This window comes from Chenopodium album, chromosome 13, assembly GCF_948465745.1.
Source record: "Chenopodium album chromosome 13, dcCheAlbu1.1, whole genome shotgun sequence".
In the NCBI taxonomy this organism is placed as follows: Eukaryota; Viridiplantae; Streptophyta; class Magnoliopsida; order Caryophyllales; family Amaranthaceae; genus Chenopodium; species Chenopodium album.
The window spans coordinates 51714049-51786137 of NC_137846.1; the positions used below are offsets into that span (position 1 = coordinate 51714049).

At 34.0% G+C, this 72089-nt stretch overlaps 3 protein-coding genes and 2 long non-coding RNA genes across 5 annotated transcripts; 4 read left to right on the forward strand and 1 right to left on the reverse strand.

Annotated features, from left to right (window-relative positions):
- The first annotated feature begins 25735 nt into the window (after nt 1-25735).
- On the forward strand, nt 25736-27665 carry LOC145576862 (uncharacterized). Its single transcript, XM_081634566.1, has 2 exons — nt 25736-26873; nt 26931-27665. The coding sequence occupies exons 1-2, from the start codon at nt 26132-26134 to the stop codon at nt 27065-27067; spliced, it is 879 nt and encodes a 292-aa protein (XP_081490692.1). The 5' UTR covers nt 25736-26131; the 3' UTR covers nt 27068-27665.
- Nucleotides 27666-28029: 364 nt separating this feature from the next.
- Nucleotides 28030-29084, reverse strand: LOC145576863 (uncharacterized). The gene is made up of 2 exons (XR_014098567.1): nt 28970-29084; nt 28030-28398 (listed from the first exon to the last, which is right to left on the reverse strand). It is a non-coding gene; the product is annotated as an uncharacterized LOC145576863 (long non-coding RNA).
- Nucleotides 29085-30411: 1327 nt separating this feature from the next.
- Nucleotides 30412-31933, forward strand: LOC145576864 (uncharacterized). Its single transcript, XM_081634568.1, has 2 exons — nt 30412-30534; nt 31324-31933. The coding sequence occupies exons 1-2, from the start codon at nt 30462-30464 to the stop codon at nt 31701-31703; spliced, it is 453 nt and encodes a 150-aa protein (XP_081490694.1). The 5' UTR covers nt 30412-30461; the 3' UTR covers nt 31704-31933.
- A 14369-nt stretch (nt 31934-46302) lies between these two features.
- LOC145575710 (uncharacterized) lies at nt 46303-48087 on the forward strand. The gene has a single exon (XM_081633531.1). It carries the CDS (start codon nt 46303-46305, stop codon nt 48085-48087), a length of 1785 nt encoding a protein of 594 aa, XP_081489657.1.
- A 6433-nt stretch (nt 48088-54520) lies between these two features.
- On the forward strand, nt 54521-57489 carry LOC145576865 (uncharacterized). Its single transcript, XR_014098568.1, has 3 exons — nt 54521-54714; nt 54804-54902; nt 57159-57489. It is a non-coding gene; the product is annotated as an uncharacterized LOC145576865 (long non-coding RNA).
- The last annotated feature ends 14600 nt before the right edge of the window (nt 57490-72089 follow it).

A 72089-nucleotide genomic window follows, 5' to 3' on the forward strand; every position in this document is an offset into this window, starting at 1 on the left:
AAGGCCAAATTGTAGATCGATTGATAGTAACTTTTCTTATCTAGCCACAGCTTGTATTGCTATATAAATTCGACAAATATAATAGAATTGAACATAAAATAATAGCCAAGCTTGATCATTAAACAACAAAATGAAATCCATAATATTATATAAAAAAGGCCGATTTAAAAAACATAAATGAGTAACAATAAAGAGTTGGAAATAACTTAAAATCGGTACATCATACAAGAAACTCTTCCATATACTACTTAGAGTTGCTTGTATATGTGAATTTCGATACAGTGATAGTTATAAGGTGTCTCGATCTGTCCTTAAATATGTAGACCTGGTAGAGGTACGGTACAAAGTCCAATAACAATATCGGAATTTGAGCATACTAGTCCTTCACAACAATTATATACGCCTTTAGCAGCACATATATTGCCGAATCCTTGGCATTTTTCTGTTTCTTTGGTTGGCTCAGCAGCAACGACGATTGTTGGAACTGAAACAATGAATATTAATCGCGATTAATTAAAAATCAATGAAATATAAATGGAGTATTAATTTATAGAGTAATAAAACATGCTACATGCATGGATTGGAGATACAAAATGGCATTTTGGACTAAAAAGATTTTAAACCTTTGTGAAGCGGTACGAAAAATGTGTAGTACTCTCACTATCCCATAATACATGACACAGTCAAATATTGCACACATCAATGTACTAATTTGACTATATTTTTATATAATTAAATATTAATTAAAAAAGTTATAAAAATTATACTCGTATTATGAAACTTTATATTAAAACCTATCTAACATGTTTTATTTTATGATAATATATATATTTTTATTATATTTAAAAAATTATGGGCAAACCTAATGCATGAATAGTGAAAAAAAAGTCCAACATCTCATGCATTATAAAACGGAGGGAGTAATAATAAGTACTGTGGTAAAAGAAGATCAAGGAGCCAAACCTGTTACACTAAGTAGAAGAACAGCTACGAACATCATTGCCATCATAGTGTAATTGATGCGAAGGTTGGCCATTACGAGTTTACGACGTAAGTGATGATCAATGAAGTGAATGCAATAAGATTGAAGTACTTCAACTTAAGCTTATTCAATCTATATATGTATGTGGTTGAGTAATTATTCCTCGGCTTTACGCACTATTTATTCTGTTTGCCAAATGCAAATGACAACTAATTGTCTAGTGATCCACAAACAAAAAATAAAACTGAATATTTTCTCATAAATAATTAAGATAAATGAATCATCTTTGTAGTTGTTGCAGCCATGTCTTTGCTTTGCTGGACTCATCAATAATTAGTTATATCATGTAACAAGCAAAGTTGAAATTAATTATTATTATTATTATTATTATTATTATTATTATTATTATATATATTTTTTAATTTAACATACCCGTAATGAAGTACAACAACAAAGCATTAGGCTTAAAATGATTTGGGGATGACTAGCTAACACATGAATCATCATAATCACAAAGAACCCGTAAAATGAAGTCGAGGAAATGAATTAATAGACATTGCCGCTTGTTTATATACTACCTCCGTTAACTATTATTTGCAACAAAGGGGTATTATTTGTGAGATATAAAGTATTCCTTTGTTGCAAATAATAGTTAACGGAAATAGTATATACTTTGAGCTTATTTGTGTATATAAGTAGGAGTGAAATCTATCTAATTTTTTTTTTCTTTTTTTAAAGAAGATTATTTATTTATTTTTGAATCATCTAATTAGTTTAAATTTAGATAAGTTTGCTTCTAAAAAATACTCTCGTAGACTCGTAGTCTCATAAAATAGTCGCCATCATCCCCATCTGAGAGTGAGGGATAACTTAAGTAATTAGACGGTCCTCCCGATTCCAGGAGATACTGGGATCAATCTCATCATCACCCACCCTTGTAGCTCTCTAATTAAATTAATAACAAATAAAAAAGTCCGCATCTGTATTTTTACTTGGTCTTTTAAGCATGCATTTGATAAGGGGCGGATCTTGATCTAATGCCTTAGGGGGCCGGAGCCAAAAGAAAGTACGATACTTTGTTAATAATATCATGATAATGAGCTAATGACTCCTCTTAAAATAAACTTCGTATCAAAAACAACTATGTTCACTTTTTTTTTTTCATAGTTATTTATCTTTTTTTATTTATTTGATCAGCTACTTGGTAAATACTTTGATATGAAAAGGGTAATGTTGTTGCATATAAGCATTAGGAAAAAATGGTAAAAATAATTTCAATTTTTACGTGTTTGCTCAAAATAATCTTAACTATGAATTATTATTTTTTTTTAATAATAATCCGAACTTTAAGGGTCATTCGCTTTTAATTTATTGGTCTAAAGTAAGCAGTAACCTGTTAAATTTTTTTTGCTTTTGTTTTTTAGGGACATGTGCTGCCACGTAATTGGTTGAAAAAAATATCTAAAAAAAAAAAGAAAAACAAAAAAAAAAACTAGCCCCGCCACGCGCAAAAGTTAGAGTTTGTTATGTAAACGGTTCAAGTTAAATTAGTAGGTGTGCATGACTTGCATGAGTTGCACCCATAAGACATGGCTGCAACTAATGTTGTCCACCAAATAAGTATTAATTAACAAGCTGGCCTGGACACGTTACTATTAGTAAGTCCAGCTTATCTCTAATGAATAATTGAATAATAAAATTATTCAACTTTAATAATTAACATCTATCACTAGGGCAAATCATGCTACATTTGGAAAGCTATAAATACTAGTATCATCCCATGCTAATGAACATAAACTCAACAACCTTTCTAACATAGTAAAAATGGCGAGGTTTACCATCAACAACTTCGTTGTCATGGCCGCTATTTTCTTGGCTGTAGTTTTGGCTTTTACAAGATCAGGTTGGTTCAATTCGCATCGTCTATTATTTTATTTAATTTCATGTCAAAAGTCTACCGTATTTGTTTTAGTACAAGTTTTTTTTATGATGATAAATTATATTAAATGTCAAGAGTCTCATAAATGTTAATTTATTTTAGAAAATAACATGCTGATTGAGATTTTATGTTAATTTATTTACAAAATATCACTAGATAAATAATTTTTGTTTATCATGAATATTAACTAGGGCTCCCTCAATTTTTTTTTTTTTTTTTTTTTTTTAATTTTTTTATGATGATAGATTATATTAAATGTTGTTTAATAATTGTGATTCATGTGCTACGTACTTCCAGCTGATGGCTCATATGATGGTGAGCAGCAAGCAGCTTATTACTCGTCGACAAAGTCACCACCACCACCACCACCACCACCACCACCGTCTAACCCTACATGTAGGAAGTTGCTTGAACTCTGTACAAGTTACGGTGCTTATAGTTGTTGCGGAGGGTTTGTTTGCGCAGGTAGGTTTGAAAACCTTCCTGTAGGAGTTGGAGTGTGTACGCCTTCGAATCAACCACCACAGCTACCAGCACAAGAGTGTCAAATTGCGCATCAACTCTGTCAGCCTTATGGTGATTATAGCTGTTGTAAAGGATTAACCTGTGTTCATCCTCGAACACTACCTTCAGTCGCGGGCATTGAACCCGAACAACTGATGCTTCCTCCTGGCGTTGGGATATGCGAGCCGATTAAACTTAAACTTTAATTTAAGATCACAGCTAGCTATATGAAATGTACTTGATCCATGGTCTTCTTAGTCCTTCATGCATGTTTTATTATTTTCATTAAATTTTTTCTATTGTTGTAAATTTGTTTAAATATTTATCCTATTGTATTTTGAATATTTGTATTATTACGAAATTGTACGTATCTTTGAGATTTATGCATTATTTTGTCATTTTTATTATATGGGGCAGCATTACGACGGATGAATAATTTAATTTTTTTTGGTCAGTGATGATAATGAACTTAAAATGTGCGACTGGATAACATGCATACATACGTATGTATATAGGGCCTATTGGATACTCAGGCTAAATTTTTTAATTTTGACTTCGGAAATTAACAAAGTGGCAAATTCTTCCTAAGACTTCATATACTCCCTCTGTTTTTAAATACTTGCTCCATTTATCCATGCGCGGAGTTTTAGGAGAAATTGGAGAAACTAATAAAATGTGGAGTTAGTGGGTAGGTAGAAGAATAAAAAATTGTAAAAAGCAAAAGTAGTGGAGAGGATTGGAAAAGCCAGAAATTCATGGTAGGTCCATTAGGTGAGAGAAATTAATAAACTATTATAAAAGCTTTTCAAATAAGGAAATGGAGCAAGTATTTAAAAACGGCCGAAAAAGGAAAGTGGAGCAAGTATTTTAAAATGGAGGGAGTATTCTACAACTAGTTGTCTAGTCTTATACTTCCCCTGCCTTTTTTAATTTAAACTATTTGACTGTTACATACACTATTCACAAACTACGCTTTGATTAGCTTTTGTGATTATTTATACTACGATAAAATATAGTCAAGTGAGATTTTTTTCTTTGAGGAAAAATCAAGTGCGATCTTGTTTAAATAGTTTCAATGCATATTTTATTAATATACACCTTTTATAATTTTTCAATATAGAGAATAAGAGATATTAACTATCAAAATAGTGCGTTAGCAAACGTGATAAAAGAAAGGTGTCAACTAAATTAAAATGGAGGTAGTATAAAGCAATGCGTAAGTTGATTGTTTAAAATTTAAATTAGTAAAATTTATTTTAAAGTATTGAGATGATACGTAATCCAATTCAATTGAAAAGATGTATTCCGTGTGAATGAGCTCATTACAATACATATTAAATGCTGTTGAGGCCATGAGAAAACCCACATGAAAGTAGTGTGTTATACTGTTATCCCACATTGAAGAGTGTAGAAAGTGTAGGGAAATGTATCCCACATTACAGAAATAAGACAATTTTGTCCACTTTATAAGGCTAAGGGGATACTCCTCTTATTGCAATATGGTTTTGAGGTGGAGCCTCCTTGGTCGTATAAATTGGACAATTGTGACAGGTGTGACCTAGACCCATTTATCAAATGTCAAATGCTATAATATTCTTCAAGAAGTTTTATATATTCACATATAACAATCAAGTATCATGAAAAATACTGTGGATTATTTATGCTTCTTTTTTTAAAAGACTCTGATTTTCATTTTGCTATGCTGGTGTTCTGACACCAAATTATATGGTCAAGTTCCGAGTTCTGCAATTGAGCATACCAAAATTATTTTGATCAATTCTCTAATATATACATATATCCAGTCTTGGTCATTTATTTTCTAGCAGCAAAGATTTCGAGCTTACAGGCATTCTGTTTTACTGACATTGACAGTTTCTGATGCAAGATCACAAAATTGATTTATTGGATTGAGATATCCATCACTCTTTCCGCACTCTTCCTCCTTTATCTTTTAATCTTTAATCTTATGCAAATCATTTAACCAATGCATAACTGGTATTTCTGCAGCACGTAACAGATGAAGATATGTACGGAGTAACAATAATATTGAAGATTTCTCAATCAACTTTGAATTGAAACCCTTGATACAGAGTATAACACTCATTAGATCGAGGTTGATCAACTCAAACTAGTCCATTTAATCATATCATACAATACAAAACTTAAATGGAAACTTTGTAAGAGATCAAGGTTGTAGAACTATGAAAAAAGTGCAGGTAGAATGGTTGATTGATTTATCTTAGAGACAAAAACCTGCACCGGCTACACCAACACCAACTAGATGATCAGAACGAATGCAATTTAGTCCTTCACAGCAAACGTATGGACCTCCTCCAGGACATAGTTGGCCTTTAGCTTGACATTTTATTGGTTCATTGGAAGAAGACGACTGCCTTATACCTTCTGATGTTGGAACTGAAAGCAAAGCATGAATAACAAGACATTATTATGATTATAAATTAACAAAATGAATAATGTAATAGGAGCTATATGTATGTGTAGATATATAAATCAACAAACTGATGGTTTTAGAGAGGAGAAACCTGATGTAGTAAGCAAAAGAATCGCGAACATCATAGCCATAACAGAGCATTTTATGTATACACTAGCCATTTGGATGTGTTTTAAGGATGAATAGATCAGAGTATGTGAAAATGCACTTCAAATTTACTCACTATTTCGTTGAATGTTGATATGATTAAAGGGTTCATCCAATATTGGGTATTTATAACAATTCATTTTACGTCATGTTATGATCAGTTGTAATATTAAATTGCATCATTATCTTTATCTTTGAGGGCTATGATTACTGCTATGTACATTTGAAGCATATACATGACAACTAATTGCCAATCAGTTAATTTTAATTAATTTAATAATCTAATGGATTATTAAGATGCATGAATTTCATGTTGTTGCCATGTCTTTTGGATTTTGTTGGACTTTATTGAGATCTCCTGGAAAGGAGAAATAAGAAAAATTCATAGTGTTAGATGTCTTCTGTATCAAAAGTAAGTCAACTAACGAACAAAAATAAAAGAAATTTATCCGTAATATATACTACCTCCGTTAAATGTTATGTGCAACTTTGGAATATTTTATATCTCACAAATAATACTTCAAAGTTGCACATAACAATTAACGGAGGTAGTAACTCTCTTTATCCCTGAAAGTTCAACTCAATTACTATAAACTCGAAATGAAAAGAGAGTCAAAATTTTGGATGTAGTTGGGGAAGTATATTTTTATTTCTCTTGTAAATTTGTTTCCCCAATTGGCCTTAGTATCAAAAATACTAAAAAAGGCTAAGAATATAGCCAAACTTAACATATTAAAAATCTTTCAAACACCCCTTACATGCAAAGCATAACCAAGTATCCCAAAATGATATAATTCCTAACAAACTTCTTGATTAGAATACATTAAATAAAGCATTTGATTTGGTCATGAGATATTGTGAATCTTGAAATCAAAAGACATGGAAGCAACAAACAACAAAAATGGCAAGTCACTAGGAGCAACTGCACAAGCTGTATATGCCAATTATAGTAATCAATCTAACACCTACCACAAACTGAAGACAATACAATAAGTTGTCACACAAATGTACAAATAAAAAACCTTCAAAATATATGCTACCTCCGATTTTTTTTAAGTTGCAACTTTTGGGGTATTATTTGAGAGATATAAAATATTCTAAAGTTGTAACTAAAAAAAATCAGAGGTAGTATATTTTTAGCACGTTAGGGAGTACTATAAATATTGAAACGGTGAGCCGAAGAAGCAGCAACAAACATTAGAATCAAATACATATTGCAACCAAGAGTGCTTAGCATTTTAGATCACAAATGGGGAAAACTTCCTCCATCAACTTCGTTATCGCGGCCATTATGTTAATGGCTGCTTGCATTCTTACTATATCAGGTATGAAACGCCATTCTACCTTAATATAAGAATCGTAAAAAACTTTCTTCATTAAGTTTGCTAGATAACTCTTGAGATCGAACTTGGTGTCCAAGTTTTTAATCGAATACATAACCCGCCTTTGCTCCTTAGTCCTTACCTCTCTATTCTCTACGAATTTGATGTTTTCAATGTTATTATTCTCATGTTAAAATGTTCGACTTGGTTTCTTTGTGGACTATATGCATGATTTTGAACCAAAATGAAGTTTCTAAGTGTTCTATGCATGTTCTTTATTAATATTACAAATGTTCTTTAGATATAAAAATATATAAAATTGGATATTTGTTACAAAACAACTATAGGTTCTTTACAAAATAATTGTATGCTCTTTACAAAATAGTTACATGTTCTTTTTTGCAATTTTTAGCTGTACCAAGCAAGGTATAGCCGTCTGGACCTTAAAATTTTCAAGAGAAAACTACTTTCATTTCACAATAGATGCATTGTTATGACATTTTTATATTAATTTTAACAACATTTTTTACATATATAAAAGTTAAATATTTATATGTAATATATAGTTGGATATGATTGGTTTCATTATATATTTCAAAGTATGATTAATTTTAAAATTTTTAATTAATTATTGTATATATTAATTGATGGTCAAAGTGGCTTAATTTGTTAGAAAGTATAAAGGGAAATTATACCATATAACCTTGCATTTTATGCGTGTTTATCTTGTATAATCCTTACTTTTATACTACTGCATGAGGTAACCTTAAACTGGATGAAAAAGATAACTCCGTGAATTAATTTCATAATTTGACTTAACTATTTTGTGAATTTTTTTCATGATTTTGAACTAAATTGAAGCGTCTAAAGTAGTATAGTGTCCTACCCATACATGTTCGAGAGGGCCTGAAACAAATATTATTTAAGGTGAAATGAAGAGTCTGAATAACATATATATATACAAGTAAATATATAAGGTTTGATTTCATGTTTTCAGTACTTCCAGTTCCAACCTTGGCAGCAAATTACAAGTCTGTCAGATACTATGAGCAGCCACCACCACCAAGGCCGTCGCCAATGTGTAGGAACGTAACCGAACTGTGCTTAGCTTACGGTGATTACACTTGTTGCAAAGGATTAAATTGCATTTTGGGAGATCCAATCCTTCCTGCTGGTGTAGGTTCATGTTTACCTTTAGGCGAACAACCACCATCAACTGATGAGTGTCGAAGAATTAATCATCTATGTGAGCCTTACGGTCAGTATAAATGTTGTGACGGAATGAGCTGCGTCGATACTCGTACGCTGTCTCCTGTTGCTGGTGTTAACACCCAAGAGCTTGAGCTTCCACCTGGTGTTGGAGTTTGCGAGCCCTTAAAGTTGTAAATATTGTTATGCCTCTCTATCCTAGCTTATTATTTCAGCAAGTTTGCGTTTATTGTTTTCATTGAATTTCTTTTAATTTGCTTTTTTAATTGTATCATTTGATTTTTTTTTTGAAGCAGTATCATTTGATTTATTATTGTTTTTTAAACATTAAAGTATTACTTCGTTTGCAACATTTAGATTTGATCTCTAGCTAAAAACTTAATTTTGGTTTGATTAATACTCTCTTCGTTTTTTTTAAGTGCCCCATACCATTGAGCACATAGTTTTAGGCAAAAGAATTTAAAAAATTTAAAAAAGTAAGAGAGAAATATGAACGAGGACAACTAGAAACAATATGGGAGGGACAAAATATTATTAGTATAAAATAGTAGTGGGTGGGAAAGGAAGAAGAGAGGAATTAAATAGGAAAAATTGAAAAGAATAATCCCACCTTTCGCCCATCTGCTCAAAATAATCCCACCTTGTCAAATTCCAGAAATAATCCTACCTTGTAACTCCATCTTCCCAAAATGAACCTTTTACCAGTTTATGAAATTAGTAACCCGTTTTAGAAGGTGACTTACACTTGTCACCTTCTAATTTGTCCTAATTTTAAATAATTAAAAAAAAACAAAACAATTAAAAATAAAAAAAAACTCCCAGCCCCATGACCACCCTATTCATCGCCACCATCGCCACCATTACAACCCCCTGCCGCCACCTCTTTATCACCACCATCACAACCCCCTGACGTCGGAAAAGCTAGACCAACCGTACCGCCGGTAGAACAGCCAGCCACCTTCCTTGATTCCATCCCCTTCTCCGATTCCCTCCCCTTCTCCGTTCCCCCTTCCACTTCCCCTTCTCAGATTCCCTCCCCTTCTCCCTTCTCCTTCCACTTCCCCTTCCCTGATTCCCATGGCAACGTTGTGTGAAGTAATTCGTCGTCGGGCCCATGGCAGCGGTGATCGAGTTCTGGCCGGACATGGACATGGTTGCCGAGAAACTCCGATTCGAACGAAGTTTCTAATTCAGGTGGGTTTCGATTAGAAGATTAAGAGGGGAATTGGACATGGCAGCCCCTTCTCTGACAATTTGGGGTGGGGACTAAACCTCGGAGCTTGACAAAACGGAATCAATGGCGGTTGAAATCTTGGGTTAGGTGGGCTTGGCTCAGGTGGCGTGGCGGGGCGGTGCTGCATCTTAGGTGGGCGTGGCTCAGGTGGCTGGGATGGGCTTGCATCGTGGGATGATGGTGATGGTGGGAACTGGGAAGGTGGTTAGTTTAGTGGTGAATTGGTGATGGTCAAGGTGGTTGAAAGAAGAGGGGGAGGTGGAAAATGGTGGGGGATAGGCAGTGCCAATGGTGGGGTGGGGTGGGGTGGGTTAGGGGGTTTGGGATTTTTTTTTCTTTTTCCTTTGTTTTATTTATTAAAAAAAAAAAACAAAAAATTTACCTGTTTAAACGGTTGTAGGTAAAAAGGTTCATTTTGAGCAGATGGGGTGTTAAGGTGGGATTATTTCTGGAATTCGAAATGGTGGGATTATTTTGAGCAGATGGGCGAAAGGTGGGATTATTCTTTTCAATTTTTCCAATTAAATAATATAAGTAGTATTATTCTCTCTGACCCATAATACATGAGACAACGTTGGACCTTTTTTTCACTATTCATACAATCGGTTTGACCATTATTTTTGTACTAACATAATTATATTTTATCAAAAAATATGTTGATAGATGTGTTTTAATTAATATAAATAAAGTTTCATGATCTAATTTTAAAAATAATTTTTATTAATATTTAATTATATAAAAATAAAGTAAAACTAGTGCATTGACATATGTGCAATGTTTGATTGTGTCATATATTAAGTGATAAAGAGAGTATAATGTAAGTAGAGTTTCCACTTTTGGTAATGGGACACTTTAAAAAAAGCAGACTAGTACACTAAGTAAATAGAATGGGTTGATGTTTTTTAATTCATCAGAAGACTTAAAACCATAAAATCAAATGTTTGTTTGACCATTTCATCTTCAGAGTAATTGGCTATATATATTATTTATAATCAAACATAAGCGTTGATGTTGTACATAGTCAAAAACAGGAACATGAAAAGAAAATAGGGAAGTAAGCAATAAAAAGAAGGTTAGTTGTTTCCAGGGGCGGAGCCAGGATTTTTAAGCTAGGGGGGCCGATAATAAATTTTTTCTAACAAATTTTTTCTAAATCGCAATTTATGAATTTTCTATTAAAAAAACTTTCAATAATAGATTACATGTTAAAATTATTGGCAACCTATTTTCCTATGTACAAAATTGGTATAATTCCACTTGTTGACTATCAACCACTCACTTTAAAAATTAAGAGTTTTTTTTTTTCATGATTATAATAATCATATCGTCCAAAAAAAAGGTGAATCTCTAAAGAAACTATTACTAAATAATTAGATATAAGTAAAAAATTTAAATTTTTATACAATTAAGGTGGTAACTTGAATTATAATATAATAAATGTGGTAATTTATAAAACAAAATAAAAATTACCGGAGTGAATACAAGTAGAAGATTGAAGAATAAAAACTTATTGAAGTGTTTAAGAAGTTTAGTGTAGGATTTGGGTAAAAAGCAAAGAGAAAAAAAAAAAATCTACTAATGTCACTTAGTAGGATCGATCTTCTGACCAAGGAGAATTGCTATAAGTTAACATACCACCAAGCCACCAAATATCAACACCAATGTCGTGAAATCTTTAGTATATATACTTAAAAACTGCAGGGGCCAATTAATAAAAATAAGGGACACGGGTTTGGGCTACAAGGGCCGGGCCTCTGCCAGCCCCCTCTGTAACTTCGCCCCTGGTTGTTTCTATTGGTGTATTGCTTCAAATTAGGCAAAACATTAGTTGGAGTTTGTAATTGTGGTTATAAAAGCGGCTAGAAATTAGGAGTTAGTGATTAGTGTTCGAGTTATATCCGCTAGTGGCAAGGGCGGAGCAAGGGGGGCTGGTGGAGGCCCGACCCCCATGACCCAACTGACGATTCTTGTATTATGTCAAAGCTGGCCACTTAAGATACTAGAATATAGATTAAATGTTAGCTGAACTGAGCTGATTGGAGCTGAACTGAGCTGATTGGAGCTGAACTGAGTTGATTAGAGCTGAACTGAACTGAACTGAACTGATTGGAAATTAGGAGCTGAACTAAACTGATTGGAGCTAAACTGAACTAAACTGATTGGAGTTGAACTAAACTGAACTGAATAGAGCTGAAATAAATATTTTATAAAAGAAGGAAATTAGGAGCTGAATTGAACTGAACTGATTGGAGCTAAAGATGGGCACGGGCTGAGACGAGCCCGGCATGGCACGGACGCCGGCATGGCACGGCACGGCGGCCCACCTGTGGGCCGTGCCGTGAACACAAATCTCGGAATCAACACAGGCACGACACGAGGCACGGTGACCGGCCAGTGGATCGGCACGCCGGCACAACACGGGGCACGGCCCGGCACGGCACGGCACGAGGCCCGCCATAATTATACACTATTGTACAAATTTTGTATTATCGAAGCTCGTATTCCGTATAATAAATGAAGTTATTCACCAATTATTGTACGATTTTTAATTATCATTAATTATTTGTATTATTGGTTTATCGTACCGGCTACCGGCATATAATAAAATAAGTTATTCTTCAATTTTTTGTGTTTTCGGCTTATCGCACTCGTAAATTTTTCTTTTTTATTATATGCATTGTTGTTTTTTGCTAAATTAATAAAATTATTTATATAAACTTAAACATAATTAGATAAATAATTTATATAACCTTAATTAAAATAAAGTTGTTCAAAACTAAATATATAAACATTAATATAAACATAAATTAAGTTGTACTAAAAATTATATATATATATAATTTTTTTATTTACATTATTATTGTTTTTGAAAAAAATTGGCACGGTTTGGCCCGCGGCTCGACACGACACGGCCTGTCAGGCACGTGGGCCATGCCGTGCCATGGGCTGAGGTGTGCCAAATTTAGGCACGACACGGCATGTTCCGCCGCTGAGCTGGCACGACACGCTCACCACCGTGGCACGGCCCGTGGCGGCACGACACGACCCGTTGCCCATCTTTAATTGGAGCTGAACTGAACTAAACTGAAATTAAGCTGAAGTGAATAGACCCTAACTTTACATGGGAACTACCTTTAAAAGAAACACTACATGAGATTGAGATTAGGTTAAAAAAATATTAGAGTTTGAGGGATAATGTAGAACTAAGGGCCTGTTCACATTTACTGAAATGAGCTGAACTGAACTGAACTAATTGGAGATGAACTGAACTGAACTGAATATTTTATGAGAGAGGGAAATTAGGAGCTGAACTAAACTGATTGGAGCTGATCAATTGAACCGAACTAATTAACTGAACTGAATTGAACTGAACAGAACTGAACCGAAATTAAGTAAATGTGAACAGACCCTAAATGATAATGATTGCACAAGTGTTTTAGCTACTTTCACTCTCACACTATGTTGATCAAAGTGAAATGGAAGCCCCAAAATAGAAAAAAAAATGGCAGTTTCACAAAAATAAGTTTAATTTATACTGTATATAAACCTTGTTAATTTTGGAATTAGAATTTAAAAGTAGTTATTTTTATTTAGATAATTAGTTTTGTTTTTGTGAGTCATATATAATAGCAAAAGACTCCATAATAATAATATTACTATAAAAATTTTGTAATGCAATTCATGCCTAAAATAATGCTCCTTTAATCATGGGCGGATCCAGGGGGGTTCAAGGGAGTTCATTGAACCCCCAGATTTTTTGAAAAAAAATTATAAGTTTTGGTTTTTTTTTTTAAAAAAAAAAGAAAAAAAATAAGGTTAAAAGAAATTTTTGTGAAGTAAATAAACAAATATGTAACTCTGGCACATTGGTAAGGGAGTGACTAATAAAGTTGTGAGGCTCCTCTTGATCATGGGTTCAAGACTAGCCACCCTCATTTTTATTTATTTTTTATTTTTTATTTTTTTTTCCCTTTCGATTTCTTCCGTTGTTCTTCATGAGTTAGTCCATAGTTGGGTCAATAATTTTAGGAGTAGTATGTTGGTCATTTTGTTAAGTTAGAGAGTCAAATGAATTTAGAAGTTAATGAGTTTATTTAGTGGGTTTAATCATGGCATTATACTTTCAGTTTTGTAGCTTATTATTTGTTGTTTGTTAGCCTACCTATATGGCTCTTGTATTTGGTGAATTAAGCATGAAGAAATATTATTGAGTTCTTTATTTTACTTGCTTCATACTTATCTAATACGAAGTATTATTATTGTTTTTATCCTTTAGTACGTATTAGTTTCAACAGTCCTCTTATTCCTCTACTCCTCTTAATTCTTAAATCTTTATTTGTTTGTAAATTAGTGATAATTAGATTAATTATTGATTTGTTTAATTAGTTTTGATATATTGTTGACGTACAAATTGAATTTAGAAACTTAGAATTTAAAATTTTTACTTGGTCTTTTAATTGATAATTAGAAAAATTTTACATTGTCAAATTTGTGTTTATTGGGGACTTGGGATTTTTGTTTTTCCGTGTAATATTGATTTTTTGCAATATAATTATAGATTTATCATTTATAGAAGTAGTAATGTTTTAGCACGCTTTCAAAGTATAAAACTCGAAGAATGCTTTTGTAGGGTTTTTTTTTTATTTATTATTTTGTAACTGTTTAATCCATCCATTTGTAATAAAAAATTTGAACATATATAAAATATTTAATTAATATATTAGCATCTTTTGTTTTTTAAAATTCCGAACCCACAGTTCGGAATTCCTGGATACGCCACTGCCTTTAATAATACTCCAGTATTAACCTTAGCTTGTTATATTTAGTTTGTGTGAACTGTTTTCGACAATGGTTTGCAATAAAGTACTACAATCCAAAAATAAGCGTGCAGTGTAGGTAAATACTAAATAAAGGCCAAATTGTAGATCGATTGATAGTAACTTTTCTTATCTAGCCACAGCTTGTATTGCTATATAAATTCGACAAATATAATAGAATTGAACATAAAATAATAGCCAAGCTTGATCATTAAACAACAAAATGAAATCCATAATATTATATAAAAAAGGCCGATTTAAAAAACATAAATGAGTAACAATAAAGAGTTGGAAATAACTTAAAATCGGTACATCATACAAGAAACTCTTCCATATACTACTTAGAGTTGCTTGTATATGTGAATTTCGATACAGTGATAGTTATAAGGTGTCTCGATCTGTCCTTAAATATGTAGACCTGGTAGAGGTACGGTACAAAGTCCAATAACAATATCGGAATTTGAGCATACTAGTCCTTCACAACAATTATATACGCCTTTAGCAGCACATATATTGCCGAATCCTTGGCATTTTTCTGTTTCTTTGGTTGGCTCAGCAGCAACGACGATTGTTGGAACTGAAACAATGAATATTAATCGCGATTAATTAAAAATCAATGAAATATAAATGGAGTATTAATTTATAGAGTAATAAAACATGCTACATGCATGGATTGGAGATACAAAATGGCATTTTGGACTAAAAAGATTTTAAACCTTTGTGAAGCGGTACGAAAAATGTGTAGTACTCTCACTATCCCATAATACATGACACAGTCAAATATTGCACACATCAATGTACTAATTTGACTATATTTTTATATAATTAAATATTAATTAAAAAAGTTATAAAAATTATACTCGTATTATGAAACTTTATATTAAAACCTATCTAACATGTTTTATTTTATGATAATATATATATTTTTATTATATTTAAAAAATTATGGGCAAACCTAATGCATGAATAGTGAAAAAAAAGTCCAACATCTCATGCATTATAAAACGGAGGGAGTAATAATAAGTACTGTGGTAAAAGAAGATCAAGGAGCCAAACCTGTTACACTAAGTAGAAGAACAGCTACGAACATCATTGCCATCATAGTGTAATTGATGCGAAGGTTGGCCATTACGAGTTTACGACGTAAGTGATGATCAATGAAGTGAATGCAATAAGATTGAAGTACTTCAACTTAAGCTTATTCAATCTATATATGTATGTGGTTGAGTAATTATTCCTCGGCTTTACGCACTATTTATTCTGTTTGCCAAATGCAAATGACAACTAATTGTCTAGTGATCCACAAACAAAAAATAAAACTGAATATTTTCTCATAAATAATTAAGATAAATGAATCATCTTTGTAGTTGTTGCAGCCATGTCTTTGCTTTGCTGGACTCATCAATAATTAGTTATATCATGTAACAAGCAAAGTTGAAATTAATTATTATTATTATTATTATTATTATTATTATTATTATATATATTTTTTAATTTAACATACCCGTAATGAAGTACAACAACAAAGCATTAGGCTTAAAATGATTTGGGGATGACTAGCTAACACATGAATCATCATAATCACAAAGAACCCGTAAAATGAAGTCGAGGAAATGAATTAATAGACATTGCCGCTTGTTTATATACTACCTCCGTTAACTATTATTTGCAACAAAGGGGTATTATTTGTGAGATATAAAGTATTCCTTTGTTGCAAATAATAGTTAACGGAAATAGTATATACTTTGAGCTTATTTGTGTATATAAGTAGGAGTGAAATCTATCTAATTTTTTTTTTCTTTTTTTAAAGAAGATTATTTATTTATTTTTGAATCATCTAATTAGTTTAAATTTAGATAAGTTTGCTTCTAAAAAATACTCTCGTAGACTCGTAGTCTCATAAAATAGTCGCCATCATCCCCATCTGAGAGTGAGGGATAACTTAAGTAATTAGACGGTCCTCCCGATTCCAGGAGATACTGGGATCAATCTCATCATCACCCACCCTTGTAGCTCTCTAATTAAATTAATAACAAATAAAAAAGTCCGCATCTGTATTTTTACTTGGTCTTTTAAGCATGCATTTGATAAGGGGCGGATCTTGATCTAATGCCTTAGGGGGCCGGAGCCAAAAGAAAGTACGATACTTTGTTAATAATATCATGATAATGAGCTAATGACTCCTCTTAAAATAAACTTCGTATCAAAAACAACTATGTTCACTTTTTTTTTTTCATAGTTATTTATCTTTTTTTATTTATTTGATCAGCTACTTGGTAAATACTTTGATATGAAAAGGGTAATGTTGTTGCATATAAGCATTAGGAAAAAATGGTAAAAATAATTTCAATTTTTACGTGTTTGCTCAAAATAATCTTAACTATGAATTATTATTTTTTTTTAATAATAATCCGAACTTTAAGGGTCATTCGCTTTTAATTTATTGGTCTAAAGTAAGCAGTAACCTGTTAAATTTTTTTTGCTTTTGTTTTTTAGGGACATGTGCTGCCACGTAATTGGTTGAAAAAAATATCTAAAAAAAAAAAGAAAAACAAAAAAAAAAACTAGCCCCGCCACGCGCAAAAGTTAGAGTTTGTTATGTAAACGGTTCAAGTTAAATTAGTAGGTGTGCATGACTTGCATGAGTTGCACCCATAAGACATGGCTGCAACTAATGTTGTCCACCAAATAAGTATTAATTAACAAGCTGGCCTGGACACGTTACTATTAGTAAGTCCAGCTTATCTCTAATGAATAATTGAATAATAAAATTATTCAACTTTAATAATTAACATCTATCACTAGGGCAAATCATGCTACATTTGGAAAGCTATAAATACTAGTATCATCCCATGCTAATGAACATAAACTCAACAACCTTTCTAACATAGTAAAAATGGCGAGGTTTACCATCAACAACTTCGTTGTCATGGCCGCTATTTTCTTGGCTGTAGTTTTGGCTTTTACAAGATCAGGTTGGTTCAATTCGCATCGTCTATTATTTTATTTAATTTCATGTCAAAAGTCTACCGTATTTGTTTTAGTACAAGTTTTTTTTATGATGATAAATTATATTAAATGTCAAGAGTCTCATAAATGTTAATTTATTTTAGAAAATAACATGCTGATTGAGATTTTATGTTAATTTATTTACAAAATATCACTAGATAAATAATTTTTGTTTATCATGAATATTAACTAGGGCTCCCTCAATTTTTTTTTTTTTTTTTTTTTTTTTAATTTTTTTATGATGATAGATTATATTAAATGTTGTTTAATAATTGTGATTCATGTGCTACGTACTTCCAGCTGATGGCTCATATGATGGTGAGCAGCAAGCAGCTTATTACTCGTCGACAAAGTCACCACCACCACCACCACCACCACCACCACCGTCTAACCCTACATGTAGGAAGTTGCTTGAACTCTGTACAAGTTACGGTGCTTATAGTTGTTGCGGAGGGTTTGTTTGCGCAGGTAGGTTTGAAAACCTTCCTGTAGGAGTTGGAGTGTGTACGCCTTCGAATCAACCACCACAGCTACCAGCACAAGAGTGTCAAATTGCGCATCAACTCTGTCAGCCTTATGGTGATTATAGCTGTTGTAAAGGATTAACCTGTGTTCATCCTCGAACACTACCTTCAGTCGCGGGCATTGAACCCGAACAACTGATGCTTCCTCCTGGCGTTGGGATATGCGAGCCGATTAAACTTAAACTTTAATTTAAGATCACAGCTAGCTATATGAAATGTACTTGATCCATGGTCTTCTTAGTCCTTCATGCATGTTTTATTATTTTCATTAAATTTTTTCTATTGTTGTAAATTTGTTTAAATATTTATCCTATTGTATTTTGAATATTTGTATTATTACGAAATTGTACGTATCTTTGAGATTTATGCATTATTTTGTCATTTTTATTATATGGGGCAGCATTACGACGGATGAATAATTTAATTTTTTTTGGTCAGTGATGATAATGAACTTAAAATGTGCGACTGGATAACATGCATACATACGTATGTATATAGGGCCTATTGGATACTCAGGCTAAATTTTTTAATTTTGACTTCGGAAATTAACAAAGTGGCAAATTCTTCCTAAGACTTCATATACTCCCTCTGTTTTTAAATACTTGCTCCATTTATCCATGCGCGGAGTTTTAGGAGAAATTGGAGAAACTAATAAAATGTGGAGTTAGTGGGTAGGTAGAAGAATAAAAAATTGTAAAAAGCAAAAGTAGTGGAGAGGATTGGAAAAGCCAGAAATTCATGGTAGGTCCATTAGGTGAGAGAAATTAATAAACTATTATAAAAGCTTTTCAAATAAGGAAATGGAGCAAGTATTTAAAAACGGCCGAAAAAGGAAAGTGGAGCAAGTATTTTAAAATGGAGGGAGTATTCTACAACTAGTTGTCTAGTCTTATACTTCCCCTGCCTTTTTTAATTTAAACTATTTGACTGTTACATACACTATTCACAAACTACGCTTTGATTAGCTTTTGTGATTATTTATACTACGATAAAATATAGTCAAGTGAGATTTTTTTCTTTGAGGAAAAATCAAGTGCGATCTTGTTTAAATAGTTTCAATGCATATTTTATTAATATACACCTTTTATAATTTTTCAATATAGAGAATAAGAGATATTAACTATCAAAATAGTGCGTTAGCAAACGTGATAAAAGAAAGGTGTCAACTAAATTAAAATGGAGGTAGTATAAAGCAATGCGTAAGTTGATTGTTTAAAATTTAAATTAGTAAAATTTATTTTAAAGTATTGAGATGATACGTAATCCAATTCAATTGAAAAGATGTATTCCGTGTGAATGAGCTCATTACAATACATATTAAATGCTGTTGAGGCCATGAGAAAACCCACATGAAAGTAGTGTGTTATACTGTTATCCCACATTGAAGAGTGTAGAAAGTGTAGGGAAATGTATCCCACATTACAGAAATAAGACAATTTTGTCCACTTTATAAGGCTAAGGGGATACTCCTCTTATTGCAATATGGTTTTGAGGTGGAGCCTCCTTGGTCGTATAAATTGGACAATTGTGACAGGTGTGACCTAGACCCATTTATCAAATGTCAAATGCTATAATATTCTTCAAGAAGTTTTATATATTCACATATAACAATCAAGTATCATGAAAAATACTGTGGATTATTTATGCTTCTTTTTTTAAAAGACTCTGATTTTCATTTTGCTATGCTGGTGTTCTGACACCAAATTATATGGTCAAGTTCCGAGTTCTGCAATTGAGCATACCAAAATTATTTTGATCAATTCTCTAATATATACATATATCCAGTCTTGGTCATTTATTTTCTAGCAGCAAAGATTTCGAGCTTACAGGCATTCTGTTTTACTGACATTGACAGTTTCTGATGCAAGATCACAAAATTGATTTATTGGATTGAGATATCCATCACTCTTTCCGCACTCTTCCTCCTTTATCTTTTAATCTTTAATCTTATGCAAATCATTTAACCAATGCATAACTGGTATTTCTGCAGCACGTAACAGATGAAGATATGTACGGAGTAACAATAATATTGAAGATTTCTCAATCAACTTTGAATTGAAACCCTTGATACAGAGTATAACACTCATTAGATCGAGGTTGATCAACTCAAACTAGTCCATTTAATCATATCATACAATACAAAACTTAAATGGAAACTTTGTAAGAGATCAAGGTTGTAGAACTATGAAAAAAGTGCAGGTAGAATGGTTGATTGATTTATCTTAGAGACAAAAACCTGCACCGGCTACACCAACACCAACTAGATGATCAGAACGAATGCAATTTAGTCCTTCACAGCAAACGTATGGACCTCCTCCAGGACATAGTTGGCCTTTAGCTTGACATTTTATTGGTTCATTGGAAGAAGACGACTGCCTTATACCTTCTGATGTTGGAACTGAAAGCAAAGCATGAATAACAAGACATTATTATGATTATAAATTAACAAAATGAATAATGTAATAGGAGCTATATGTATGTGTAGATATATAAATCAACAAACTGATGGTTTTAGAGAGGAGAAACCTGATGTAGTAAGCAAAAGAATCGCGAACATCATAGCCATAACAGAGCATTTTATGTATACACTAGCCATTTGGATGTGTTTTAAGGATGAATAGATCAGAGTATGTGAAAATGCACTTCAAATTTACTCACTATTTCGTTGAATGTTGATATGATTAAAGGGTTCATCCAATATTGGGTATTTATAACAATTCATTTTACGTCATGTTATGATCAGTTGTAATATTAAATTGCATCATTATCTTTATCTTTGAGGGCTATGATTACTGCTATGTACATTTGAAGCATATACATGACAACTAATTGCCAATCAGTTAATTTTAATTAATTTAATAATCTAATGGATTATTAAGATGCATGAATTTCATGTTGTTGCCATGTCTTTTGGATTTTGTTGGACTTTATTGAGATCTCCTGGAAAGGAGAAATAAGAAAAATTCATAGTGTTAGATGTCTTCTGTATCAAAAGTAAGTCAACTAACGAACAAAAATAAAAGAAATTTATCCGTAATATATACTACCTCCGTTAAATGTTATGTGCAACTTTGGAATATTTTATATCTCACAAATAATACTTCAAAGTTGCACATAACAATTAACGGAGGTAGTAACTCTCTTTATCCCTGAAAGTTCAACTCAATTACTATAAACTCGAAATGAAAAGAGAGTCAAAATTTTGGATGTAGTTGGGGAAGTATATTTTTATTTCTCTTGTAAATTTGTTTCCCCAATTGGCCTTAGTATCAAAAATACTAAAAAAGGCTAAGAATATAGCCAAACTTAACATATTAAAAATCTTTCAAACACCCCTTACATGCAAAGCATAACCAAGTATCCCAAAATGATATAATTCCTAACAAACTTCTTGATTAGAATACATTAAATAAAGCATTTGATTTGGTCATGAGATATTGTGAATCTTGAAATCAAAAGACATGGAAGCAACAAACAACAAAAATGGCAAGTCACTAGGAGCAACTGCACAAGCTGTATATGCCAATTATAGTAATCAATCTAACACCTACCACAAACTGAAGACAATACAATAAGTTGTCACACAAATGTACAAATAAAAAACCTTCAAAATATATGCTACCTCCGATTTTTTTTAAGTTGCAACTTTTGGGGTATTATTTGAGAGATATAAAATATTCTAAAGTTGTAACTAAAAAAAATCAGAGGTAGTATATTTTTAGCACGTTAGGGAGTACTATAAATATTGAAACGGTGAGCCGAAGAAGCAGCAACAAACATTAGAATCAAATACATATTGCAACCAAGAGTGCTTAGCATTTTAGATCACAAATGGGGAAAACTTCCTCCATCAACTTCGTTATCGCGGCCATTATGTTAATGGCTGCTTGCATTCTTACTATATCAGGTATGAAACGCCATTCTACCTTAATATAAGAATCGTAAAAAACTTTCTTCATTAAGTTTGCTAGATAACTCTTGAGATCGAACTTGGTGTCCAAGTTTTTAATCGAATACATAACCCGCCTTTGCTCCTTAGTCCTTACCTCTCTATTCTCTACGAATTTGATGTTTTCAATGTTATTATTCTCATGTTAAAATGTTCGACTTGGTTTCTTTGTGGACTATATGCATGATTTTGAACCAAAATGAAGTTTCTAAGTGTTCTATGCATGTCCAAGAGAGTCTAATATGGGGAAATTCCCTGTTTCTCGTTGTGAGAAACGAAATTTGTTTCTCATGGAGACATTTTCGTGAATAAATCAACAACTTTTTCATTATTGTAGGCTTTACAATTGAATAAAGTTGAATAAAATTGTTGGTTTATTTAAGAAAATGCCATGTAAAACAAATTTTGTTTCTCACCATGACAAAATGGGGCATCCTCTCTAATATGGGTACTTATCGAGTAACATATCACTCCTTTATAACAACGTTTGATTTCTTGTTTCCAATATTTCCAGTTCCAACCTTGGCAACAAATTACAAGTCTACCGGACATTATGAGCATCCACCACCACCACCACCACCACCAAGGTCGTCGCCCACGTGTAGGAATGAAACTGAACTGTGTATAGGTTATGGTGATTACATTTGTTGCAAAGGATTAAATTGCATTTTAGGGGATCCAATCCTTCCAATAGGTGTAGGTTTATGTTTACCTTTAGGTGAACAACCACCATCAACTGATGAGTGTCGAAAAATTAACCAACTCTGTCATCCTTATGGACAGTATAAATGTTGTGACGGAATGAGCTGCGTCGATACTCGTACGCTGCCTCCGGTTGCCGGTGTTAACACCCAAAAGCTTGAGCTTCCACCTGGTGTAGGAATTTGTCAGGCCATAAAACTATAAGTACTAGTATATTGTTATACCTCTATCTTAGCTTATTGTTTCAGCAATTTTGCGTTAGTTGTATTCCTTGTATTTCTTTTGTGTTTTTTTGTTGTATCATTTGAAGTATTTATTTATTTTTTTTAATTTATAATTTTAAAGAATTACTTTGTACTATGTATGTAACAATTGAATTTAATTTTTACAAACTCGATTTTTCTTTGATTAATACTACCTCCGTTTTTATATTTGTTGACAAGTTTTGACTTTAGCATTATTCACACATCTCTCTTTGACCATGTTTTGTGATTTATATATGAAGAAAGATATAGTCGAGTGAGATCTTGTTAAATTCATCACAATGTATATTTCAAAATATCAACTTTTTATATTTTTGCTTATCGGTAATTAAAGATAGATATTAATGATTGAATTTGTGCATTTGCAAACGTAACTAAAGAAACATGTCAACTATAAAAAACAGAAGAAGTATATGTCTAGCATTGTCATAAGATCAATACTTTAAGATTAATAGATCTCTTTGATTAATATACCTCTTAATGGTACATAGTTTTTATTTTTGGAAATAAAACCATCGATTTCATGCTAAAAACATGTTTTTTTTTTTTTTTTTTTTTTTTTTTGGAAAGAGGGTCATCATTTGATTTGGTCATGAGATATTGTGAATCATCATGAATCAAAACTCAAAAGACATGAAAGCAACAAACAACAATTGGCTAGGCTAATCAATGTAAGCACTTAAGCACATCAAATTGTCCACCCAACGACTCTTTATTATACTTGCTTCTTTTTTTTAGTTGACACCATTTGACTTTTACAATATTTACAAACTACACTTTGACTAACTTTTGTGATTTATGACGTTTACACTATTTACAAATTACACTTTGATTAACTTTTGTGATTTATAGCGCGCTATCATAAAATATAGTCAAGTGAGATCTTGTTTGAATCCTCTCAATGTACGTATATTTTATCAATATCCGCTTTTTATAATTTTATAATGTCGAGAATTAGAGATATTAGTCGTTTAAAAAGTGTGTTGGCAAGCGTAATAAAAAAAAGTGTCAACGAAATAAAAAAAGAGGTACTATAACATAAGGAAACCCTAAATTATTTCCCAAGGAATAACATTAATAGCCGTCATAAGTGTAGCCGAAATTAGGAAACAAAACATGCTCGGCTGATCCTCGAAGAAGCATGGGCATGTTGGTTTTAGGCACGGGTGTGTGTAAGAAATTCCAGCTTGACAATCTTAAGTAAAACAACCATAACTTTTTGTTTTTTATCAGAATTGGGCATATGACCTACTAATGGAAAGCTTTTGAAACAAGCTATCACCTCCAACTTGTATCACCTAAAGATCATTTCTGGATTGAGAGATATGTGCGTCTGAATTTGGTCTATCGCCATTGTACTAGATTTCAATCACAATACAATTAATAACATCAGTGGGACATACGTCGTGTAATTCAGAATCGATCTGTTCAGTTGTTTCTCATTATGTAACCATGGTTACGTTATACCATTCACCTTGTTTAGACCAGTCCATTCAGCAAGTCCGGATTTAAGAGACTCATAGATAATGATATATTGATGTTTTATTTTAACAAAAAATACAATGAACATCGGATAAACGTCCCTTTCTTTTTTTAATTTTTGACGTTTGTTATGTTAATACTGGGGGGCAAATCCATGTTTCTCTTCTTGATAAACATGAAATGCATCTCAAGAGGGTAGTTTGTATTTTAAGGCCTAGTAGCTGGGGGTACAATCGTCTTTCTATAATATCACATAGAATAGAGGTGAATTGGGCTAACAAAGTTTTGTTGACGACATTAGTAAAGTACAACAACTTCCTTCAAAGTCTCAGTAGTCCCATTTACTCCAACCTCAACAAAAAATGCAGAATCTTCTTCCCTATTCACTACTACTCTTCTTCTCATCATCTATTGAACTTATAATTCTAGAATTGTAGGTATGCAAGGTTGTTGGTGGTTGCAATGTTAGGCAGCGAGTGGTGGTGTTATCCAAGCACAATAACTGAATTGAAATGTACGTAGCAAAAGCTCTGTATTTTTTGTGAATAATAGCGAGAATCCGAAGAGCATCTTCAATGGAGTTTCAGAAGCTTAAAGTCTACTTCAATGGAGGAAGTTGACACCCTTACCCTTTGGGATTGATTTTGCCCTTTTTTCTCCCCTTTATCTTAGGGTTTTCGCTTAAATTCGACGGGAAAGCCGCAGGAAATGGTGGTGTTTGTGGGAGATGGATGAGGATTAAAGCTCGAGCTCCTTTAATGGAGCTTGATGTGAGAAAAGGAGGAAGAAGAAGAATAGCGTGTTAATTACAAATGGTGACTGAATGTTGTACGACGTGAATTAACAGAATGCTTCACATTTCTGAGTGGAAATCACAGTCAGCAAATAAAATAGTATAAAATGCTTTTTCCAATGCAAATAATAACGAAAATGCCACTAGATATACACTCCATGTTTCTCAAGAAGAGAAACTGGAGCTTGCCTAAAAACTGGTGCTTTGATGCAGAGTTTAATATAGATCGGGTTCTGAATTTTACTCGTGCAAGACTGCAAGAGTGAGATCTAATTGATAGTTATAATGAACAAGAATGAAAATGATAGATAACTTTGACAATTGCTCTTTTATATTTATTGTATTAATCTGCTAGCCAAACCCTGTAGCATCAAAGGTCAATATAGTTTTGATGATGCCCCTGTTAAAAATAAGCTAATAGCTAATCTAGAAAAATCTTGTAATTTCTAGTTAAAGCTATTTTACAATATTCTAGAATAGGCTTAAGAAAATATCTAGGAAAAATCTAAGAAAAAATCTAGCCTAGAGGGAAGTCCTAGATAATGTTAAGTCACCTAGAAAGGTCTAGAGTAAAGGAATAGTAGTATGTCGGTGGAAAGAACCGACTTACACCTACTATAAATAAGAGTAGGAGTAGCCATGCAATGTAATGTAATTCACTTCATGCAATAATACTCTCATCCTTGCAACCCATCACGTACTACTTCCACTTCTATTTCCAACATTTGGTATCAAGAGCCACAATACCCATAGCCTTCCTATAATATCATACACATATTATCCCAAACACAACATAATATATAATGGCCAATAACAATGTGAGTTTTCCCATTCCAACTTTTGGGGGAGAAAGTTATGATTTTTGGAAACTTAAAATGAAGACGATGCTAAGGTCATATGGACTATGGACCTATGCCGACAAAGGTTATAATGAACCTGAAGATGAAAGCAGCCTAAGTGATGCTCAAAGGAAGAGACTTGAGGAGGAAAGGATGAAGGATGCAAAAGCATTATATCTCATACAAAACGCGGTGAAAGATACCATTTTTCCAAGAATTATGAGGGCTAATACAGCAAAGGAGGCATGGGAGATTCTACAACAAGAGTTCCAGGGAGATAGTAAGGTGAGAAGTATCAAACTTCAATCTTTAAGAAGAGATTTTGAAAATTTAAAGATGAAAGATAATGAGTTGGTTAAAGATTATTTTTCAAGAATTATCGAGATTGTTAATCAAATGAAATCATATGGAGAAGAAATTTCGGATGAAAAAATTGTGAAGAAAATTCTAGTATCATTAAATGACAAATTTGATAATATAGTTACAATAATTGAAGAAACAAAAGATTTATCCAACATAACTGTTGAACAACTTATGGGATCTCTGGAGTCCCATGAACAAAGAAAAAATCGTCAAAGTAATGATGAAGACATGATGGAGACCGCGCTTGCAGCAAAAATTTCTCTTAAACCAGGAGAAATCAAGAAAAATGGGTCCAGGAAGAAGGCCGAGGGTGAAGATGAAGAAGATTCACCAAAATACAAAGGTATGGAGAATAAATTATTTTGTAAAATTTGTAAGAGAACTAACCATGATAGTGCAGATTGCTACTTCAAAGGAAAAGCACAATGTTGGATATGCAAAAAGTTCGGCCATGTTGGAAAGAATTGCAGGTTCAAGAAAGCTGATGTGGAAATTGCCAATTTTGGCAAGGAAGATAATGAAGAAAGCTTGTTTTGAAGAAGAAAATAAGAGGTTGCTAATGACAAGTGCATTAGCAGAAATATTTGGTGACATGAGCACCAAAATTAAAAGGAAAAAATAAAGGAGATATATTCGAAAGGAGAATTTGGGAGATCTCTGGTGACACGAGCATCAGATCAGTTAGAAAGATGGTAACACGAGTACCAAAATTAACAACAAAATTAAGGTTGGTAACATGAGTACCAACACAATGACAAGAAGAAAAGTCAAGATTAGAAGTTGTCGGTGACAACAAGAAGAAACAACATTAGAGGCCGTTGGTGACAAGAGCATCAACAAAACCGAAAGAATATTTTGAGAAGACGACGTACAGTTTAGAGTACAAGATTTTTCAGATTAAGGGGGAGTGTTAAAAATAAGCTAATAGCTAATCTAGAAAAATCTTATAATTTCTAGTTAAAGCTATTTTACAATATTCTAGAATAGGCTTAAGAAAATATCTAGGAAAAATCTAAGAAAAAATCTAGCCTAGAGGGAAGTCCTAGATAATGTTAAGTCACCTAGAAAGGTCTAGAGTAAAGGATTAGTAGTATGTCGGTGGAAAGAACCGATTTACACCTACTATAAATAAGAGTAGGAGTAGCCATGCAATGTAATGTAATTCACTTCATGCAATAATACTCTCATCCTTGCAACCCATCACGTACTACTTCCACTTCTATTTCCAACAGCCCCAGTTTCTCATGGTACTTTTGTAAATAAACCAACAATTTTATTCAACTGTGAAACCCACAATAATGAAAAAGTTGTTGATTTATTCACGAAAATGCCCCCCATGAGAAACAAATTTCGTTTCTCACCATGAGAAACAGGGAATTTCCCTATAATTAAAACTTGTTTGGTTCATTCAAAAAAAAAAAAAAATTACAATACGCAACATAAAATGGAAACTTTTCTCAATCAACTTTGAATTGGATTGTTAAAGTTGAAACCCTCAATGCAGAGTATAACACTCATTAGTCCGAGGTTGATCAACTCAAACTAGTCCAGTTAATCATACAATACACATAACTTAAATTGGAAACATTTCTGAAAACTTAAATGATAATGTAGTCATCAAAGAGTTGGAGGTTGTAATACAATTATTGAAAAAAGTACAGGTAAAATGGTAGTAGAGTTGCTTGATATATCTTAGCCACAAAAACCTATACCGCCTGCAGCGACACCGGATAGATCATCAGAAGTAATGCACCGTAGTCCTTTACAGCAAGCGTATGGACCTTCTCCAGGGCATAGTTGGTCTTTACCTTGACATTTTATTGGTTCATTGGAAGAAGACGACTGCCTTATACCTTCTGATGTTGGAACTGAAAGCAAAGCATGAATAATAACAAGTCATTACTAAGATTATAAACTACTCCCCCCGTTTTTTTTTTTTTTACAAGCTAGAGTTGAGATTTTTCACTATTCATAATATGTCATCATTTGTACTAAAAATAAAATAAAAAATTAATAATAATAATAATAATAATAATAATAATAATAATAATAATAATAATAATAAAAAATGTCATCATTGACTTAATTTTTTTTACCAATAATATATAATATGTTGTTGGATTTGACATAATGTCTACTTTAATAAATTAATTTTTTTATGATTTTACTAATCTCTCATTAAAAATATTGAATTAATTTTTTCATGATTTTACTAATCTCTCATTAAAAATATTGATGGTCAAAATTGTGTTTCGGCAAATGTGCAAATTTGACTCTAGCTAAAAAAATAAAAAAAATCGAGGGAGTAACAAAAAAATGACTAATGTAATAGGAGCTGAGTAGTATGTAGATAGATAGATATATGAACGAATAATCCTTAGATGCATTACTATATATTTTATAAACTAAAATAAATTAATGGTTTAAGAGAGGAGAGACCTGATGTAGTAAGCAAAAGAATAGCGAACATCATAGCCATAACAGAACATTTTATGTGAGCACTAGCCATTTGGATGTGTTTTAAGGATGAGTAGAGTATGTGAAAATGCACTTCAAACTTGCTTACTGTATTGTTGAATGTTGATGTGATTTATCAAATGTTCATCCAATGTTTGGTATTTATAACAATTATTTTATGCCATGTTATGATCAGCTGTAATATTAAATAATTGCATCATAAGCTTCATCTTAGGGGGGTAAATTATTGCTATGTAATTGTACATTATGAAAAATATAAAAGACAACTAATTTCCAATCAATTAATCTTAATTAATGTAATCTTATGGATTGAGATGCATGACTTTAATTTCATGTTGTTGCAGCCATGTCTTTTGGATTTCGTTGGACTTTATTGAGATATCCAGAAACGAAGAAGATAAGAAAAATCATAGTATTAGATGTCTTTTGTCTCAAAAGTAAGTCAACTTATGAACGAAAATAAAACAAATTTACTCCATAACATACAACTCTCTATGTATCTAAAGTTCAACTCAATTACAATAAGCACTTGTTTGTGATAGTGTATAAGGTAAAAGGTATAAGAAAAAAAAAAAAAAAAGTGAAATGGAGTAAAAAGGTGGGTGAGCGCAAATGTAAATATTGTGGGGTAGTAAAGATAAGATAGTAAAAGAAGTTAAATTTATAAACTTATACTAAGAGTCTGTTTACATTTACTTAATTTCATTTTAATTCAGTTCAACTTCTAATTTCCCTCTCTCATAAAATATTCATTTCAGCTCAGTTCAGTTCAATTCAGCTCCAATCAGTTCAGTTCAGTTCAACTTCAATCAGTTCAGTCCAGTTCAGTATATGTGAACAGACTCTAAAAGCGAGTCTGAAATGAGATATATCATCATTTGTCTAAAACGACATACATACGAAGTGTATATGAAACGACTCAAAATAAAAAGAGAGTCAAACTTTTGGATTTAGTGGGTGAAGTATTTATTTCTCTTGTAAATTCATTTCCCCAATTTGCCTAAGTATCAAAGATACTAAAAAAGGTTAAGAATATCGCCAAACTTAACATGCAAAGCATAACAACGTATCCCAAAATGATATAACTCCTAACAAACTTGTTGATTAGAACACAATTAATATTCATTAAAAAAATCATTTGATTTGGTCATGATCAAGATATTGTGAATCATGAAATCAAAAGACATGGAAGCAACATGCAACAAAAATGGCAAGTCATTAGGAGCAACTGCGCCAAGCTGTATATGCCAATTATAGTAATCAATCTAACACTACCTACCACAAAGTGAATAAGTTATCACACAAATTTACAAATAAAAAACCTTCAAAATATGTATTTTTAGCGCGTTAGGGAGTTCTATAAATATTAAAACGGCGAGCAGAAGAAGCAGCAACAAACATTAGAATCAAATTACATACTACAACTAACAGTACTTAGCATATTTTATCACAAATGGGGAAAGCTTCTTCCATCAACTTCGTTATCGCGGTCGTTATGTTAATGGCTTGTTTTCTTACTATATCAGGTAGATATCCCATCCTACATTAATATAGATATCATATTCATATACTCAGTACTTTCTTAAGTTTGATCTAATACATAAGCTGTTAGTTCTTGCTCCTTACCTCTCTATTCTCTATGAGATTGGTTTCATTATATATTTCAAAATATAATTAATATTAAATTTTTGCATATATAAATTGATGGTCAAAGAGGTCAAAGTGGTCTAATTTGTTAGAAAGTGTATATAAAGGAAAATTAAACCATGTAACCTTGTCTATGCGTTTTTCTTATATAATATAATCCTGACTTTTACATTACTACTGTCTCATATAACCTTAAACTTGTAAAAGCTTAATAAATTGGATGGAAAATATAACTCCGTTAATTAATTTCATAATTTCTTTTGAAAGAATTTAACTTTATTATTTTTAAATTAAAATAGTTCAAATGAAAAGATAAACGAAGATAAATAACTCCTTTTAATCTTCCTAATTATTCCTTCCTTTTTCCTAATACAAATTCTGTTTTTATTTATTTATAATTTTATTTACATATATGTTTTGATTATTACTTGTAACAATGTTTTGCTTTTCCACCCATTTTAATGATGTTATGCAAGTTTAGTGTCATCTCAGGAAGTAATGCAAAAGTTAGGGTTACATAAGATGATCACATAAAACAAAAGGTTACATGGTACAATTTGAAATGCTATGAAACATATACCATTTAAGGTAAAATGAAGAGTCTGAATAACATATCACTGTTTATATACAAGTAAAACGTTTGATTTTCATGTTTTCAATACTTCCAGTTCCAACCTTGGCAACAAATTACGAGTCTGCCAGATACTATGAACAGCCACCACCACCAAGGCCGTCGCCCATGTGTAGGAACGTAACTGAACTGTGTTTAGCTTACGGTGATTACACTTGTTGCAAAGGATTAAATTGCATTTTGGGAGATCCAATCCTTCCTGCTGGTGTTGGTTCATGTTTACCTTTAGGCGAACAACCACCATCAACTGATGAGTGTCGAAGAATTAATCATCTATGTGAGCCTTACGGTCAGTATAAATGTTGTGACGGAATGAGCTGCGTCGATACTCGTACGCTGTCTCCTGTTGCTGGTGTTAACACCCAAGAGCTTGAGCTTCCACCTGGTGTTGGAGTTTGCGAGCCCTTAAAGTTGTAAAACATATTCCTGGGCCTCAACCATCAGCTTAAGCTTTTGGTTGAGTTGTTCCTTTAACATTTATTTTAATTGCCTTTTTTATTGTATCATTTGATTTTTTTTTTTTCAAAGCAGTATCATTTGATTTTATTATTGTTTATTAAACATAAAAGTATTACTTATGTAACATTTAGATTGATCTATATGGACTCAATTTTTGTTTGATTAATATACGTTTGGACTTGTCCTAATATTAGTAGAATAAGAAAATAGAAATCGTTAATACTTTTTAATTCATCAGGAAATTTTAAACCATACAATCAAACGATTGTTTCACCATTTCATCTTGAAACCATACAATCAAAAATTTAGATTAATGATTACTGTTGAGTTATATCGTAGTTACACATTTTGTTGATTATGTGATCATACGCCCCTTATTAGTTTGCTATTTTCTTTGGCTTTAATAATACCTTGTATTTTCGTGAATTAGTGTAGAGAATTGAATCGATTTAGTTACTGTTCTTTACAAATTCTATCTTCTATATTCTCCCTTATTATTCAATTAATATTACTAGAGTGTACCCGTGCAAAATGCACGGGATATATAAGAAAAAAAATTATTTAAAATATGAAAAGCTGATTTTGATGTTGTAATTTAGACTTGAGCTATAATGGTTGATTTTGGACTGGTCGGTTCTGTTGAACCCTAATTAGCTCTGTTGTATTGAGTATTAATAATCGTATTAATAATGTGTTGACACCTGTTGTGCTATGCTGAAATATGATATTCTATGCTTTGCTTAGAAGCTTAAAAAACAGGGTCTTACTCTTTTATGTCGGTGGCCATGCAATGCTATTATGGGGTTTACTTTTTCAAAGTTATAGATCGAGGTTACCCGTTCAGTGTTATAGGGGTTACTCGTGTTACTCGGTTAGAGTGTCTTGCTCTAGGGGTTACATACTTTGTTCTGTTGCAAGTAGTTATTTGGTGAGGCCAATTGTACATTTTTTTTTTTTATGATTAAAGATGTGGAAAATGTTTGGAGGGTAGTCCCTAAGAAAATGTATATAATTGAAGGGTTGGGGATTTAAAGTACTATAGTGAATTGTTGATAAAGGAAATGTATTCTCGTGCTAATGCATGACATATATTATACTATGTACCAAAAAAAAAAAAAAACTCATAAAATAAAGTGAAATGTTAGTACGTAGTGTTTTTAAAAAAATGAAATGTTGGGGATTTTGAGTGCTATATTGAATTGTTGATAAAAGAATTGTATAATTGTGCTAATAATGCATGTCATAAAAGTGTAATGTTAGTAGTAGTCCATTTGGAAAAAAGAAAACAAAAAGAAAAACAAAAAGGAAATAGTGAATGGAGTAGTTATTGATTTTAAAAAAAATAATAATAAATAAAGTAGTGGGATTGGTAGTTATTTTTTTCTTAAAAAAAAAAAAAACCAAAAAAAAAATCCTAATGCATGAGAGTTGAGGAATGAGGTTTTGGAGGCTCCTTATTCACTTACCCTACAATTATATATTAGATATACTCCTGGATTACGGTATTCCACTACTCCATACCCAAAGGGAACACTGAAAAACCATTGCCTAATATAAAAAAAGTGTTGCCTTGTAGCTAAGGCAACACATATGAGGTGTAGTTTATGCCCCCGTTGTCTATTCATAAGGCAACACATTTTTATTCAAAACAACGATTCTTAAAGCCAAGGTAAAATGACAGCTAAGGCAACAATTGTACAAAGGCAACAAGTAAAAATTGTTGCAACCTTAGGAAACAATTCAAAACTATCTCCTTATGTTATAATATATAACAACCTTTCACCTATTATATTTGTTAGTAATAATATAAATGTGTTGCCAAATATCTCAAAGAGTAACATGGTAAAAATTAAAATGAATCAACATGTGAACTCAACAATAGACAACAATAAGTCTAAAGGTAAGCCGAACATCAATATAGATGTAGTTTAATTTTATAACATAGCACATGTAAACTCATCTAAATCCCATAAACATTATATAATGAAATATCACTACATCATGTATCTATAGTCTATACCCTTAAGATCCTAAATAGATTCACAATTTAGTACATTATTAGTACTACTAATTTTTTGTATCTATTGCAGTACAAGAGGAAGGGGTTGTAACGTCCAAAGAATAGAGCAACTCTTTGTCTTTGTCTTCAATATATATTTCACTTCCATGTACTTTACACCCTGTAATACCAATTAAATAACAAAGTTAAAGAATAATATAGTTATCAAAAATTATTTTAAATAATTCAAATTCTTAACAAAGATAAAGCATGACATAAATTTCACAATGTAGTAAAAGAATTCAGCATATATTTATCCGAGTTAAGCTAGAAATTAAATTACTCCAATATGCTTCGGCTTGTGGCTAGAGGTTCCTGCTAGGAAGTTGCTACAGAACTTTATAAGAAAAAAAAATACCGGTATTGAGAATCTAATGATAAATGTGCAACACAAGATCAAATCACGAGTGGTTAATAAAAACCCTTGAGGTGTGGGATATGGACAATATTTTTGCCTCACTCTTGATATAGTTTAAATCTAGAGAAATAGGGATATTATCATCTCTCTTGAACAAGCACCAAACTGAAGCATCAACCTCTTCGATATAACAACATAATACAACAATAGAATGATATGAAAGCATCTTTAACTCTAAAAAATGAAAGCATCATGACAAGGAAAAACTGCAAGATATAATATTTTCATTAATCATCTAACGTGAGGAATTTATTTAACTTGAGATAACTTAATTAAGTCAAGGTTTCATTGTAAGATAAAATGTAAGTTACTTTTTTTTTTTTTGGGGGGGGGGGGGGGCAGCAAAGAGGGGCGCGGGACGCTCACATAATATGGACTTTAGTGTCCAAAGCTCCAATTAGACACCCCAAATTAAAAAACATAACCAAATTAATTACATTCTCGATATTTTCATGAATGAGGTACTTCTATTAGGAAAGTAAATACTCTAAGCAATTATTCTTTGGAAGCAAACACGACAAAGTAACCTGCATCAATATTTTTCTAAAATTTTTATTTAAGAAGAGCAAACCAAAGATAGTGCATGTATTCTACTCTTGAAAGCTAAAGTGGAAAGTGGACTTATGTTTTAAATCACTCAACAATAATTTTCATAAGACTGCTAATATCGTTTTGCATAAAACAATTGAATGAAAAAGAAAAGTAGAAGTTAGAGTCTTTGAGACTTACGCTGCTCAATAGGCCATAATCGAAGCTACTATAACAGAAGGTTGTAGATAACAAGAGGAGAAGGATCATCACAAGCCCATTGGTTTTTGGTTTCTGAAAAAGCAAGAAACACAAACAATCAAGAAAAAAAAACTTTTGAAGTAATCAACCTTACATTCTACAAGATTAATTGCCATTCAGATTTACCTTGGTCTAGTTTTTTGCGATAATCACATAAAATTTCGGTTGATCCAATAGTTTTTTTTGGTACTTAATAGGGTTACAGGACCAGGTTATAGTACCCCTACCCTCAAATTGAAAGTTATACAATCACAAACTAGACCACGAAAAACATTATTCACATGAATCTTACTTGCAAGATCAGAACTCAAAATCAATAGATACACTATAAACTCAACACAGCTAATCTTGTTGCAATTACTTGACTAATTGGAACATAGCAAAAGGGAGGAAAAAACAACTTAAAAATAATGTCAAAGGTGTTAGTATCACACTATCACAAGGTCTAGTTTCCCAACTGCTGAAACAACATCAGAAAATTATATAGAAGTATGAGTAACACCCTATCACAAGGCCTAGAACTCTAGATTCCCAGCTGCTACTCTATTACATACCAAGTATTTAACAACACTTAGATATAGTACATACAACTCAGCAACTTAATCCTTTAATCCTTCATTGTGAAAAGGTAACCATGAAAAGGCTAGTACTTACAGCTGAAGCAAAAAGGCAGGAGAATGACAACAATGTATCAGTTTTTTATTATTATTATTTATTTATTGCTGTAGCACAATTTTCTGGTTCGAGCGTACTAATATACTGACACACATAACACTCGCACACAACTACACCACAACAGCAACAAAAATATAGCAGTCAAACACTAAATACTACGGAGTAAGAAGTTAAATATTTTTCCAATATAATTCTTAAATAAAGTAAGAAAATTGAAAATTTTACCTGTAAAATTTGAAATTTTATTTGACCCTTGACCTTGTTGAGATGGAAGATATTCTGCCTGTAATTCAGGAAAATAATGCAGAAATAAGAAATGAACTTTAATTATTAATGACAATATGAATTCGAATTCAATATACAATGCAATCTATGGGGAATTTAGGTTACTGATTGCTAATAAAATACAAGTATGTGTAATTAATGTTTATACTCCGGTATAAGATTGTAAAAACAAAACAGCACCACAAAAGCCCCAACGCATTCAATTTTTCTTTAATTAATTTGAAATTATTCATGAAACCTAATTTTATTGGTTTTTATTAGGTTTTTTAATCATGCATTTTTAATTCAAACAAATCAAGTAACTGACAACAACAAAATTCATTTCAATTTTTAGGGATTTTTTTGAATTAAGAAAAGGGATATTTACAAGGGATCTAATTCGAAAATTTACATACCTCGCCTTGAACCTCGATGGAAAGTACTTTTGCTGAATTCAATCCAATTCGAAATTAATCAAGTAACAAATAGCAATTCTGATTGAAATCATGCATGGAAGGAGTAGCTTTGGTGATTATCAGATCAACGTCGATTATTATTACATTAGGATCCTTCGAAAAACAACCAACTCGATTGATTTAATCAGCCGAGAAAAATTGTAACTCCGGTGATCTCCACATCAGATCAACGCTGATGCAATTGGTGACTTTGACATGGGTGGTAAGGCCGACAAGGGTTTTTTTTCGAAATTTGATTTGTTCATACGAATTGTTGAAGAAAAAAAAATGAGATGGTCTACAAATTAAAGAGGATGAATAGAACCGAAAAAGCTAGGCGAGCGTGTTTTTAGAACTAAGACTCTAAGCGGCATCACAGTAACTGGCTTTTCTTGAGCCCGTTAAGGTCAATAAGGTTTGACCACATATTTGTAGCGGGCCTTTTCTACGCTAGGCGCCAGCTACTAATATTTGGTTAAAGTGAGGGATTGCTTAGATGGTTTGAGTAAGAGCTAGATGGTTAGGGCTTCCCATCCGGTTCCACGGGATATTGGGATCGATTTTCATCACCTGCTCCTGTGGCTCTCTAAATAAATAAAAAATAAATTAAAAAAAAAACAACTAATATTTTGTCACACTCTCTTTAACTGAGTTTTTGTAATTGGCCTTGGCTATGCCCGTTACTAGTGCTAATTTATTTGTAACCTACATTGGTCATGTCTGTTGCTTATACTCTTATATAATAACTGACGTAATATTATATGTTAGCTATTAATAATGGGACGTTACTATTGAGGTTTATTCTACTAGTGCTCTAAGAAAGAATTTTTCTTCATTTACCTTGAAATACATAAGAAAAATAAATATATAATGGGGTAACCCATGATTTTCATTTAAACATTTAATTAGATTAAACATCATATAGTTGGCAACACACTTACTAACGATGTGTATTCAATGAATTGATGTCATAGATGATAAGTGACATATTGTTAGGTAACAATTATAATGTCGTTATCTTTTCTAGCAATATTTTCTAAACATGTTGCCTTAGCCAAGAGAAAAGCAACACTTTAAATGATTGTTGTCTTTAGTGATCTATAGCAACACTTTTTTAATTGTTGCACAAGGATCTAGTCTTATTATTTTGGTTCATAGTAACATTTTAAAATTGTTGCCTTAGGTTATCAAGGGTAATAGTTTTTTTAGTGTTGCAATTTTAGGTGTTGCCTATTTTCATTATTTTTGTAGTAAATAATAATATATCACTTATTTACTTTAACATCATGTATATAAAAAAAAAACATGCATTTATTAAAATAACATGTCCTTATTTAAAAAAATAACATACATATAAATTGAAATAATAAGAGGTTTACATCAAAATAACATGAATTTTATAAATCTGGAGTACAGTGAAAGGATCAATGTTGAAAAAACAACAACATGCAAATATAAAATAACATATATATATATATATATATATATATATATATATATATCACTACTACAAAAACACCCTATGGAGTCGCCTCTTACAAAGTATGTGACACCTAAGGATAGATAAAAGACATCTAAAAATGAGTTGAAAGGAATAGACATCACCTACACTATAACAGGCGACACATAAACTATACGCGTCTCGTCTTTCATTATGTGTGACTCATAAAGTATTACTTTACGAGTCGCATATAGTCTTTTACTATTACAAGCGACACGTATGCCCAATTTTGTTTTTATTTTTATTTTCTCACATGGGATACCTCCCTGACTCCCTCTCTTGCGCCTCTCCCTCTCTCATTTTCTCTTGCCTCCCTCACCCAGTCGCCGATCTCTATCTCTTTGCTCCCATATCTCTAATATCTCATCTCTATCACTCATCCTCCTTCATTCTTAACTAGATCACTGCCATCTTCACCACCGCTAGCCCACTCTCACCTTTCTTCTCTCTCCTCATTCACTAGTGGTTGCGATGGTGGCGACGATGGCGACAATGATGCTTCAATTTTTAGGGTTTCAGTTGATTTTTTTTTGGGCATGAGGAGTTTCTTCAAATACCCATCTTTTAACGTTGATTATATCTGCAATATTTAGATCTTACGGAGTAACGTAGTTGCTTTTTTTTTTTGGTTCAGATAATAGATCTGAAGATATCCATGTATACGGGTTGTGAAGAGTATGGATCTGGGCTTGCATCTCCTCCAACAATAGCGGCGACTTCCACTTCTTCAACAACAGAAGCAGCGGCTACCACCTCCTCCAACAACCGCGATAGATTTCACCTCCAACCACGGTGCTTCCACCTCCTCCAGCCGCAACGTACCTCCTTGTAATTTCGTTTGAGCATGCTAAGGTTAGCGTTTTAGTGTTTTTTACCCAAATTTTTTCACCTAATTTATTGATTTTTATTTTTAGATTTTTAAATACGATGTAATTGATTCCTCTTGAATACAGTCCTTACTTTCTAATTGTATTTTATGTGTTCCATGAATTGAGTTTACAAGATTTGAGGAATACCCAGTTCAAAATTTGATGATTTACACTGTTTTTTATGCTCAATTAATGGATCCAAACCTTAAATCTTAGGTTAGGGTTCCATAATTCTGAGGTACAATTGTTAATTTTGTGCATTTTGATTTGATTTTCTTTGTTTTAGGTAAACCTCACTTCATTATTTTGGGTAATTTTGTTGTCTAACTGAAGCTCATTCAATGAATATTGAGGTGTTTAATTTGTTGTTGTTTTTTGGTACCTTAACAATGATCCATTTGCTTTAAAGTTTGGTACCTTAACAAAGAATAAAAAGGCAGAAAGAGGTCTTTAATTTGTTGCTGAAAATGTTTATTTGTATTGTATATGTGCATGAGTTATCTAAGCAGAACCTCATATTATTTTTTTGATCATAAAAAATTTGAACATCTGTAGTAGGTCTATATGTTACTGCGTTGCTTTGAACCGAATTCATTATTGGTTGACCTTTGCCACTTTGAACTGAATTCACTATTAACTGAATTTTAAAGTGGGAACTGAATTCACTATTAACTAAGTTTTAAAGTGGGTATACAACTCTATTAATGTAGAATTGCAGACTACAATAATTAATTTAGGGGTTATTCACTATAATATGCAAGGAATATCACATTGTTTTATTGGTCATGTCTCGTTGTGAGTCGGTTTCTCTTATTTGGAGGTTTTGACATCATCATGTTTCACGTGAGTTGTGAGGTTGTTTGAATAGTAGTGTGCCATTGTCTTATAATTTTGGTCTTTTAGAAAGGGAACACTGTAGAATTAATTTCCTGATCTTGTACTTGATTTGAATGTATTTTCCCCTGTCAATATTTCTGTAATAGGTTGTCAGATATATTCAATGCTTAGTAGTCATAAGTTGAAGCCAAATAGTGAGACAATCAGAAAAATTATCAACATATATGAACGTTAGAATGAAATATGTGAGTTTTTAAAATGCACACCATTCTTCATTTTTCATTTCCCTGTTTTAGTCTACTTTTGCTTCATTTACCAGTTCATCTTTTGCTGCTCTCTGTAGTTTGATAATGCATATACCGTGTGAAGGATGTGGGAAAGATTAAGAAAGTTCCTTCAGCAAGTATGTTCAATGCTATATTGGCTGGTTATTAAGAAAGTTCCTTCAGAGAGGTGAATTTTCCAGTCTTTGGTCTTCCTGATTTAACTAAAGGTAAAATTATACTAAGTTCCTTCCTCTATTTCTAGAATTTGTGATTATTCTTATATAATTCTCAATCTAAAATCAAAATGTCAGTTATTTCATGTCATTTGATATAATTTGATAAAGTGCACAATTGCTGCTTAGCTCTTTAGTTTACTCACACTGTATTTTATATACTTCTTACTAATTATTTCATTCTGGGTCCTCAATGACCTTTGAGATGGAGAATTGATTATCTTCTATAATTAAATATTTTAAATTAACTTTTCTTTGCCAAGAATCAGACTTGATTCATAACTCCATTAATTTAATCTTGGACTTGACTATTGAACCTTAGATATATAGTATATATAAATATATATATTGGATTGAACCTTAGTGGAATTTTGTGGCTGTTTGGTTGTTTCTTCGCTGAGCTTGGACCTTATTGTCATTTGTCTTTGTTATTCTAGGATGTATATGTTTATCTTGATATTTATAATGCTAGTTTTATAGAAGTTTTGTCATAGAAGTTTTCAAAAGCCTATTAGCTCAAATGGTAGAGCAATGTGCTATTGCACATAGATGTAGGTTCAAGTCCTACATAGGTTATATTTATAGTAGCAAGTGTGAATTTGGAAAAAGAAAAAAATATTGTATTTTGGGCATCGCTATTGAAGAATTATATTTTTCATGAAATTACTTTACGCATCGCCTCATAAAAAGCAGATGACTCATAAAATACACCTAACGCGTCACCTATATGTAATACCCCGTATTTTTATGTATTTTTATAAAGTATTTAAGTATTAATAAAATGTATTGTCAAGGGCTCAAATATTTTAATTAAATATTTTAAAGGGTTAAAGTATTTTAAATATAAAGTTTTATAAAAGTAAAATACGTTTTGGGCCAAACGTTTATTAATTATTGGGCAATGTAAATTATTCCTACATACTCTTATTGGAATAACCCATTCCAAAACCCATAACTTAAGCCCTATCCCATAACTCAAGCCCACATTTTTATAAGCCCAAATTTAACCCTACACTCTCTACTCTATAAATACCCCATGAATCCCCAAAAATTTCCCACACAAAAAGGTTAGTCTTATTTTCTCTCTCCTTTGTTTTATTAATTTGTGTAATTATAATTATTGATTTATGGGTTTTGATTTTATTGTTTGAAATTAATTTAATTAGTATCAAATTGTATTTTGATGATTATACTTTATAATTTTTAGATTTTGTAAATTTTATAACCTAGGGTTTTTAATTATTGAAAATCATGATTTTAGGGTTTTGAATAATTGATTTAGGGCTTTTATAGTAATGATGTTTTGAAATTTTGGTGATTATAACTACTTATTAGTTTAACTTAATTCCAGATTATTTTGAACACGTAAATTCATGTTTTAATTATTAGATTTTCGTTCGTTAATATTAATCCCGTTTTAATCCCGATCAGATTCTAAACTCCTCCGATTTTGATAAAAAAAATAGTGTTTTTCGTGTGGAAACAACGTTTTAAGAAAGCACCACCCTCTCGTGGCCAAATTCAGCCTCTAAATATGATTTTCGGGCAATTTTTGATTTTTAACGAAGTTTTTTTTTATGCTTTAAATTTTATCCTTGAGTTTAAAGGGTAAGAGATAATTTAATGTTTCTATGGATAATTTAAGTATAAAGATGTATTTTGATGAAGTTTTAAAGGATTTTTGATTAGTTTAAAATGTTGGAATTGTATTTAAAGTAGTATAATTGTGATTTTTAATAAAAGAGTGTGATTATCCATTAAAAAGGAGTTTAATTAGGGGTTTAAAAATAATTTTCAGATTATTATAAGTTATTTAAAGTGAGTTTAAGTTGCTGGAAATTGTGCATACAAGGGTAATTAATATAGTATTATTGTCCCTTTATGTAGGAGACTTAATTCGAGAATTGTTGTAGTGTAATCGGCTACTTTAAGGGCTTATTTGAGGTACGTTCGCGTACTTAGCATATTTTGATGATGTGGAATCATGCTAGGCTTGATTTCAATCAATTACAAGTAGTATCATGCTAAGGTTTATGTATGGAATTGTGAATTAATGGTGTTGGTGATTGAATTGTGAAGCATGAATTATTTGTGATGGTTTATGGACTGGAAAATTATATTTTGGGCATGTTGTGTTTGAACCACACTTTTATTTATGGCATGTTAGAATGCATGATTAATTAAACTACATGTTTAATTATGTTAGGAATATTGAAAAGGAATTTTATTATGGTTCAAATAATTTTTATTGATGCTTTAAGCATGAGGAAGGAGCTATATAAGTGTCTATATACACAAGGGATAAATTGTATGTTGGTGCCTTTGTGCACTTAAGGTGTTTTTAACACCGAGGGATAGGATTTTCGGCGCTTTATGCGTTTAAGGTGTCTTTGACACTAAGGTAGAATTAAAAAGGGTTCAACATTAAATAATATGTGGTCACTAATTATTCAAGAATTAAATTGGTATGTTTGGTTGATTGAATAATTATGGTTGATTGATTTATTATGCTTTGAGAGTTGTCACTAAGTCCAATAACATGTAAATAACGTAAAGTGAAAGAGATTACGCACCAAAACTCTTGGAACGTATATACCTTGAGTATGAACAATGGAGGGAGTTATAGGGTTTTATATTTAACCATAACTTCTAATGGAGTACAGGATGCTGTACATTCCTTTTTATTTATTATTATGCGCAGGAATTCCTCCACCTTTGAGTGGTTTTGTCGCTGGCACGGTTAGCTCCCGTGTCAGTTAACCTCAATTTATTTGGGGGAGGTATAGTTGGAAACCCGTGCGATGCGTAATCAACGCTAAATGAATTATTTAGTGTCTAGTTAATGTGTCTTGTTGATTGTTGTGTGTGCTTGTAAACAGGTGCAATGAGATAAGTGTGTGTTGATAGGTGAAAGCATGTTAGTGTGTTTAATTACTCTTATGTACTCAGCTTTGCTGATTGTGTGTGTGTTTGTGTGTTTGGCCATGTCTTTACTTTGGCCCTACGACGACCCATTTTCTAATGGCGAGTAGTGGGGACAAGTAGAGAGGAGGTTTTCAGGTGATGAAACATATTCATGAATGAGCATGAGTGAAGAGCGAATCATCACTACTACAAAATTGGCCAAAGAGACCATAAATAATAGACCTGTTTACTACATAAGCGGTCTCTTTGTTCCAAGAGACCATTTACCATTAAAAACCGGTCTCAAAACAAATTCAAAAGACCAGTTTTTAAAGATAACCGGTCTCTTGGGGTATTTTAGAATATTCTAATATTTTAATTAAAATAGTTTGAGACCAATTGTTTTACAAAACCGGTCTCTAGGTGTTTTTTTATTTTTTTATTTTTTCAAATTAAAAATTGGCAGAGACCAGTGGAAAGTAATAACCGGTCTCTGCTTTTCCTAATTCTAAACCGCCAAAATCCCTAAAATAATTTAATTTCACTTAGCTTTCTCTCTGCTCGAAATTTTTGCTTTTCCCCCTTAGCTTACTCTAGTGTCGATCAAACTCTCCTCCCCTTGGCTTAGCTTGACACCGCGCTAAGGCTGCCGACGTACCTCCGTCCACCTCCACTTAAAGGCTGTCGACGCGACTGCACTGAAATTCCGTTGCTTGACTGCACTCAACTAATAATTGCATAATTGCATTCCATCTTTACACCACCGTTCGCACTCCATTGTTACACCACCGTTCACACTCCATCTTCCGGCGCACGGTAGCAACCGCAATTCCACCACTGAAGTTCGATTTTTCATTCAATTGTTGGAGAATTCTGCAATTGTAGGATTAAAACCCTAACTTTGGAGAAGCTAAGGCCGCGCGAGGTATTAATTTTTTTTTTCTTTCAGTTTCGATTTTTCATTCAATTGTTGTTGTAACTATGTATGTGGTACATATAATTCATAAAAATGAATGATTTTTGTTCATAATCTACTGTTTTATTGAGGTTGCATTGCCTTGGTTGTTTTGCTATATTATAAGAAGAATACTGTTATAAAAATGCATAATGATTCAAATTCTTTTCAGTTTTTCTATTATATCTATTTGCATAAAATTTGTATCTTAATCGTCTTGTTATACTGGTTAGTTGATTTGGCTTGGAGAGCTTTGTTTGAGATACGAGCAGTTATATATAGTAGTTCTTAGGAATTTGATTTTCCCGCAAAAGTTCTGTTTTGTACCTTTGTAAAAGGTGTATAAAATATAGTATATATAAGCTTACCCCACATGTAAGGATTCCTAAAATAATTGCATGTGAAAAAATATGTGCTATAAAAAATGACAGAACATGAATGTGGAAGCTCTTCAAATTTGATGTTCATGCTGCTCACATTAAAAAAAAATAGTAAATGACTAGTGGTCCATGTTTCTACTCTTTACTTTGTATAGTATATTGTTTGTGCTTAAAAAATGAATAGGAAGAGCTTATTGCTATTGTTTAATAAATATGATATTTGTTTTTTTACACAATATTAATATACTCTTGCAATTTATACATATATATATTTTTTTATAGATTTTGTAAATCTTGTGGTTATATTCCAAATTTCCTTTATATAAGCTTTACTTATGTGATATTTTTAAGTTAATTACTCTCAATCTTGTTTTTCGACTTTTATACAATATTACTATACTCATGCAATTATTGTTTTATTTATATATATTGTTTTTAGATGTTATAAATCTTGTGGTTATATTCTAAATTGCCTTTATATGAGATTTACATATGTGACAATTTTAAGATTTGAGGTCTTGTTCTTGGTGGTTAGAAATGGATCGAAATTGGATATCAACATCGAAGCCGGGTGGCCCTGAATATGAAGCAGGGGTTAAGGAATTTATTAAATTTGCAGTAGAAAACAGTGGAGGCCGCTCCAAGCTACGTTGTCCTTGTTTTATGTGTCATAATTTTTTGCATAAGAGACCCGATGAAATTCTCAATCATTTGAGTAAATAGGCATTTGATAAAACATATACCCGTTGGATCTGGCATGGAGAGTTTAGGGACATACAAGATAGTGGTAGTGGTGAGAAAAGGGATGATGTGCCCGAAGTTCATAATAATAATGAGGGTGATCGGTTGGAGGACATGTTGCATGCAGTTGAGGATCAATTTGATAACAACCCTTCCATGTTGGAGACCTTGTTAAACGACTCTGAAAAACCATTGTATGAAGGTTGCACTAAGTACACAAGGTTATCAGCCATACTCAAATTATACAACCTGAAGGCTGGTCATGGTTGGACAGACACAAGTTTTAATGTGTTATTGGAATTGGTGAAAGACATGCTTCCCAAAGACAATGTCCTTCCTATTGGTACATATGAGGCGAAAAAGACACTAAGCTCTATGGGTTTACCTTATGAGAAAATGCATGCTTGCCCTAATGATTGTGTATTGTATCGTAATCAATATGAATCGTTAGAGAGTTGTCCAATTTGTAAAGCCTCACGGTATAAGAAAGGGGATCGGGGAGTACCTGCCAAAACATTATGGTATTTTCCAATAGTACCAAGGTTAAAGAGGTTATTTTCAAAAGCAGAAGATGCAAAGAAGTTAACCTGGCATTTTGATGGTCGTGTAGACGATGGAATGCTTAGACACCCGGCTGACTCTCCGCAGTGGAGGTTTATTGATGCAAAATACCCCGAATTTGCGCATGAAAAGCGTAATTTACGCCTTGCAATGTCTACAGATGGTTTCAATCCATTTGGTTCCATGACTAGTACGTATAGTACTTGGCCCGTTATGTTGGTGACCTACAATTTACCCCCATCATTATGCATGAAGAGAAGGTATATGTTCCTTTTGTTGCTAATTTTAGGGCCAAAACAGCCGGGAAATGACATTGATGTGTACTTGGCACCTCTTATTGACGATTTGATTATGCTTTGGGAAGAAGGTGTGGAAGTGTTTGATGCACATCGCAATGAGAAGTTTAATCTGAAAGCGATGCTATTTTGCACCATTCAAGATTTTCTGGCTTATGGAAATCTTTCGGGGTATACTATGAAAGGGGAAACAGCTTGTCCTATTGGTATGGAGGATTGCAAAGGACAATGGTAAAGGAATCTGGAAAGCATTTTTATCCGGTTCATCGTCAATTTTTGCCATCTGATCATCCATATCGAAGGAGAAAAAATGCGTTTGATGGGACACAAGAATTCAAAGGGCGACCAAAAGTCATGTTAGGTGAAGAGGTCTTCGAAAAGGTGAAGGGCATTGAAATTACTTTTGGAAAGAAACACAGATCCACTCTTTCTAAGAAGGGTTTCAAAAAGTGTTCATGTTTTTGGCAACTGTCCTATTGGAAATTTCTCTTTGTGAGACATTCACTTGATGTTATGCATATTGAGAAGAATGTGTGTGATAGCTTGATTGGTACATTACTCAATATCCCCGGTAAGACCAAGGATGGTAAAAAATCTAGAGATGATTTGAAGCATATGGGGATTAGAGATGAATTGCATGCTGTTACGAATGAGAAAGGTCGAGCATACTTGCCTCCTGCTGCTTACACATTGTCCAGAAAAGAAAAAATCGAGTTTTGTGAAAGCTTGGCTGGAGTAAAAGTGCCCGAAGGTTATTCTTCGAATATTCGTAGCCTTGTGAACATGGAAACTTTGAAACTTGTAGGCCTTAAGTCTCATGATTTCCATGTTTTAATGCAGCACTTGTTACCTGTAGCAATTCGTTCTATTCTGCCTAAAAATGTTCGTTATGCTATAATTAGACTTTGCGGATTTTTTCATGCGATTTATATCAAAGTGATTGATCCAAGAGAGTTGACTGCATTAGAGGATGAAATTGTTGAAATTTTATGTCAATTAGAGATGTTTTTTCCTCCATCATTTTTTGATATCATGATCCATTTACCGATTCACTTGGTTAGAGAGATAAGATATTGTGGTCCAGTTCACATGAGAAATCAATGGTGTTTTGAAAGGAAAATGAGAACCTATAAGGGATATGTGAAGAACGCTTTTCATCCTAAAGGTTGTATTGCCGAACGACTATTTTACGAAGAAGTTCTTGCTTATTCCAATGACTATGTGCTAAATGCAATACGGATAGGGCTTCCTGTATCTCGTCATAGTGGAAGAATGAATGGTGAGGGGACCATAGGTCGAAAAGTACGTGACCTATCCTATGTTGATTGGCATAAGGCTCATTTATACATTCTTCATAATGAGGATGAAGTTATGCCGTATGTTGAGAAACACATGAGCTTCTTGAGGAAAAGCAACAGGAGAGCAAATGAGAAGTCATTAGCTGCTGAACATAGTAGGTCATTTATTAGTTGGCTAAAGGATTATGTAATGAAGGAGCTCATAGATTCGTCGACTCCAATTTCTGATCGACTAAAGACTTTGGCATTTGGACCCGATTTTAGTGCAACTTATTATTCTGCATATGTTATTAACGGTTGCACATTTTACACAAGGTTTCAAGATGAACTTAGTACTATGCAGAATAGTGGGGTTACTTTAGAGGCTGAAGCTATGCATTTCGCTAGTGCTAAAGACAAGAATCTTGTGTGTGGTATGATGAACTATTATGGGGTCATCGAAGAGATTTGTGAGCTGCATTACTCTAGTTTTTTGATACCTGTTTTTAAATGCCAATGGGTCGACAATAACAATGGGGTTGAACATGATAGGTTCGGGCTTACATTGGTGAATTTGAATAAAGTTGGTCACAAAGAAGATCCTTTCATACTAGCAAGTCAGGCAAGACAAGTCTTTTATATGACCGACCCATCGAACCAGAGAATGTCAGCAGTTATAGCACCAAAGCCCCGACATATTTTTGATGATTATAGTGAAGATAGTGTGTTGGATGATGGTTATGTTAGGAGAAAGGAGCAAGTACATATTGAGGTTGATGTTACAGATGATATTTCAATATATGTTAGAGATGACCACAATGAAGGCATGTGGGTTGACAAAGAAAAAAAGGGGAAAAAGTGAAAGCGTGGACATAATAAGTCCTTATGTATTTGAGGCGTGTTTCACTTACTAGGTGGTAACATTAATTTTCAAGTCTTACTTTGTTTGTGCAACTTGATTTATAAATGTTTGCTTGTCAAAATCATTTCTCATTGCCATCTATATATTAATGTTTAATTCACGTTATGGTTTTTATAGCATTTTATTTAGTTTTACTAACCAAATTGATTTTTTCTTTTTATCTTTTCAATAGGTTGATGGCTCGGAAAAGAAAGCTAGTGCTTTTTATTGTAATATTGTTGTTGTTGTTGTTGTTTAGTGATTAAAAAAGTGAGAAGAACAAATCTGTAATCTGATTTCCTAGTTCTTGTAGTATTGAAATGACTTCTCTGACACTATTGGCTAATGTCGTAGCTATACTGATTTTAGTTTGCTAATATCAGCATATTGTTTGCAGGTTCTGATCTAGCTTATGACAATACCTGTTTCAAAGCAGTTTAATTTATGATTTTGTATTTTCACAATGTAGGAGAAAGATCTTGAAAAGCAAGGAATACATGTCTCAAACGTGCCTCGACATTTGACTTGGATTAAAGCTCATTCTCACGTCAAGAATGGAGTTCTGACCGTTGACAATCCTGCTGATAAAGAAATCCATGATGCAATAGTAAGTTGGCAACAATTTGATGCAATTTCTTGGTGTTTTGGTAAACACCTGCATGTAATATAATTTCCTTTTCGGTTAAAAATAGACACTAACCCTTTATGATCTTGGCCTCGTTTTACAGATTAGATTGGAGGCCCAAGTACAAAAAGGTGAAATAGTTGCTACAGGTCGAGATGATATCTTGTCAAGAGCTTTAAACAAACCAGAGCATGAAGGTTCTGTTAGGGCTATTGGATTAGGCATAACTAACAAGGAGTACTTTGGATACAATAAACCAACCGCACCTAGCGAATTACATGCTAGAATGAATGCGATGAACTCAAGGATGGCAACAATGAGCAAGCAGCAAAACTTTATAATTTCCTTCATGATGTCATGCTTAACCCAAGAGCAATTAGGAGCATTCATGGCTGGTGGTGCTCAGCAAGGTGTTTTTGGTGGCGATCTTGCAAATTCAGGTGGGCTGCTTAGTGGGGAGGCAGCATGTTCGGGTGGTTTCCTGGGTGCTTTTGGGAACCATTTTGGTTATGGTGACATGAGTGGTTCTAGTAGCCAAGGGGCAGCTGGAAAAGTGTTGGATGCTGCTCATTTAGACAGCTCATTTGGTAATGGTGTCCCTCTTACACAACTTTTGATGGGAGGTATGGAAAGGCATGACGTTGAAAGGCATCACTTTGGACATGATTCACCTGTGGATAAATCTCACGAACAAGCCTATACTGAGCAAAGAATTGCGACAAACTCAGAACCTCAGTACACAAAAAGCCCAATCGTGGTCCATCCTCAACTTCAGAACCTCGAGACAGCGACGAAGGCAGAGGCATACCATGTTCCTTGGCCTGAGGAGAACCATATGATTCCAGTTGAGCATACTCCAATCCCCTCACATCAAAGTCAAGTTGTGAATACCAACAGCAACTATACTTTTCCCGAGGTAATACCTGCTTGAATTATGGGCTTTGTTTTCAAGTCTCATATAATGATAAGGTCATTTAAGCGAGATTTCATGTTTGATATCTGGTTGAGCCTTTTGTTTTCAGGGATGGAGTGATTGCCGCTTGGCAATTGAGGGAAACGACAAAGAGCTACACATTGTAGCTAACGGAAAAGTTTACATAGAAAACAACACGGAAGTTCTTGGTAATCATAACATATCGTTGCCCCATGGTCATCGTCGAGTAACCATTACAGAAGATTTAATGCCTTCTGCTCCCTTGCCATGTCCCAACGATGAATTGATCTTTGTTTGTCAAGCTAAGAAGGCTTTCACAGATTGGCCAAATCATTTGATACTGCCCCCACAGGTAAAGGAGCAAATCTGCAGTCTTTTTCTACTGTGCTGTTGCTACTGCATTCTGCATTCTGGTAATCTGCATTCTGCATTCTGGTAATCTGCATTCTACATTCTGGTAATCTGCATTCTGGTATTCTGTATTCTGCATTCTGATAATTTAATAAAATTGCATATATATGCTACTAATTTGTAGATTATGTTGGATTGTTGATTAGCGTTAAGGAGAGGCTGTGCCAAGATTCAATCAAGGGAGATTAAGAATTTCAGATACAATAAAGAAAAACTTGATTAAAAACCATAATTAGTTTGGAATTTCAGATACAATAAAGAAAAACTTGAATAAAAACAATAAAGAATGTGTAGTATGGTATGAGTTGGCTGACGAGTTGGTGGTGTGGAATGTGAGGTTACTCTATGGAGAATGTAAATGGATGGTTAATGATTGCTGGAAGATAATACTGAAGTGTCATTATACTAGAAACTATGGAGTATTTGCAAGAAGAAAATCTTTCATTGCAGACTTATGGTTTATGAGCTGCACATTTGAAATTTGTGACCCAAAGTGAGTAGAATCTTAATCACCATAGAAAGATGTTCAAATGTAATTTTGGATTATGCAGATTCTGTTTGTTCAATTGCTACTCTCTAGTCCCGCCTTCTATGTTTACTAAGCACGTGAGTTTAAATGTATTAGACTTTTGGTTGGTCAGTGATTTCTTGGATGTAGGATATTGTATATTGTTACAATCAGGAGATTATTGGTGTGATAGTTGTTCTTTTCCAAGGGATTACATAGTAGGGTGCTGTAGGGAATAATTTCAAGCCTTTAAAAATTCCACTAGCTTGAACCCCACTGTGATCATACACTAAAGTACGGTGGCGTCCAAAAGGGAAGAATATAGAGCAAAAGAGTCGCCAACAAGTTTTTAAGGAACTTGTAAACCGTTCACAGGATGAAGGTTACACCCCTTAACGATCCAAGAGATCGTCAACTCCATAAGGTCATGAACCAAATAAGGGTTCGGGGATGATGGTATAAATCCAACCTAAAAGAGATAGAACCTGCCCTAATAATAGGCATCTACTTTATTCTGCTCGTATTCATGTGCGCTTTCTGACTAACATACAATCAATAGGTTAACCCTAAACCTGTTTAATCTATGTTGGTTGAATTTAATGCACAAACAAACTATTATTGGCGATCACTTGAATTATAATCACAATTAACCCTAACAAGATTATTAATTATCTTATTAAGCGTGATTGCAAGTACCAATTCCCTTTAACATTCAATAATAGGTGATCAAGCAATAACAATAAATATAATGTATCAAGCAACATAATAAATAATCAACATCATAAAAATAAATTATAATTATAATCATGCTAAAGCATAGCAAGATCCTAGGCATGATACTAACAAGATTAATAACAAACCCTAGCATGTCACTAAGAGATAAAAATCAAATCTCTAGCCCTAACATGATACTAACATGAATTAATATTAGAAAGAACATAGGAAGCATCGTACTTTTAATCATACTTGATATTAAAGTTACCCTAGACATGATACTAGGAATCAAAATAACAATCTAAGCATGATATCTATATCATAATATCAATTAAACCATTAAAGTACTTACTTGGATGCCTCGTACCTCTTTCTAATAACAAAATACACACGTTAGTAACTTCAAGGAAAATAATAAACAAACAATTGAATTAAATAATTGAAATAGAGATTTGGGACCAAACCCTCAGAAATTAAAACCTTTCACGTCAAGGGCGAAGGCAACTTCGAATATGGCTAGGTATATCAAGGTCTTGTGAATGCGGAATTTTGTATGAGAAAGCAAGAAAGAATAAAAGAAAAGAATTCTAATGAATGAAAGAGATGAATGAAAAAGATGAATGAAAAAGATTGATGAATAATTTGTGAATAAAGAGAGTTGATGATCGATGATGCTTGTTAATGAATGAAGAAGAGGATTGATGATTCTTGGTGAATCTTGATGAATGAAAACGGAGTTTTTGATACGATATTTATAGAGAAAATCATCCAAAAAAGATAATTTAACAAAACAGAGTCTGAAGATCGAAAATCAACCTTGGCGCCAGCCCTGGCTAATTGGCGCCAGGACCAGTGGCTAGCGCCAGGCGCCAATGGCTAGCGCCTGGCGCCAATCCTGGTTCCAGGCGCCAAGGCCTGGGGTTGGACGCCAAAGTGGTTTTCAACGCGTTTTCGAAAATCTGATAAATTTCCCGTACTGGAAGATAAAATAATATAATTCCATCGAAAATGCTATTTGATCTTGATTAAAACTCTGAAGAGTCCTAATTGAATTAGAAAATGATAAAAAACCTGCTAGAATGTTCTAGAAGACTAAAACCATTCCTAATTGCATTAGGAATGATAAATTATATTAGGCCCTCCCCTAGATCATTAGGCCGTACTTAAAGCTCAAACCGGGCCCAGTTTAGTAAATTGGCCATAACTTCCTCAACTTATAATATATCGTTGGAAAGGTCTTTGCAAGCCCCATCCAACTACACCACTATCAGACCCATATCATGGACCAACCAAACTGGATTGGTTGTTTTCTTAAAATAAAGTTTTTAAAAACAGGGAGAAGAGAAAAGAAATAAAACTTTCCGCAACATTAGACCTTTCCACACTTCGTTTCATTCGATTATGATTCGACGTGAAAGGCACTCATCACCGGGTTTGGTTTTGGGGAGACACAAATGGGTGTCTACAGGTGCAAATTTTTTATCTGAGAAGACCAGCTTCTTCTCTTAAGTGGGTGTATCCATGCTTGAGTAAGAAAACTAGCAGAGAGTTTGTTAGGATATCAGGAAAAAAACAAAAAAATCTAATTACATTATTTGCATTGGCTGTTATTGATTATATCTTCGGGAGCAACAATTATGTCTCACGGATGAAGTACTATAGCCTGATGCAGTTGATAAAGAGGTTGTTTGAAGATGCATTCTGCTGCAGTTCTTGTGTCATTGTCTCGATTTTAATCCAAGAAAAGTGTAGTGTTTATGATTATAGGGAAGAAGCTAAGATGTATTTGTACATCATCAGTTGAATGACTCATTTATTATGCTTTTAATCTTTATCTGTTCCTCCTAACAACACCAATATTATATGATTCTGTTGGGTCCTATTATAGGGACAGTTTCACAAGAGAACTCTTGTGTACAGTAGAGTTCTATATATTCTAATTCTGCATAGGGACAGTTTCCTCTATTATTCTGCATAATCGTTCTAGTGACTGCTAGGTATATGATTTGTAGCTTTCCCTTTTTATTTCTGAGAGCATTTTGCTTTAAATCCTTTGTGAAAAACTGGTGCTCTACTGCTCTGTTGTCTCAAAGTCCCCTGTAATAATATGTAATAAATCTCTAGTCTCTACTCTTTAATTTGCAAAATAAATCTAGCTTGAAATTCTTTGAGCAGGAGCGTTTTACTCTACGATACAGGGGGTATACACATCACTTGGAAGAAGCAATATAGAAACTCAAATTTTGTTTTACTGAAATTTGCATGCATAAACAGATTTGCAAAATCAGTCGAAACTTAGCTTAAATCGCAGTAGCTTACTTTGCTTGATTAAGTGGTTTTTAGATTCATGTGCAAGCTTTCTTCTTCTAAAGATTACATGCGTGTTGTTTTTGTGTGAAACCATATTATTAAGGCGGACAAGCAACTAGATAAGGAGTTGAATATGACCACACCATCCCCACGATCAACATCCTCCCAAGCATCAACCACTCGTACCTATGTTGTTACCGACAAGGATCGTGAGAAGGTAACATCTACTTGGATGCGTGTTATGAGAAAAAAAGCTATGGGAATGCAAAAGACGGGTGATACCATCTCCATAACTATCCCGGAAAGCGTGTTTCTTAACGAAAATGGGTTGGATGTTTCACTTGACTTTGAAGACTTGCTTGATTGGTGTTTCCAAAGGGAGGTCGGAGAATCGCAAATGAAGGTCTTCATGAAGTAAGTTTCCATATAATATAGGTTCTAATTTTAATATTGTTTTTTTTTGCCCATTAACTAATATTCATATGACTTTTCATGGGACAAGGCACCTAAAAGAACGTTGTCAAAAAGAAGGTGTCTCGGGAATGTATGGGTTCTGTGACTGTAATGTTCTTTCACCATTGACACCGACAACGGATGTGCAAGTTCGATCTGACTACTTAGCCCATGTTTTTGGAACCAATGAGGGGAAAAATGTTAATCAATTATTCTTTGATCCTTATAATGACAAGTAAGTGTAGTTTCTTTTTATTTTTTTTATAGATCTGAGTTATGTTAAATCCTCAAATTTTAATTAATCCCATTACTATGTATTTATTTTACAATATGTCTAGTCTGCATTGGACGTTAGCGGTGATTAGTCCATGGAATGGGTTGGTGTATTGGTTAGATCCACTCGGAGCAGAAAACGAAATCAACTCATTTGCACAAAAAATCATCAATGAGTATGTACTACTAAAATATTCACTTGGTTAACTTCTTGTGTTTTTTTTATTGTCTAATCAAAATTAATGCAACCGTGCCATCTTGAAATGATTTTGTAGGAGAATAGTTAAATTCAGCATGAAGCATCGAAAAGATATCAAGAAAATAAAAAAGAATCCAAAAATAGGGTGGAAGCAACCACGTGTAAGTCATTATTATTTTTAGCATATTTCATACCTAGTAGTGTAAAATCAGATCCAAAACTGTTTTAATGGTTATTTTTTTTGTATTAGTGTCCTCTACAATCTGCATACACAAAGCACTGTGGTTACTTTGTATGTCGCTATATGCTGGACATTATATAGAACAGAGTATTATGGATTTCTGAGCAGGTATTTTCAACATACATGTCATTTAAGTTGTTATTCTTTGTGTATGCAGTTATTTGTAAAGCATATAACGTGCCATAAGCTTCTTTTTTCATTTTTTTCTTGTGATGTTATCGATTTCTGTGCCATTTATCTTATGACATTATGGTAAATTGGTAGCATTGCTGGTTTTGTGTTAAATTTTCAGTATTGACTCATTGCTTCCATTTCCTTATTTCATATTTTGACAGTATGGTAGTATTAGAGTGATAAGGATCAAAGGGTAATAAGTTTAATTAAAGAAACTCCTAATTTTATTGTGGAAATTTTGAATACTTGTGTATTGGTGAGCAACTGCTCTATGTAGTTATCAATGCATTGATCTCAAATGGCGTTTGAGTCAAGCATAGTACAGAATTACACCATAAGTCTTCTCCTAGAAATGACAAAAGGTGTCCTGCCCTTAAATAATCAAACTATGAGAGTTTCATTTTTTGAAGGTGCTGAGGAACTAAGTAACATTAAGCCAGAGAAGGCTCTGATGACTCAAATTCAGATGACTAAGTTACATTAATCCAGAGAAGGCTCTGATAACTAAGTTACATTAAGCCAGAGAACTAAATTCATTTCTCTGTGTGAGCCACATACTGAAAGGTGTGAGGTATCTATCTAAGATGTGCCCTTCACTACTGAATACCAGAGTCCAATCTAAACCTACTTTTAACAGGACTAATGCCTTGACATTGAAGGAACAGAAGTGAGTTCGACACTAGCAGAACTGATTTGAGCATCAAAAGACACCAAGTCCAAGATTTTTAACATTTGATCTTCATTTTTGGACATTTTCTCTAAAATTCGGGAGTGGGAAAAAATGATTTAATATACCCTTTACAATTTAGTATCAAAGAAACAAATAAAAAAACAGGGGAGCACCAAAAAAATCATCAAACCTATAATTTTACAAGAATCTCTGCATCATGATGGTTGTATGCTGATGTAATTAGTCTGATTTCAGGCAACATGCATTCAGTGTAACCTTGTTTCTATCTAGACACGGTTGCTTCTATTAGTTTTTACTCTGTACTCCAAAGAGACTTTGCAACGAAGCACACTCTACACAGATAAATTCTAGGCAACAAGAAGATCAATAAGGCAGAAGAAAATTGATTGAATTAATTTGGCCAAAAGGCTTGAAGAGTTTTCTATTGCAACTAAGGCTACTACTAAGATGTTACAACTTTTCTGAATGAATTTCTCTTTTGCTCCCCTCTAGCTATTTAAGTCTCTTCTAACATACTACATGTGACTAGCCTTAATTACTAATAACAACTACATTTGTCTTCTTCCCTTGGTGCCAAAAGAAAGCTCTGAAAAGTGAATATGTTCTGATTACATGTCCCCTGCTGCTGGCTGTTGTTGTTGCTTGTCTTGTGGTATGCTCGGCCTGTTTGTGTTGCTTGTTCCCTCCTGAACTTGCTGCCTTCTCCTGTGATATGTGTGTATAATAGGCGACCTTGATTATTTCGTTACAGACTTCCATGGGTAAGAAAATCACAGTTTAATCAAAAGTAAGAGAATTGACATCAGTTATAGGTCCGCTTTTTAATATTTGGGTTTGGAAGACTATATTTATTGATAGATCATTGGTCAATTTAAAGGAGGGCAAGCTGCATATTTTTTTTTAATCATTGATCAACCTTTGGTGGATCTGGTATCTCTTATTGTCATTGTTCTTGATGTTCCAGAAGTCAGCTCAATCATTGTTAACTAAAGTATTTCCGTATTTGTGGAAGAGGTGTTTTGGTTGATTTTTGGCTGTTGTGCTGGAATTGGCTATGCTCACTGTAACTATTTCACAGCGTAAGAAGAATAAATAAATTTCTTGTGGAAAGCCAATTTAGTGAGGCCTAGAAGTCCTAACTTGTAAAATTCTAGAGTGCTCAGGCTGCTTGTCTTAGAACAGAAGCTGTAACTTTTATACTGTGACCATCGTGCTTGCATGTTCTCAATCTCATGCAATTAGCTTCTGAACGCTATTTCACTAGTAAGATTTTATGCTTTGGTTTATTCCTTTCTGATTTGTTGAACTAATTGTCAGTACGTAATTAATGGAAACTAGTAAAGTACTACCTAATTTTGGACTGAGAAATTTGTTTGTTGATAATATGCTAATAGCTTTGTATTTTGGATTTAAGTAAGAAAGTAGGCAAAGTAGCTCTTTAGCTCAATTGTAAATGGATGTAATCTAATTTGTTGTTATTTCATAACTTTATGTTCTAGATTTTTCCCAAAGATCCTTGCACATATTCTTCAGAAGAAATTGACGAGATTAGAGACTTATGGATTCAATATGTTCTTGATCACGAGGAGCCGGAAGAACCTTAGTGATTGGTGATTACAGCATGAATACTGTTAGTCTTGATACTTGAAAAATCTCTACATTTTTTATTTTGATACATTGGCAATTAGCTATTACTGTGTACATATATTAGTACTGTGTTGGATATATATATATATATATATATATATATATATATGCCTTCTATTTTGGAGTACACATTTATTTGTATATTATATATATATTTGAATGCTATTTGTATATAATATATTAGCAGGTTCAAGGATTATTTTTGGTGCAATTTAATAATATTGAGCAGGATATATATACAGAATTATTTTTGGTGATTACAGGTTGGATTAAAAAAAAAAATAGGAATCATTTGGCGCAAAAATTTAATGCAGCATGCAGGTAGCTAGGATTTAAAAATTTGATTATTCGAAAGAAAAAAAAATTTAAAAAAAAAAAATTACCCATTTGAGACCGGTTATCATACATGCATGGTCTTACACAAACGCTGTATATTCTTTTTAAACAAAAGAGAGACAGCCTAACTAAGAAAGTGGTCTTAGTTATTTCAAAAAAAGAGACCGCCTAAGTAAAAAAAGTGGTCTTAGTTTGGTATACAGGAGACCGCTTTTCTGACAAAAAGGTCTCTTATGCTTCTACAATTTCAAAATATCAACCACCCAAAGAGGCCGTTTTTGTCAGAAAAGCGGTCTCTGGTATAACAACTTAAGACCGCCTCTTTACAAGCGGTCTCTTAGCCAAAGAGACCACTGAGCTAGAGACTGCTCGAAAGCAGTCTCTTTGGCCTTTTTCAACTGGTCTCTTTGGCCTTTTTTGTAGTAGTGCATGCAAGTTTCTATAAGTATATGATGTGTTTAATGCTTTAATTATTTATGATATTATTATCATGCATGACTAACGCAAAAGTTTTAAAGTTGGTTTGGTTTTAATAAGGGCCTACAATGGTTCCAAGTTGTAGAATGGTTTTATTTTACTTCGTTTGACTTTGGTTTTGACTTTACTTTCGTTGGTTGACTTTTCAAGTTGACTTGTTTTGAATGGTTTTGAAATTAGTCTTCCGCTGTGTGTCTTTGATGGTTGCCTTAGCCGTTTTCACGGTGGCGGTAATATCTTAGATATTCCTATTTAAATTTTTAAACAGGGCAAAACATGTATTTTAAAAGAAATGAATTTCTAGGGTGTTACACTATAACAAAAAAGACGACTCATAAACCAACCTAACGCGTCGCCTGTAATGAAAAAGGCGACTCATAAACCAACCTAACGCATCACGTTATAGGCGATGCGTAAAGGGGTGCCTATTGTGTCGGTGCCTGTAGTGTCGCCCTTGAAGCGATGTGTAAGATGGTTTAGAGGCGACTCGATAGGGGTTTTTTGTAGTAGTAGTAGTAGTAGTAGTAGTAGTATATATATATATATATATGTATATATATATATATATATATATATATATATATATATATATATATATATATATATATATATATATACATATATATATATATATATATATATATATATATATATACACTACCTCCGTTTCTCATTAGTTGCAACTTTGAACTCGACACGGATTTTAAGACAAAATTTCATAATGGTTGATTAATTAATCAAAGATAAGTAATCAAGCAAGGTAGGAGAGAGAAAGTAAAGATAATTAATTATTTACCCACCACCACCAACAGCACCCACCACCACCAACAGCACCCACCACACAACCGTCGGCCAACAGCACCCACCGCACCACCGTCGGTCGTAGCACCCACCTTGAAGCCACCCACGTCATAGCCTTAAACCACCGCATCTCAACCCATAATAGGCCCTGAAACCACCACTACTACAAAAAACCCCTATCGAGTCGCCTGTAAATGACCTAACGAGTCGCTTTAAAGGCGACTCCACAGCCACCGACACAATAGCTTCCAACTTTAGGAGTCGCCTCTGAGGCGACTTGATAGCTTTTATATAAGTCGCCTATTAGTTGTTAGGCGACTCTATTTGTTAAGCTATTGTGTCGCTTGTGTTGAAAGAGGCGACTTCATAGGTTAATCTATTGTGTCGCTTGTGTTGATAGAGGCGACACGTAAAAAAATCAACATTTTTACCAACTATTTTTTTTATAGCTCATATAATGTCAGTGTTTATGACACTCAGCATGCTTGATCTCTGGTTCTTTGCATGGAAGGTTGAAGTTCTTGCCATTATGCCAAAGTCACTTTTCATATATATATATATGGTATTGTAACTATTTTATATACATTTTTAGAATTAACCTATCGAGTCGTGTCTTATGTATTAGGCGACTTATTAGGTAGTGGTCATATAATAAAGCACCTAACAAGTCGGACTTTTAGAGTCTCCTATATATAAGGTGCGACTTGTAAACATCATACTTATTAGGCGACTTGTTATGTTGGGGATAAAATCAACAAAGCACCTAATGAGTCGCCTAATATACATGAGGTGACTTGATAGGTTTACAAGTCGCACCATATATGCATGTGACTCTATAACCCAACTTATTAGGTGGCTTAAATTAGATTTTTAAAGTCATCTGTATATAAGGTGCGACTTTTTAACCTATCGAGTTGCCTTATAAATATCAGGCGACTCATTAGGTGAGAGTCGTGGATAAGAAAACTCACCTATTGAGTCGCCTAATATTTATAAGGCGACTCGACAGGGTTTCGAGTCGCACCTTATGTATAGGTGACTTTGAAAATCTAATTTAAACCACCAAATAAGTCGGATTATAGAGTCGCATGCATATATGAGGCGACTTGTTAACTTATCAAGTCACCTCATATATATTAGGCGACTCGTTATAAGCTTTGTTGATTTTAACCCCAGCTTAACAAGTCGCCTAATAAATATGAGGCGACTCGATAGGTTTATAAGTCGCACCTTATGTACAGGTGACTCTAAAAGTCCGACTTATTAGGGGTTTTTTGTAGTAGTGCACCCACACACACACGAACAACCGTAAAACCCTCTCTTAGCTCGGAAAACCCCATAACCACCCCCTTTTAGCTCAAACCACCTTAAAACTACCCTTTCTCAACTCAAACCACCTCGAAATCGTACACCCTCACTCAACCCCAGAACCACCCACAATCAACCTAAATCGCTCAAAAACTACCCCTACTCACCCTGAACCACAACGAAACCACCCTCAATCACCCTAATCCACCCAGAAATCGCCTCAAGCAACCACAAACTAGCCCACCCACCCCTTAAACCATTAGATCTAAACGATTTTTTTTCAAAAAAAAAAAAAAGAAGAGAGAGAAATAGGAACACAGGAGGAGGAGGCGACTTTGACGGTGGTGATGAGCATCGACAACGTTGAAGATGGTGTTGCGGTGGTATGATTTACGGTGGTTAGATGTAGCTACGGCGACGGTAAAGGCGGGTGTTGCGGTGGTCTGATTTGTTCGTGGGAGATGAAGATGGGAGATAATGATTTTTGATTTAATTGGGTGACATAACTTATGTTAAATAAGTTAGATTAGGAATTTAATGAAATATGAATTATGTAGTTAATTGTGTTTTTGAGCTCTTTAGTAAGGGTATTTTTGTACTTTCATTGAAAAAAACTTACTTAAAAAAGAAAAAAATGAAAAGTTGCAACTAATATGTAGCACCCCTAAATGGCAAAAGTTGCAACTAATATGTAACGGAGGTAGTATATAAGTATATATATATATATATATATATATATATATATATATATATATATATATATATATATATATATATATGAAATAACAAGAAGTTCATATTAAAATATCCAACAAGCCAACACTATCCAAATTACGAGCTCAATAGAAATTCAAACACAAAACTAAAGTGTTTTTTTTTTTTTTTAATCATAGTCAATTAAATTTTCTTTGACCAAATAATTAATTAGATCATAAAAACCAACACCCACTAGTCTTAGTTTCACTCCATGATAATCTTCTAATCAATACCATCACTAAATTACAAGTGAATACAGAATTAGAAAATTAGCATTAGAAAATCTGTAATAGACCTCCGTTCCTATAAAAAAAATCCCTTATTTTAATTATAATATGATTTTGATATTTGTCTCAATTACCAAATGATTATAAAAAACAAAATTAGCATCGAGAGATGAGAGATGAGAATTGTGTAGAAGAAGGTTCATGATACACATTATTGGGAAAAATACTACAACAAGTGAACAAGCCAACAAGGTGTAAAAATATTACACTTAGGGCCTGTTCTCTTATGTTGAAATTCAGTTCAGTTCAGTTCAGCTCCTAATTTCCTTCTCTTATAAAATATTCATTTCAGTTCAGTTCAGCTCAGTTCAGTTCAGTTCAGTCAATGAGAACAGGCCCTTAGTTGATGCCTTGACATAACAAACACAAAGCTATATTATAGATCAATTTATTAGCTTGCAATGACATGTAAAGTGTTAACAATAAATTCATTATTTACCAAAAAAAAAAAAAAAAAAAAAAAAAAAAAAAAAAAGAAGAAGTATAATGAATTATTATAAGTGAAAAACAAAAAGAAATACTCAGTATCATCACAAACTGAAAAATGCACTATTATATAACAAATCAGAGCAATGATAAAGCCTTTTCGTTAAACTTTACATATATATTTTTATATTCACCTAAAATTGAGCTTAGTTTTAGTCGGATCTTAATCTTCAAGAGCTATTTCGTGTGTTTGGTTCAAAATTTTAGTACTAATTAAAAGATCTTAAATTTCTTGAGCTGAATTAATTTAGATATTAAATTATAGTACAACCATATAAAATCACCACTAAAATATTAGTAATTGTAATTCATTCAATTGATATAACAAATATTTCCTTAATTTCAATTATAATAAGATTTTGACATTTCTAACAATAATTAAATGACTATCAAAAACAAAATAAGAATCGAGAGATGAAATATTTGTGGGTATTATCAAATTTTAAAACGCATAGATTTAATTAGATAGGTTGAAAAATTGGCAGAATTATGTGGGAATTATATCTTACTTCATCACATATCAAACTCATATATATGAACTAATTTTGTAATGATATTCATAATTAAAAACCCCTTAAATTAATATCTAATACTCAATTTTAAAAAGGGTTTTTGAATAAGAAACAAAAAATCATATTTTCAAATCCACACAAAATGAGGATTAGAATGATGGATTATTGTTTGAAATTGATCTTACTAAAATTTAAAAAAGAACTATCATCTTGACTTTCATGAGAATTTATCTAAATCTTAATCTAATCTCTTTAATTTCCTCTCTTTTGAAATCTAAACTCATACAAAATACAAAAAAAAAAGAGGAATGTTAGGGTTTAGAAAATATGAAGTCGAACAATATAGTTACGAATGTAGACTAATTTTTTGGACTTTTTGGCAAAACTATAGGTAAGGCGCGTCATTTAACTTTTCCCCTAAATTTCAAAAGCGGTCATCACTTAACAATCACGTGCACTATGTCGACGCTTTTAATTGTCAGATTTAATATTCGACATAGAAAAGCGTCGAGGTGAATCGCAACCTATATTTTAAGGCTAACGGTTTCCTATAGCATCGACCATACAGTGTCGAGATTATGAGGCTTTTGTAGTAGTAAATGTTATATGAAGTATGAGGGGTGGATGAGATTTGAACTGGATTTTGATTTTCTTGTCAAATTGTTAAATTAAGGCAAGAAAATTAATACTGAGTAATATGGACACACTAACTTAATATTAAAAAAATTTAGCAAAAACACGTCAAATTAGTAAGACTTTTATATGACTATATATGAACATATATGGTTTTTTATCAAGTTCATCCTTTAATTTGATTAAATGATATGCCAAGTGCCCAACATCAATATTTATAGTTGAATTGATTAATTGAAGCTAAAGTTGAAAAAAATGGTTAAAAGATTCCAGAACTTCCTTAATTATTATATAGTTTTAATGTTCTAAGATTTTCACGAAGCATTGTTTGAGAATACAAGCTTTTAGATATATTAACATATCTGGATGAAGCAAGAGCCTTTGCTTGATTTATCCAGAACTTCTAGAACATACATGCACATACTCCACAAAAATATTAGGACAATAACAGTTGGGCATCACCCAGCCATATGCAGCAATATGAAAACATGTAAATTTTGCAAATTAAACTTTATTCTTACGTTTAAATTTTACATGTTTAAACTTTATAAAGCAATATGAAAACATGTAAACTTTATTCTCTTATAAAATTTAAATTGTTATTGTCCTAATATGAAAACAGCCCAGCCATATGCAGCAATATGAAAACATGTAAAGTACTACAATTTAAATTTTATAACTTTATTCTTACGTTTATCTAGTCTAATGAATTATGTATATAACGTGTCTAAAAGGTGTATTACTAGTATAACAAAAACAGAGGAAGTAATAACAAGATACATACACTTTTGTAAACAATAGTTGGAGTACGTTTTATAAAATGGTGGCATGAAACTACATTTACATGGGAAATACCTTTACAAGAAACACTACTTAAGATTGAGTTAAGGTTAAAGTAAGTGGAAAATTAAATATTAGAGTTTGAGGGATAATGTAAAACTAAATGATAGTGGTTGCACTAGGCTGGTTTGCAGCTAATTTCACTCATTCACTATGGGCCTGTTCACATTTACATAATTTCATTTCAATTCAGTTCAGTTCAGCTCCTAATTTCCCACTCTCATAAAATATTCATTTCAGCTTAGTTCAGTTCAGTTCAGTTCAATTCCAACCAGTTCAGTTCAGTTCAGTTTAGTTCAGCTCCAATAAGTTCAGTTCAGTTTAGCTCAGTTCAGTAAATGCGAACAAGCCCTATGTTGATCAAAGTGAAATGGGGATGGAAGCCCCAAAAATGAAGAAAAATTGGCAGTTTAACAGAAATAAAAGTTTATTTATAACTTTAAGTCCAATACCTTGTTAATTTTGGAATTATAATTTGAAGTAGTTATTTTTTATTTAGATAATTAGTTATGTTTTGTTAGTCATTATAGCAAAAGACTCCACAATAATAAAATACTTACAAAAATTTTGCAACGCAAGTCATGCCTAAAATAATAATGTCCCTTCCTTCCTTCCTTCCTTTTTTTTTTTTTTTTGATTAAAAGTAATAATGTTCCTTTGATATTAACCTGTTATATACTACTAGCTACTTCAGTTTTTTTTTTTTATTAGCTGACACGTGTTGACTTTAGCGCTATTTACACAGTCCCCTTTAACCGTGTTTTGTGCTTTATACATAATGAAAAATATAGTCATGTAAGATCTTGTTAGATTCGTCACGATGTATATATTTTCAAAATATCAACTTTTCATAATTTTTGCTAGGCTTATCGGTAAATCAAGATATTAATGATTGAATTTGTGCATTGACAAATGTGACTAAAGAAACGAGTCAACTAAAAATAAACGGAGGAAGTATGCTACTATTAGTTTGAGTGAATTGTTTTTTGCATTGGATTGCAGCCTTAGCAATTCAATAAACTACCACAATCCAAATCAACGTGTAGGTAAATACTAAATATGGCCCTAATTGTAGATTGATCGATAGTAATTTGATATAATTGAATTGAACATAAAATAATAACCAAGCTTGATCATGAAAACAACAAAATGAAATCCATTGTATTATAATTGCCGAGCAAAAAAACATTTAAGAGTTGGAAATAAATTAAAAAGCATACATTATACAAGAAACTCTTCCATTGCTTCCATTGCATATACTAGATAAAGTTGCTTGTATACCTTTGATACGTGAATTCCACACTGTGATAGTTATTAGGTGTCTCGATTTGCATCAATCTTACATATGTAGACCTGGTAGAGGTGCGGTACAAAGTCCAATAACAATATCGGAGTTTGAGCAGACTAGTCCTTTACAACAATTATATACGCCTTTAGCAGCACATATATTGCCGAATCCTTGGCATTTTTCTGTTTCTTTGGTTGGCTCAGCAGCAACGACGATTGTCGGAACTGAAACAATGAATATTAATCGCAATTAATTAAAAATCAATGAAATATAAATGGTTTAATATAGAGTAATAAAACATGCATGGATTGGAGATACAAATTAAGATTTTAAACCCGTGTGAAGCACGTACGAAAAATGTGTAGTACTCCTTTTGTCTCATAATACATGAGTAACATGACACAGTCAAACATTGCACATATGCCAATGCACTAGTTTGACTTTATTTTTATATAATTAAATATTAATGAAAATTATTTTTAAAATTATATTATGAAACTTTATATTAAAACCTATCTAACAATATATTTTATGATAATATATATTTTTATTATATTAGTAAATAATCATTGTTAAACCTAATGCATGAATAGTGAACGTCTCAAGTATAAGGGGACGGAGGGAGTAATGATAAGTACTGTGGTAGAAGAAGATCGAGGAGCCAAACCTGTTACACTAAGTAGAAGAACAGCTACGAACATCATTGCCATCACAGTGTAATTGATGCGAAGGTTGGCCATTACGAGTTTACGATGTATGTGATGATCAATGAAGCGAATGCAATAAGATTGAAGTACTTCAACTTAAGCTTATTCAATCTATGTATATGGTTGAGTATTTATTCCTCAACTTTACGCACTATTTATTCTGTTTGCCAAATGCAAATGACAACTAATTGTCTAGTGATCCACAAACAAAAAATAAAACTAAATATTTTCTCATTATTAAATAATTAAGATGAATCATGTTTGTAGAATTGTAGTTGTTGCAGCCATGTCTTTGCTTTGCTGGACTCGTCAATAATTCTAAAATAAACTAACATTTGTTAATAAAGTCATACTTTATCACGTAACAAGCAAAGTTGAATTATTTATTTATCTATTTTAGGAAATAACTCTTAAGATGAAGTCTAGCTTAGGAAATAATTTTTACTTTTTATAGGCATTGGATATGTTTGGAACTTTTTTTTTTTTTGAAATAAAATTGATTCATAAATAAGTCATACGACATCTACAAAGAGATTTAGATCTAACAAATACATAATAATTGAATCAAATAAAAACATTCTGTAAGCATAGCTACGATCGTTGTTGCAAATCGTACATTCTTCATACCCTCTTTCATATCGCTGTGATTTACAGCCTTCTTCGACGAGGGGGTCTATCGATCTGTTGTAGCCGTGCATAAAATTTCCGTCTGATTCGTTCGATTGTTGTCGAAATATTAATCTCTTTTTCAATCTTGCACAAAATTTTACCCATGAAACAACTATATAGCAATCCATGAAATAAAAAAGCAAATCCTCCTTCAAAAGAGAGAAGAAAAACCTGGTCTTTCGAAGGAGCCAAATCCTCCTAAAGAGGAAGAAAACCCCTGTCTTTCGAGACATTGGATATATTTGGAACTTTATTGATGTATAAAAGTAGAAGTGAAATCTATCTTTTTTAAAAAAAAATTTATTATTATTATTATTATTATTATTATTATTATTATTATTTTGGTTAAAAAAAATATTATTACTACTAATTTATATTTACAAGGTCTTTAAAGCATGCATTTGACTAGGGGCGGATCTTGAGTTGCTTTCTTACAAGGCCAAAGGAAAGTCTTCACGTAATACTACTCTACTTAAAATATTAATACAAAATAATTTATTAATAGTACGATACTTTGTTACTATATCATGTGTTTGGGTCCAATTATGCTAATTGGGCCTAGTCATTAAATGATTCAATATGCCAAGGTCAAGGCCCAATCCTCCATCATGCCAAGTCAACATAAAGTCAAGTGGGCCAAATGGTCATGGTCAGCCCATGACTAAGTTTAGCCCATTCATTCTCCTTGCCAAGCTAAGGTATAAAAGCCTTCAATTACATCATTTATCATTAATTTACATTAAAGCCTCAAGCATTAACTCTCTTGCATAGTTTTCTCTCTCTAAACACTGTTTGACTTCGGCATCGGAGGGGTCTTCCTCGTATCCACTCCCGAGGTCAGTTTTACGTGTGTTTGCTGTGTAGGAAACCTTCGGCCCAACATCATTTGGACCGGACTAGTCTTCATCCACTTCATTGGACCTTCGGCAAGGTCCCATTGTTTTCACCCGAAACAATTTGGCGCCGTCTGTGGGGAAGACTTTCAAAAAATCTTTAAGCCAATCAAAATCATCTTATAAAAATCTTAGTAGCAATGGCTAAGAATCGCAAGAACAAGCGAGTAAGTCAAGGAGCAGGCGAAAGGCCTAAGACTCCTACGCCATCACCTTCTCCGGACCGGAACTCCTCTAAGGGTGCCAGTTCGGGAGAAGCATACCGGGAGGATTCCCTTTCTCCCATAATTCACCAATCTCATCATAGACCGAGTCCTCCTCGGTCTAACAAATGTCAGTCCAATCGTAGGACTCAATCAGTGCCTCAAAGCGGACCTTTGAGTATCCACTCTCACTCTCACACTCAGCCGAGGACCCCTTTAACGGGGCCTAGCTCGGAAGAGGTGGCGAGAGCGCTGGCGGTGCTCATGGAGGCGATGAGGGCTCAGAACATGCCTCCTCCTCGTGACCGAACTCCTCCGCATACCAGGCATCAGTGGAGGAAGCTCGGCCAGGATGGGGAGAAACCTCCCTCCTTCAGGGAGCTGGAAGAGTGGGAAGAGGACACTTGGAGGACTGAAAGAGAGAGGAAAAAGAACCCCCACTTTTTCAAAGGATCCTCTACTTCTCGGCCATAAACTCACAAAAGCAGCAGCTCTGCCTCTCGGCCAGAGACTGTTCGCCGAGGGCGGCCAGAGACTGTTCGCCGAAGCGCTCTTGACCAGCTCGGCGGCAGGGAACCGAGTGTGCACATTCGCTTCTCATTCCCTGTAGCCGAGGCCCGAACTTCCCAACCAAGGACGAAAACCACTCTTACCTCTCTAAGAGGGCAGAGCGCGGTCCCTTCGGCCAGGAACAAGGGCAAGGTCGTGATGCTTCCTACCAGTTCTCCATTCGAGCAATGGATTCTGGAAGAGCATGTGCCGACGGTTAAAATCCCGTCGCACATTACATACGATGGAACTTCGGATCCAAAGGACCATATTGCCTCTTACGAGGGGCACATGCATCTTTGCCCCAGGTTCGAAGCGACCTGGTGCAAATATTTTCCCACCACTCTCAAGGGGGTCGCGCAAGCGTGGATCTCCAAGGGAGTAAAGGAAGGCTCTATAACGGGGTGGGACGACCTGTCCACCAAGTTTAAGAACAAATTCTCCACGGCAAACCGCCGAGAGAAGACCACTGCAGAGCTCATGGGCCTGCAGCAAGGGGAGACCGAGAGTCTCCGGGATTACCTGACTCGTTTCAGCAACGAGTCATCCAGCGTTTCCCAGCTGGACCAAGGGCTGGCTGTCTTTGCAATGCAGAACGACCTTCAGCCAGGAAAGTTCCTCGACTTCATGGTCATGCATCCCCCGCAGACCCTGGAGGAAGCTCTGAATGCTTCGGATAAATTTATCCGAGCCGAGGAGTGGAACAAAACAAAATCCCAACCCCAATCTGGGGGCGGGAAGCAAAAACAATCATTCGAAGGCAAAGGCCAGAAGGCGAAGGGTAAAGCGAAAGCCTCCGAACAATCTTCGGCCAACGAGCCGAAGAAGGAAAAATCTGCTCCCTTCACGGGGAGATACGAATCCTACACTCCGCTGGCCCTTCCGCGCGCTAAAATTTACAGCGTGACGAAGGAAGAGCAGAGTTACAGGAAGCCGAGACCGCTCCCAGAGTGGTATCAGCGCAAAAATAAAAATCAGTGGTGTGAGTTTCATGAATCACCGGGACACAACACTGAGGAATGTATCCAGCTGAAGGACCAAATCGAGGATATGGTCCGGAAGGGATATTTGAAAAAAATACATCGCGGATCACCGCGAGAAAAAAGAGGCTGAGAAATCCGAAAAGGACTCTTGGCAAGAAATCGATTTCCCCCGGAAGAACAGCAAAAATGCGGAGGGAAAATTTCCTCCAATTAACGTTATCTCGGGAGGAATATGTTCTCGGAGGGAGCACAAACGTCACCTTAGGGCTTTGACCCACCAGGTGAACAATACTAGCATTCAACCGCCCTAGTCGCCGGTGCCGAACATGAGGGATCCGTTGGTGATCATCGCCACGGGGGCCAACCACGACGTCAGCAAGGTTCTTGTTGATGGCGGCAGCGGAGCAAACATTTTGTTCCGAAAGGCCTACAACCAAATCAAGTTGAAGCCCAAGCACCTCACGCCGGTACCCTACCTGGTATCCGGATTTAATGGGGCTTCAACTTATCCAGACGGGAAAGTTAACACTTCTTGTCACCATCGGCTGTGATGAGGCAGCCAGGAACATCATGACCGAATTCTTGGTCATCGATGCTCCTTCTGTGTACAACATGATTATGGGGAGACCCATTATTCACGAGATCCAAGGGGTAGTCTCGACATACCACCAGTTGATGATCTATGTCTCAGATGTTGGCTACCCCGAGAGAATCGAGGGCAGCCAAAAGGAGGCCCGAAGGTGCAACTACCTCAAGCCATCCACCAGTCGTACGAAAGATGACGACGAGGATGAAGAGGAGAAAGACAGGCAGCCGAGCGCTAAAAAGCCAAAAGGCCTAAGTGCTTCGGCGCAAGGAGACCTGGCCAAAGAAAAAGGGCCAGGGAAAGAAAAGGCTAGCTCATCATCTGAGCCGAAAGACTCAGAGAGCCAGCCGAAAAAGAAAAAGTCTAGAACCCCTGCTGACATAGACAACAGGCCTGAAAGCGAAGAGTCCAGCCCCACGGCAATGGAGCTGGACCAGCAGACCGAAACGGTTGAGTTGACTGAAGGAGACACCGAAAAATGCGTTACAATCGGGCTGGATCTTGATCCGAGAGTCCGCATTGAGCTCATCCAACTCCTTCGGGACAACCGAGATGTGTTTTCTTTCTCGGCAGCTGACATGCCCAGGATAAGTCCAAACCTCATCTCTCATAAGCTTAACGTCGACCCAACATGTCGGCCAGTTAAGCAAAAGAAGCGGAATTACTCCGCAAATAAGAACCGAGACATCGCAGCCGAGGTCAAAAAGTTGCTGGATGCAGGCTTCATCGAACCATGTCAGTATCCAGAATGGCTGGCCAATGTGGTGATAGTTCAGAAGGCAAATGGCACCTGGAGAATGTGCGTTGACTTCACGGACCTAAATAAGGCATGCCCGAAGGATTTCTATCCCTTGCCGAGGATCGATCAGCTAGTCGATTCGACAAGTGGCCATGCTTTGCTCAGTTTCATGGACGCATTTTCTGGGTATCATCAGATCTTCATGCACCCCGACGACCGAGCAAAGGCAGCATTCGTCACGAACGCCGGGGTGTACAATTACGAAATGATGCCCTTCGGATTGAAAAATGCGGGGGCAACATATCAAAGGCTGGTGGACCAAGTTTTCGCCGATCAAAAAGGCCGAAACATGGAAGTCTATGTCAACGATTCCATTGTCAAAAGCAAAAAAGATGAAGACCATGTTAAGGACCTAGCGGAAACTTTCGCCACTTTAAGAAAGCACCAGATGAAACTGAATCTGAAGAAGTGTGTTTTCGGCGTGAAGTCAGGGAAATTCCTTGGATTCATGGTCAGCAAAAGAGGGATTGATGCCAATCCCGCCAAGGTGCAGGCAGCACTCGATCTTCCCGAGCCAAAAACAAAAAAGGACGTTCAGCGGCTCACCGGAAGAATGGCAGCCCTCTCGAGATTCATCTCCAAGGCCTCGGATAAGGGGTTACCTTTCTTCAAAGCCCTAAAACTCCCGAAAACAAAAGAGCTCGTTTGGGAGGACGAGCAGAGAGAAGCCTTCAAGCAGCTTCGGGAGCATCTAGCTCAACTTCCAACACTGGCTAGCCCAGTAGAGGGAGAGTCCATGTACTTATACGTGGCTGTCAGCATAGCCACCATTAGTGCAGTGCTGCTGAGAGAAGAAAATAAAATTTAGCAACCGATCTATTTCGTCAGCCACACTATGACGGATGCCGAGACCCGCTACCCCTTACTCGAAAAAGTTGCTTATGCAGTGGTGGTAGCTGCTCGGAAGTTAAGACCCTATTTTGATTGTCATCAGATAGTGGTTTTGACTGATCAGCCGCTGGAAAAGGTTCTCGGCAAAGTTAAAAAATCTGGTAGGCTAGCCAAATGGGCTTTCGAGCTCACAGAGTTCAGCATCAGATACCAGCCGAGAGCGGCCATAAAATCTCAAGCTCTGGCGGACTTCCTGGTCGAATGCTCGTACCAGGAGACGCTAGACGATGAAATGAAAACCTGAACCGTTTTCACGGATGGATCCTCCACCGTGAATGGTTCGGGGGCAGGGGTGGTTATAACCTCTCCTGAAGGCAAGTCCTTCGAATATGTACTAAAATTTTCATTCAAAGCTTCGAACAACGAAGCCGAATATGAGGCGGCCATTGCCGGCCTAGAATTGTGCATCTCGCTGGAAGCCGAGCATGTTTGTCTGAAAACAGACTCTCAACTAGTTGCATATCAGATTGGTGGCAGATATGAGGCCAAAGAGCCCTCGATGATATCATATCTTGCCAAGATCAAATCAGTTATTGCAAAGCTGAGAACTTTTGAAGTTCAGTTGATCCCAAGGGGTCAGAATGCACAAGCCGACGCACTCTCCAAAATTGCTAGTTCAACTCTTACTGAGCTGAACCGATCCGTTTATGTGGAGGTGCGCCGAGAAAGAAGTGTTGACGAAGCACCTGAAGTGTGCTGCGCTGACCAAGAGCCAAGCTGGATGGATCCCATCTTAGCTTTCAAGCTTCGGGGAGAAATTCCCGAAGAAAAAATTTTGG

Coding starts and splice junctions, on each gene's coding strand:
- LOC145576862 (XM_081634566.1), top strand. CDS start 26,132: ATGGCCAATAACAATGTGAGTTTTCCCATTCCAACTTTTGGGGGAGAA. Junction 26,874..26,930: donor AGATTCACCAAAATACAAAG/GTATGGAGAATA, acceptor ATGATAGTGCAG/ATTGCTACTTCAAAGGAAAA.
- LOC145576864 (XM_081634568.1), top strand. CDS start 30,462: ATGGGGAAAGCTTCTTCCATCAACTTCGTTATCGCGGTCGTTATGTTA. Junction 30,535..31,323: donor TTGTTTTCTTACTATATCAG/GTAGATATCCCA, acceptor CAATACTTCCAG/TTCCAACCTTGGCAACAAAT.
- LOC145575710 (XM_081633531.1), top strand. CDS start 46,303: ATGTTAGGTGAAGAGGTCTTCGAAAAGGTGAAGGGCATTGAAATTACT.